This window comes from Arvicanthis niloticus, chromosome 2, assembly GCF_011762505.2.
Source record: "Arvicanthis niloticus isolate mArvNil1 chromosome 2, mArvNil1.pat.X, whole genome shotgun sequence".
In the NCBI taxonomy this organism is placed as follows: domain Eukaryota; kingdom Metazoa; phylum Chordata; class Mammalia; order Rodentia; family Muridae; genus Arvicanthis; species Arvicanthis niloticus.
Window position 1 is genome coordinate 28243160 of NC_047659.1, and position 72089 is coordinate 28315248.

The following is a 72089-nucleotide window of genomic DNA, read 5'->3' on the forward strand; positions in this document are numbered from 1 at the left end:
TCTTACTGTGTATCTACTGTGATGATACTGGTTGGACCCAGTTTCTATTCTTATGGGGGCAGTCTGTTCTTCACTTATGTCCAAGTTAGAAGTGACTTGTTAGTACCTCAGTGATCACAAAAACGAGGCAAAAAAGAGCCCCTCAAAACAAAATCCAAAGTAACATCTCAAAGATGCATTGGCTTTAAAAGGAGTACAAAGTTGTGTGTGTGCGGTTCATTCAATTTTGTTTCTGTATTCTGAGTGAGGCATAGAGACGAGAAGGGATTAAAACTCACTATTAGTGAGTCCTTCCCTAAAATTGCCATCTTTTAGATGGGCACAAAATAGCATTAGACAGCATTAAATAATGAAGCACCTACTTTCAAACAAATGATGCTTATAATTAATTTATGTCATATTAATGCAGTAAAAATAATTTCAATTTTATAAAAGAATTTTGTGGATTTATACAAATTTTAGTTTTGTTTTTGAACTTAGCAATTCAAGAGTATACAGGAGAAAGTTCCCATGAACAATAAAGCCAACACATTTTATACCGGATGTCTCTGTGGGGTGTGTTCAGGCTTAATTGGAAAGGAAGATTATCTCCTACTGACCTTCCAGCAAGCTTCTAGTATTTTGTGTGGTATGAATGACACAGTGATGACTGACAACAGGTCATTGCTCTTCTGTCATCTTTAAATGGAGTCTAGCCATTAATACACACCAAGAGTGTGTATTCCTGCACCCCGAATTACAGCACTGTGAGTGCCCTTCAACAGGTGCACTGATTACTCACAGAAACATTTGTTTACTAGTAACCCACCCAGTTCATGCCAGTGTGGACCAGCACTTCTCAATGGGCTGTGATCTGCCTGAATGACTACAATTCCATTATGAATTCTGCATGATTGCCAAGCAGACGTGAGCATATTAGAAGAGACCCAATACATATCTGGTGAAGGAATGGGAAAATGACCAATCTAAAAACTGCAGAGTGTAAACCAGATTGCTGAAGTCAAAATGACCTCTACTCAAAAGAAGGTAAGCCACTTGGAGAGTTTCAAAAGTCTTTGAGGAGGCCATTTAAAACTTTCTTTAATAAACCTAATCCCTTGGTCTGTTTTTCAGTATCCACTCAAGCCAACCCCTCTGTGAGACTAGAATCTTCAGAGCAACTATTGCTGAAAAGGATGGAGAGAAGTGAGAGAGGCACAGAGTCTTACTCAGAGTTTTAAGACAACCTTTCCGTACTTTAAAAGTTGGTAATTGTGATCACTACTAAATTGCAAGGAGTGTTCACACAGTAGTCAGGTTATAGAGCCAGGGCAAAAATTCAGGGTGAAAGTGGACCAAGGTGGCCAGTGCTGAAGACTCTTTTCTTTTGGCTTCAACAAATTAAAGCTGCTGAGAACTGACCAGAAGGAACATCATCACCAAGCCAAAGGAGCCAAGGTCAGCAGAAGCAGAACCTGAACTATTTTCCTTCCCACTCTTTTTTTGTAGCAGATTGTTGAGAAACAAGTTTGATTCAACCTTGACCCAGCAGTAGGCATAGAAGCTATCCAGTGCTAGGGTTGGAAACGTCCTTTTTTCCTTTAGTAACAAATGACAGAAGTGAGTTACAAACATATTCAGTAAATGTCTGAGCTCTAAAATCTTTCATCCAACTATCCCATAATACCCATGCTCTTAAGATTGCTCACTCATGCAGGAGCCTCTGGTTTTCTCTGCTTTGTTCTTGAGAATTCTTTTTAAATAAGTAACTAAACCACAAAGATTTCTAAAGCCATTTTTTTTCAAAGCCACAGGATAGTTTTTACAGGAAATGTCTTGCCTATGTCAAATCATAGTTTCAAAGTCTCACTGAATATTTTTAGACATTTATGTGAAGCAAGTAGACATTTTAGCTAAAGACAGAGTCACCCATCCTGATTGGTATCTATGCCCCTCTCCCCTAGGTTACTCTGTGTACTTGACAATTTTCTGTATTGAACACCCCTACCATAGACAGGACTAGTTTTGTTGTGCCTCCACTAAGCTACAATAGTTGGATCCTCAGCTATCCATGTGCTGTGAACAAGAAAACACTTTGCAAGGGGATATCTGGGTTCCCAGGAGACACAGTGGAAACTAAGGTCACATCAGATTTCCAGGTACTGGAACTCTGGGTCTGTATCATTCATTTCCAGTATAAAAGACTTCCAAAGAATTTTGTTACTTTCTACAAATTAGTCCTAGGCAATATCATGGCTTCTTCTGTATATGTCCGGATCACTCAAGTGTGCTCCATTTTCTTGATTTTTTTTTTAGAAAGATATTATATAAGTATCTTTTATATACAGATTCTTCTTTTTCCAAGAGACTCTTCCCAAGAAGGAAATTCTGAACTCTACTAATTCCATAAATCTTAGTTCCCATTCTATAATCATCTCTGAAACAACATAGCTGAACAATTAGGCCAAGAAGCAGAAACTTCACACAGGGAGACAGACATGGTTACTTTTTTATTTGAAGAAAAAAAAAACCCATACGTTTTAATAAATACTGTGGAAACACTGACCAAACAAACATACAAAGTGACTTCAACATTAAAAAAAAAAAAGCAACAAAAAGTTCTGCTTTATAACAGTTATAACTTATTTTCTTTTTACAATATTTAAATACAGAAAGCACTTGCCAGCGATTTTGTAATACTGCCCAAAGCATAACGCTGTACCAGTTAGAGCATAGTATGTTGGTAAAACGTCCAAGTTTCATGGGGAAATGACTGAAATGGCATTTTTCTCGCAGAGACAAAACAAAGTGCTTGTAAAGACACAGAACTGGGTGTTGTAATACCTTAACCTCCCCTTCTGCCACACTTAGTTTAATGGAGACACAGCTTCGACGCTTCAAAAATGAAGTGTCATCATTGGGGAAAGTAAAAGCTTGTTTTCAACAAGCACCAACTCTAAAAGATCAGAACTGATCTCTTCTCTGAAAGGAACTGCTCAAAAGGAGAAACCTGTAAACTATTTTAAATGTTGATTTTTACTCTCGCAATGATCACGTTTTCAACCTGGCCCTTGGCTGTGTATGATTTAAGTGAGGTTTAGCAGTCACTTGAGAAACACCCTAGGCTCCTACCAGGGCAGACGTTATAGGCTTCTTTTCAATCTGGGGTTTTCTAAAGCATGGGCAAATGGGGGTTTTGCCAGAACAACATTCCTTTGAAGGAAGTGGCACTAGAAAACAACTGTCATCTGCTGCCAGTCTGGGGGCACTAGCGCCAGACACGAGTGCTTTTGCTCTGGGTATTTGAAGTATCACTTCCTTCCAGACGGCCCCACTCACCAACTGTGCTCTCGGCTACTACTATACTCCTTCATTCAAGGTCTCTCCTGGTGAAATCAGCGTCCACCTGCCCGCTCTTTAATCACGCTACCACATCAGACGAAGACATCTTTTATTTGACTTCTCGTTTTTTGTTTTTTGTGTTTTTTTTTTCATCAACGATGGCAAAAAGAAAAACAACGCCACACATTCTCTTCTAAACAGCGCACAAAAAATATTACACTGAACAATTTACCACTTGTTAAGGACAATCACAAGAATGAACAAAACCATCAGACGGAATAAAAAGGCAACACTCTCTTCTAGTCGATCTACGCAATCTCTGTAGTGCTGGCCTACGTACGCATCTTGTAAGGCCTCCGAAGCCTCGCTTTCAAACCATCTCCCTCAGCAGCGACCTTCAGGAAGTCAAGATTTCAAAGCCGCATCAAGTTTTTCCTCTCGAATCCCACTGGGTCCCAGTACAATTTCCATTTTAATGATGAGCTAGGAGGAAATTAGATCGCATCCTCTAGAAAACTAAACGCTAAGGTCACAGTGCGAGTTCCCCAACGAGGACGATCTACTAATATATACTTTTTGGAAAAGGGGATAAAAACATTGAAAAACTAAATCAAAGTAGAGATCCACGAATAGGTTGTAACAAAACCACAAACACAAAACCGAAAATACTCAAGCACCATTCAGAGCATGGATGTTCTCGGAGGTACTGGCGCCCCCCACTTCTCTAGCGCTCGCCCGTTTGTTGCTCCCTTTGTTTTTGGCGTTATTTTTCAAGTCACACTTCTTGTCGCACAAAGCTCTTCAACGCATTCGCTTCTCACCACTCGGTCTACATGCCGAAACTAAGGACAGGATTCCGAAAAGTGGCCTCCTAAGCCTGTGTCTATGTGACGTTGGCTCCGTACTTCATTTGACTCCATCTTTTCGTTTTGCTCTTGCTTTTTTTAATTTTTAATTTAATTTTTTTTTACACCAGATTCCCGTGTCCTCATTATAGACGGCGACGCCTCACATCACAGTGCAGCTCTTTGCTTTGTCCTTTCGTAAGTCCGTAGCAACTGCTGAGAGTTCTGGTCTGCTAGGCATGTGTGAAATCCGCTTTGTAGCCCTCTGTGATTTGTTCCGCTTAACGTTTTTATTTGTCTTATTTACACACGCCAAGGTGGCAACGTGAAAAATGTCTCTGACGCTGTTTTCTGACTGTAAAGCTGAGCACTCTATGTAAGTGGCTGCTCCGATCTGCTTGGCCATATTTGCCCCCTGTGAAGTGAAAGAAAGAATTTCCATCAGCAGTGAGACTTTGGAGAGACACTGGAAAGTGTTGAAATACCACACAACAGTCTTGCATTGGAACACACCTAACATGCCATATGGATTTCCCAAGTGTTGTACAAAATAAAAAACAGATTTTTTTTCTTAATAAGCTTTTTTTTTCTTTGTTACTGCCCAATTACCAAAGACCCAGTCTGAAGGCCCCCAAGTATATTTACTCTCTGGAAACTGTCCAATACCTACTGCTTCCAATATGCTGCTGATTTGCTCCTACAGGAGAATCCAGAGCATCCAGCTCTCAATAGGAGGATGCAAAGAAGAGACAGGTGCAAAGGTGGCAGCTGACCCTCACTGACACTTTAACCAGGTAGTGAGTAACCTGCGGTGTAGGTATCCTCTGGGAACATTGTGAAGCATGGTCTCTTGCTACTGGAGTAAGTCCCCTGATACGATGTACACTGCATCCTTCCTGTAGATCTGAGCAAGGTGCTTTGGCCCTCGGAGTCCTTGCCAAATGACTCTCAACCCCAGTCAACAGGTTGTACAAAACACAGGGCCAACAGATGTAATTTAACATCAATCTAAATAAAAATCGGCTTCTGCGATTGTATTGAGTTTGTTAATGAGAAATGCAAGATAAAGATGAGTTTAGTATTTTTTTTTCTTTCCTTTTTGGTCACACTGGAAATGGAAGCCTAAGCCTTCCTCATGCTAGGCAAGAACTCCGTGATTGAGCTATGTCCCTAACCCTAGAGTAGAATACTTTAAATGATGCATATACCACATACATCTGTACCTCTTTTAACAAGAACTCTCTTTAGAATCTGGTGGTGAGCTTTAGAAGAATAGTTTCCAAAACAGATTTTTCTTTCTTTGAGGGAACATGGGCGACCATGATAAACATTCAAAAGATGGCATGACAAGCCGGGCAGTGGTGGCGCACACCTTTAATCCCAGCACTTGGGAGGCAGAGGCAGGTGGATTTCTGAGTTTGAGGCCAGCCTGGTCTACAGAGTGAGTCCAGGACAGCCAGGGCTACACAGAGAAACCCTGTCTTGAAAAACCAAACAAAACAAAGAAACAAAACAAAAACAAAAAACAAACAAACAAAAAAGATGGCATGACAGAGTGATCTATTTTATTAACAACAGCTTGATTGAAGATTTTATTGGTTAAGAGGACAATAAACTCTCTTAAAGAGAACTACTCATTTTAATCACATTCTCTCTTAAACACACTGAACTTTAAAAACAGTGGTGTAGTAGAAACATCCAAGGGTAGCACAGATCAACTCTTTGTGTACCCCAACCTTTGGTGACTTCTTACAGAATGTCAGAACAGTTCATATGTCAGCTGACTGCTGCCTCACCTCTTGAAAAACTGTCACATCTCATTTATCACAAATAATTCCATTTCTTTCATTTGTATTGAAAGGTGACTTTTCAGGGCTTGGAGTGATGGCTCAGTGGTTAGGAGAGCACTGGCTAGTCTTCCAAGTGACTCAGGTTCAATTCCCAGAACCCACATGGCAGCTCACAACTGTCTGTAATTCTAGATCCAGGGGACCCCTGACACTCTCACACAGATAAACGTTCAGGCTAAACACATAAAATAAAAATATCCTAATAAAGAAAGGAAGGAGGGAAGGAGAGAAGGAAGGAAGACAGATGACTTGTTCATAGTGACAACACACATACCTGATCATATGACACAGGAGTCTGTCTGTGATTTGAGAGCTCTACTAAGGTGCTGACATCTGTCCGCAGATCAGACTTGCAGCCCACCAACAGCATCTTGGTATTGGGACAAAACTCTTGGATTTCACCTTTCCACTAGGGAGGAGGAAAAGGAAAGTTAACAAAGTACTGACACATATACAATAAAAACAGTTTCTTCCCTGGCAGACACTGAGACTCAAGTTTAAGTGAAGAAGCTGGCTTCTGTTTAATTAATCAGTAGATACTAAACTTTAGAGCGTGACCATGCATATTGTTGTATGCTGCAGGACTCAGTGGTGCCTCCTACAGTGAACTTATTTCATAGCAACACGAGGTAGCTTCAACAATGTCTTAATTATGGAGGTTTTTGGAAGACAAAAGTACCTTAATAATCACATTTCCGAATGAATGAGTACATCCTGGGATATACTGAGTTTCTTGTTACTCAGCCTAGTATGTAGTAAGTGGAAGGGTGGGCATAAGGAACAGGCCACATCAGCAAAAGTGTGCATTCACAGACTCCATCATGATAGACTAGGACATGCTTCCATGTGCTGGCCACCCATGGTAGGCCAGTATCTGGCCTATGATTACTAAAGCAGAGTGTCTTGCTTCAAGAACCTTCCACACTCAAGTGGCTGAATGGACACAGACCACAGCTTAAGCAGAGAATTAACTACCTCTTGAGCTCCCAGGCCAGCATTTGGTTTTGTAGCCCATAAGGCTTTGAGTTAATTTTTAACTGTTAACCAATGCTGTCTAGTCTACAATTTAACTACTTCTAGTCCTAACCAGAATCATGAGAACTTTGAGAAGGTTCTGGTGTGGATTCCAGCTGTCCCATTTAAAGCAACTACACAGCTTTTTGTGGTTTTGCTTCTTCTCACTTGAGTTCTCCATCATCAGATGAGAGGCTAGAGGAGTCGACTCTTCCACACACACATACAAGGTCTTTTGTGTTCTGGTCATGTAATGATGATGTAGCTCTGTCTTTTAGGAGTTCACAGAGCAGAAGAGGGAATAAAGGTTTGTAAGTTTAATTCTAGGTAAGAGGGACATTCTGAAAGAGTGAGTTAAGACACCACCAAAGGATACCTCCAGATCTCAAGGTGTAGCTGAGCCAATGACATCTAGTTATAAAGTGCTCCAGCACGAGGAGGGCAGTAACACACTGAGTGCCTGATCTGTCCATTGAGCCTTTCCTTTCTTCCTCCCTCCCACAACTACTTAGGAGCATCTAGCATAGTCTCCTAAAGAACTGAAGAACAGAATAAGACTTAGGTTTTTTTTTTTTTTTCTTCTAGCCACTTTAAATTCTCTGAAATCAATGGGCTTTAAGACTCAAGACAAAACACAGATAAAGTAAGTTTCCACGAGCCTTAAGCCTTACACAAACATAAAACACACCCATTAATGTCTTCAGGTCCAATGCTACTATTTGTTTGATCTTAGTAGACAAAATCAAAGTAGACGGAGAAAAGCTTTCTGTCATAAATTATGTATAAGCTGATACTACATCAAGTACAAACATGAGTAAATAAGTGCCCCCTTTCTCTCCACACGTAGACAGGCGTGTTGTTATGTGGTTCTCAGCTTGTGATGTTGTGGGCTCCTTCTACTTGTTTACAGCCTTGAAGACAGAAAAGCTGTATTCCTGACAGAATCTGACAAAAAGTCTACCCTGTGTTTCATACATTGCTCAGAATGAAAAGGTGTTACAAACTAAAAAGGACCCTTTGATCTATCAAGAGTACAATTTCACTGAACTGCTTGCAATGTTTAGCAAAAACCAAAGGAGGATTATACCTCAAACCCTAATTTTATAGTGACCTACCCAAGCAACTAAGTACCATAAAGAAAAATAAACTAACAAAAACACGTAAAATGCAAATGTGACTGAAAGGAGAAACCAAAAGAACACAGCCCAAATGGACCAAGCCTGGACATCTACATGGATCTTCTCCCTCTCTGCTCTGTCTGCCCTCATGCTATCAGGGCCACAGGGACAACCACTGAGTGACAGTCTGTGCTCTTAGCCACATGTGCAGTGCACATAAAAGAAGGGGTAGTACAACGAGAGTCTCACTCCCAAACCTACAACAACAACATACAAGGGAGAGTGATTAAGATGCTGCCCCATCTACCAGTACATATAACCCTCTAGAACTACCATAAAACAAAGCCTGGGATACTGCAGGTCAAGCAGAACTGCTGTCCCCACTGAATTCTCTGGAACTCATTCAAGTTTCTACAACTACCCTGGGGGCCAAGTCCTCTGCTGCGAGAGGCTCAGCATCACTCTCTACACACATACACAGTGGCCTTCTTAGGCCTCAACACTTATCTTCAACAGGAACCATTCCTCTTATCCCTGGTTCCTCTATCCATAGCTTCTTCTAAGTCCCATCTCCACCTATAGAATCTGACCTACCTTTGCTTCCAGTAACCAGTGCTGTGTGTAACACACATGTTTGGCATAACTGACACTTTATTAGTATTTGGTATGTATTAGTATATATCTGATCATAATCCACATTGTTGCGTGTGCAGGGCCAAGCCCTACTACACATATTCCTCTTATGCTAATTCCACATTATCTTTCTATAAATAACTGAACTACAACTCCCTTGTCAAAATAGCTCTTATTGTATTAAGGCGAATATCCGAATTAAGACCAAAAGCAAACACAAGGAGCAAAGGGTCAGGTAAGAGCTTACTGCAGCTATTTCCTACATTTTCACTCCATTTCCTTCCAAAACACAAACATGAAAGCTCATAAAATGTAGTTTGTTCATAGCTTTATGAAATAAAATTTCAAGCACATTAATTCACCACTTATGGCATTGTTGTATGGGAACGTTGTTTTGGTGTGGAAGTATCCTTTCCAGTCTTTTCGTTAGAAGACCTAAGTTCGGAATCTTTGAATGCCCTAGAAAATTACCTATCTCTAACCCTGTATCATTGAAAGTGCTGGATGATGTCCTCATTTCTCCCCACTTACCTTTTTTAAGACACTGTCCAGAGTCTCTGGTCTACTGATATCAAAACAGATGAGCACAGCATCAGAATCTGGATAAGAGAGTGGACGGACGTTGTCGTAGTAAGGAGAACCTAAGGAAAAAATACACGCAGGTTTCAGACAGAAATCTTCACTGTCCATGAGGCGCTAACTCTACCCTTTAAGATAAATCCCTTCCCTATTATAATGCAACACCCTGGCTCACCCACACTGGCCACCCCACACACTCCTTCCCGTAAGGAATTGCAAACACATCCACAAAAGACAGGTTACTCATATATTCACTTGTACTAGAAGATCAGAGAGCTCCTATGCATGGAACCTCAGCTCCTGGGAAGGTCAGGAATTTAAAGTGCAATTGGTAGAGTTTAAGAATTGAACTGGGGAGTATGTGGGACCAGGTAACCTTGAGGACAAACCCATTGACACCACTAAAGGGAAAGAAGCTCAAGTCTTAGGAGTAGGTGCTTCTAATTCTTCAATCATAAGGGGAATATGGTGACAACCTATATCTGTGAGATCTCAGCAAACACAGGTAGCAGCTGGAATTTAGGAAGAGATGAGTACATATTAACTAGAGGTGTTGTGGTTCTGTTATCGCTGTGGTCAAAGGCCGCAGCCACTGGAAAGAGAGCTGCTTCCTGGGGAAAAGATCCAAACTCAAGATTAGTCCAATGGTTGAATGGGGGGAGGGGAAGGGAAGGGAGGGAGGGAGGAGGAGAGAGAATTTAATGGTGCACAGGAAGCCAGAGCAAAGCACAGGAGTGTCACTCCATTCCCCGTTACAAGTCTGGATAAGCCATTGACCTTTGAGCTTGATTATACTTAACCCCCAGCCCTGTGTAAGTTTGCTTCCTGCTACACCAAGAATGTCATAAATGCCGTGTTGGATCATATTACCTGTCTACACAGTTCTATCTACAAACATGACAGCAAGACATAATTCAAGGGCCCTGGCCTGAGTTAAACCCAAGGTAGTCTAAAAGTTCAAATCAATGGTTAGTCAATGGAACCACAGAACTTTCTGGACTTTTAAGATTTTTTCCCCTCCTTCTCTCTCTTTCTTCTTTTGACACTTTTATGAATTCCAAATGTTGGGAATCCATACAAGGCCAATAATTATCAAATAGATTGACTATAACATTGAAGATAACGTGACGACTACTTTTCCGGAAAATCATTTACTAGGCAAATGCAAATACACTAAAGATTTTTTTTAAATTTTGATTTAGTTTTGACATCATTTTGCATTTCTGGCAGAAAAACATAACATGTAATCTCTAAGTCAAAACTTTGGTGGTCCAAGTCAGAAAGAGACAGACAGAGAGAGAGAGAGAGAGAGAGAGAGAGAGAGAGAGAGAGAGAGAGAGAGAGAGATTTCGAAAGAAATTGTTTTAGTCAGGAGGTCCGGTGGAGAGGTAAAGCAAAAAGATTGTAATATTAAGGCTGCCTGAGCTGGAGAGAGAATGCAGTTTGTGAAACAAGATTGTTTAACTCTGCGTATGAGTACACTATTCCATAACCCTTCTCCACTGAGCAACTGAGTAAGACCATGGCTCAAAGGAAAAGTACGAAGGCAGCTGACATTCAGGAGTCTGTTCTCTCTACCTAAAAGTTGTTAAGTGTGTTCTAGGCTCTGGGATTCGTCGTTGCCATCCCTGACAGCACCGTGAGAGAGTGAGTGTGGCAAGCGAGGAGGAAGATGAGGATGTTCTAGGAACCAGGAAGTAAAGTGCCAGCAGGGAAGAAAGGCTAAGATGCTCTCAGGCAGGTTGGTACCATCCCACTGGCCTGTGGGAGGCAGGAAGTGCGGTAACAAAGTCTGCATGGAAGGTACTCCCTGAGAGCTAAAGCCTTAGTTGCAATGTATTTAAAAAAATGTAATGTGTCTAAAAATGACAAGCCGTGGCCACCCTCTCAGCCACTTGAAGAAATTAGAGGTGAGAGTAACTCTAAGGCGAACACTTAAGAGTTCACCTTAAGTTTTTCTTGAAAGGCACCAGAAAGGGATGGCAAGGGATGGCTTTACCCTCTATGGATACACTGATATTTTACATTAGTTTTGCGCTCTGACTCCCTCCACCGGAACCTCCCTTATTTGCCAGTCCAAAGTCTAACTTTGGCGCAGCTGCTGCTCTGAGCATTCGAATATCTCTTTCCTAAGAGCCTGCCACAAAATCCCAGACTGCACAGAGAAGAAATTCAAAGGAGGACAGAGGAGGCTCTCTTCTGTTCTTCAAAGCTAACTCCAACGACCTGACCCGACCTACACAGTCAGAGCCAGCCTACTGTGTAAAGCCAAACAGGTGTCAGAAAGCACATGTCTTACGCTCTTCAGTCTAGACCTACAGGACATGACTAGCATCTGGAGGTGCCAGGCTCCTTTAGAACAGGATGCTGCCTGCACAGAGTGGCAGAGCGGAGTATTTACAAGGACAATGGAGACCATCTTTTCCAAAGGTGGCTGAAGAAAGTCAAAGGGGCAAAACTAATTTAATTAAACTTGGGACTGCTGGGAAAATCCAGAGGCTGGGTTGCAACATTCCAGTCACCATGTGGCTGTAGAGAACACCCCGCCCTTTGTGGGCTGCTTCCCCTCCCCCACCTAGTTTAAGGCTACAAAGGGATCTGGCTTTGTGCTCAGCCCTCTGTCACAGGCTAGAGATTGCTTGCCTACCAAAAAAAAAAAAAAAAAAAAAAAAAAAAAAAAAAAAGGCAAGGCAAGGCAGCATTTGTGCTCAGTGGCTATATGCAAATAATAGAAAAATTTACTCTCTTGATTGACTTTAAAAAGAAACAGTTCTGTTCGAGTTAAACAAGATTCTCATGGAGGCCTGTTTCTGCTTTTGTTTTCATTTGGTTTAACAGTTTAGATGAAAATACATATGTAGTGTAACGCTTCATGAAAAACCAGCCACGGAGCCTGGAGGTAAAGAGGTAACTCTTAGGCGCTTTAACAAGATCTAATCAGGAGAAGCACTTTGATCTCAGCCCAGACCACCGCCCCTGCAGTAAACAATGCAGCTTTTTGATCAACAAGTGCCCAAGGGCACTAATAAAACGGATCCTCAAACTCATAACTAACTGTAATATGACCACCAACAAGAAGAGTCACTTGCCATAGAAGATAATTTATTCATTAATTTTTGAAAGCTTAAGGTTAAAACTTTTTCCTGGATGAGGAAAAAAACCACCCAAAATTATTGTCTCCATTTTTTCAAAGTAAGAAAAGTGAATGATAGAATTAGAAAAGTTGTCCTAACAGGAAAGATCTCACAGTTTATTGGGTAAAAGGGACCCTTCTGTGTTCTTCTCTACAGTCCCCTGTAACTGCACAAAGAAAGTCGGCAAGCAAAGGGCTGATCACCACAGGCGTGTGTGGGAAGAATCCTAGGAATGCCCTGTCAACTGAGGAGTCCCGGAGACAGAGGAGACTCCAAAGAGTGGAGAGTAAGCCCTCAGAGTGAGAACAAAGCCAGCCCTGGACTCCTGCTGCATCCCACAGCTGGAGAAGTCCTGTGGCACCTTGGGAAGGAAGGCTTCCAGAAACATTAATTTCTATAGATTCTAGTTAAGGTTGGAAGGTGCTAACTGAACATGTTTTTATGGTGTGCTACATACAGTGGGTCCTCGTGTGTTCACAGTCTGTACTTCAGTACCTCAGAATGTATTATAGTTAAAACCCAATAAATCTAGGGATGAAGCTTTGCTTGTCAAATAAAACTTCCTTAGCATGTGGAATGGGCTTCATGCATATGGACATTTTCAGGGCAGCATCTTTCTTAAAGACACAGCACTGCCTTTGAGACTCTTTTTAAAACAACCTACCAGACTTTCCATTGGCAAATTGCAGGGAGCTGTATTAGAATAAAGATGTAACTGGACTATATGCAAAACAAGTAGCTCAACCCGTCCATCCCCCACCTCCCAGCTGAAAGGCTTTACCCAGGCATGGATTAGAATAAGCATGCTGTGGGGGTTCTTCATTGCTTGAGTTTGGCAAACATCAGAAAAGTTCTGACAGACTTTTTAAAATTTCAGGCCTACTCATCCTCGTCTTCAAAATCATTAATTTGGGCTCAGAGGAAAATTTCCGGCCCAAGGATAGTCACAAAATGCCGCACCTAGAAACTAATTCTTCAAACACATACCTGCCTGCTGAAGTCACCCTGCTGCAGAGATACAAACACACCATATATGTACATGATTAAACATATATGGACCAAGAGCCATGCCTAAAAGGGAGACCTTTGGACTTTTTGCAAAACCAGCTCAAATACTGAAACTTTGTCTTCTGAAGTCTGCAAACTGAAAATCCTCTTCACTGAATCTTTTAAAAGTGTTATACTCTACACTCAAAGTAAGTCGAAAGCTTTTCCCATAAGGGATTCCTACCAAGATAAGGAAGTTAGGGATAATGGATACTTTGGGCAGAAATTATACAGTAAATTTTGTTGTTAAATGTTCATCAAAAGCACACGGGTAGCAAGCAGTAGGAGAGGCCACGGCTGGGAGGGAAGCTGTACAAGGGGAGCAGGCTCAGGAATGTGAGTCAAGTTTGGACAAGATCTTGAGACTCTGCTTCAGTATAAGCCTCAATTCCTCCTCAACTATCTGCATCGCAAGCATCACACCCCCCAGTATGCCATCACCACCGGCCCAGCAGGGATATTTCATTTGTATCTTCTACTGAATCAGACTTTTAGAGATTATGAAGAGCTCTTATGAAAACAGGTGGGCAGTTATGTGAGTCTTTTCTATTTCTGGGGGTGGTACAGATGCACAGGTGAATATACGTTCAGATGGGTAGAACTAACATTGCTATTTGGTGACTCTAAGTAAAATTTTGGTAGAAGTTCTCAATCTCGGGATACTTAAAAATAATAACATTTTACAGAGAGTGAAACCATAAGGAACCACGGAGCTTGCAGGGTAAGATTATATAGATACCTTTTAACAATCCACGTTATCACTCACTCCACACTGAAGCTCCTATGCTTTGTGAGAGCCTGTTATCTGAGCATGGGGTCCCTCCAGTAGCTTCACCTTTCCACATACTACAGCATCAAGCTTGTGTTTCAATACCAATGAGCTCAATACCTGGCCAAACTTTTGAAGTAGCTTACATCCTATGTCAGAAAAGTCTGAATTTTTGCCAAAAGGGACTCTGTGAATGTTGCCAATATGTAATAACCAGAAGACATTTCAAGGACATCAAAAAAAAAAAAAAAAAAAGAGTGAGGCCCAGCTGATTCATTTGGCACAGTCCAACCATGCATCATGAGCTGAGTGGAGTCACTGGGGTCCGAGGTGTACAGGTTCCATGTAAAAGAACTGTATTAATGATGAAACACCTGGCTATTTTAGGAACATTAGAATGACCAATCTGGACACCTTACTCCAATGTACAACTGAGGAAAAGCCAAATTGGAGGCAAAATTAGCACTAAATGGATTTTTAAAAAAGCAGAAGGAGAAGGAAGAAGAAAGTCTAGAGACTGATGAAGTCTTGTTTCCAGACACGTTGTTTGTCTACCCCCAGCCCACATTTCAGTGTATGAATGCTTAGTCTACATCTGGGCCTGACACAGGTTCCCAGGATCACAATGACTGTGTGAAATATCTGGTTCTTTGTAGTTTGTTCTGCTCTTCAGATGAAAACCGTTTGTAAATTCTTAGCCTACCTCTAAAAAGCTTAGGTCAGACATCTCAACTTTCAGAATCTGGTTCTTCCCTGATAATCATTAACTTTAAGCACATTTTAAAGTAAAAGGGAGGTTAAGAACTTGGGAAGATCTGAGTCCACTTCTAGGAACGCTTTGGAATTTGGGGGCTTTAATAGACAAGAAGACCTGGGCTGGGGACTTGGAGTTGGTTGGCACAGGTGTTGAACACCTCTTTAGTCTTGTTGCTGTGGGTGAATCCATTCCCACCAAAGCCCACCTTCTGTTTCCGTGTTCCTGTTCACCTATGGAGTATTCCTAACAGATGCCCTGGGAAGGATTTCTTGCTTTGTTGAAGTACACACGCATTTCTTCCTAGCTGCACCCTATACTTATTCTGGGCACCTAATTTGATTTCTTACTTCACCCTGGAGAAAGAATGGGTATTTTACTTTTTCACCTATATTCACGACATTTATATTTGCTTGGTCACCCCTATTGGCCACTAGAATGTCAGCAGCTTGAGGACCCACTATTCCTGCTCAGCTCAGTACTGCCCCTCCCCCACCATAGCCCCAGGAGCTTCTGCAGATGCCATGCCCTAACGGTTTACAGCCATATCTTCATGGCCTGTCCAGATGTGTTCATTTATGTTTTAAATCACAAAAAAAGGGGACCAGTTATTTCCTTTTAAATGGATTTTCTTGATTAATATGTATATGGGTCTTCAAAACTGTTTGCAATTTCCATTAGGGCACTTGTCACCAAGACTGGCCTTCAAGCTTGATTGTTAAAAGCTGAAATATACTAGTGTAGTTAGATTTATATTGGTTCTGAAGATTTTCCTCCAAGGAAAGTAGTTAGTTTTTTTTTCTTTCATATCTGTTGTTTTATATTAAAATGTAGGAAATATATTGTTTTTAGTTAATGATACTAGAAACAAATACAGCAAATGCTAACTTTAGCATTCAGGACCTGAAAGAGGTTCATAGTATGTTAATATTCAGAAAAGTTTTCACAGGGCAATACCACAGTTATCAACTGGGGAACAGCAGTTGAATTGAATAATAATAATACGCCTTAAATAAAATGTGCATTAACTTGCTCTGGTTAAATGCTGGCATTGGTGACGATTACTCCCTAAATCACATATGCAGAAATTACACTGCAATCAAGTTCCTAGGAAAAGATATGGTGATCTTTAAATGACTAACTTTCTATTATTAGTAGGCATTTGGCTTTATGTTCCAAATTGCTTCTACATTTGGCAAGTATGGCATATTTTGAAGCACAAGCTATTAGAAGCTATTTGGTTTAACTTATCACTTTAAGATACCAAAACTATTCCCTCATTCCCTTTCTGTTTCTCAAAACTCATTGGGATAATTTCACTATTTCCCCAGCACATTTCTGCAAGTATTAATCATCTCATTTTATAATAATGTAAGAGGAAGACATGGACCCAAGACTACCTTTAGAAATCCCTCATTTTAGAAGATTTTCCTGACACTTATGATATTTCATTACTTTTGGAGTATTTTAAGTAGCCATGAGAGTCCATTGGCACTGTGCCACTGTGGCTGTTGTAATTGGTGAGTGCATTGGGGAAAAAAAAAATAGAAAGACTGTCTGAACCTAAAGACTGCTTGGAGCTCTACTGGGAAAGTCTCATAGCAACCAGTTAGAAGAAGCCATTAGAGTTCAAGAGTAAGTGCATCATAGGCTGGCAATCACCTAACCCTGATTCTTATGCTGTCTGACAGAGGGCCTGCTTACAGTAGAGGCAGAAACAAGGAAGAGAAATAGAAAAGAAGGAAATATTAATTGCCTGGGCTCCCAGAAGAGAAATGAACGGCTTCCTTTCCTCATATGGTACTTCCACTTAACACTTTTTCCCACATTCAAATTGGCAGTTTTTGCTTACACATGATCATGACTGCTTCAGGGGTGATCAGACCACTTAGGAGATGTGGTTCACACCCAGAAAATTCATAAAGAATTGTTTCCAGCACGTGTGTTCCTCTGCTCGAAGGTCTAACACAATAGCCATGCCACCAAAGGGCACAGTGGATATTCTTTCTCCACCCAATTTTCCCTATATAAATCTCTCACACACAGTCTTCGGAGAGGATAAAAGATGACATTTAGAGATCTATAAACTTGGATTGGATCTTTTCTCCTGAGATAAGCTGGTAACAGTTGAGGAAAATGAAATATATGAAGAGGCATAAAGTATATGCAATTATTTTCATACCTCAACAAAACAATGCCTTTGTGAGCAGAGAAAATGTCAAATAATGGGGTGGGGGCAGAATCTCTTGGAACTTGTCAGGAAAAGTAAGTGAATAGGAAAGATAGTAAAATTACTGGGAAGCATGAACTTCCTGCTGGAGACTTGCTAAGGCTGAGTGGCAAGGCACTTGCAGTAGAAACAGCTTCTTTCTAGAATTTAAGCAATGCTCCATAACTATGTTTAATTAACTAACATCTCGCTCCACAAACAACATAATAGGAATTTCAAATAATTTCCCATGTCTCTTTTTTTCCTTTGTATGAATCTAAATTTTAAGTAAGGTTTCATAACTGAATAATTTTGCAGTGCAACACAGTTGCAATCAGCTTTTAACCCCTTTGATCTTACAGAAATATGCATAGGGTTTTCTTTTACTAAATAAAAATAGAAGTCATTATGTCACTACTGATTTCATTTCAAGTGATTAACTTTAATTTGATGAAAAGCAATATTTATGAAGTTGCCAATCTTAAGGCAAAGGTAATTCAGTGCTAATTAATGCCAGGAACCCCATCTCCTTAGCAACTATGCATATCATTATAATTTGCTCAGTCCTTAGGTTTTATTGGGTAACTACTGTATGTAAGACATTGTGCTATATGTGCAAAGACTGTGAACTACATAGTTGCTGAGTAAGGCTTGAAAATATCTGAAGTGATGTTTGCATTGGCTTCTCACTATAAACCATTCATATACATTCATTTTATTTACTAGCTCTTGGAAAGCTTATGCCTTTTCTCTCTTAAAAGGAAGGAAATGGCAGGTTTGGCCTTTGGGCACCTAATCTAAAATCTCTGTTGGTGGTCTTGTGACTCTTGAAGCTTGAGACGCGGATGTATAACCCGGCATTCCTAGGAGTCCACCCATCCCCCTTCCTTATCCAAATAGTCTCATTCCTAAATCCACCAGGAAGCCTGGCTCAGCCCAGAATCTGGCTTGGTTTGTAGGCTGTGAGAACCTCAGCACGGGGATGCCAGATCCACTGAGACTAGGAGCTGAAGCCAACCAGCATCCTGGGAAACAAAAAAAAAATCTGCCTGTCCAGTACACTAAAGCCAAGAAGCATAGCTGGAGAGATCTTGCACATTACCCAGCTCAGCGTCTGCCCTCTTTTTACAGATGATGAAAATGAGACCCAGGGAGGTAGAGGATTTGCACACAAAAATCCCTGGTAACCAGGAGCTAAGATTGAAACACAGCTTTGTATCAAAGACTGTATCAGACCCACTCTGCCCCACTCCATGCCTAAATGATTCTTCTCGAGTGTAAGTCCAAACAGGACTGAGTGGGAGAGAGGGGGATGCTGGTGCTAATTGTTGGTACCACGCCAGCTGTTCGGTGCACTAGGCATAACAATTACCATCATATGTCTGAGAACAGGAGCCTAATAAAATACTAGGCTATGTAATAATTCTGATGATAGAAACTAGTAATAAACCACTAGAATTCCATCAACACTTTCTCTATAGTATCAAGACTGTGTATGCAACCTCAGCAACAAAAAACACAGAAAACGCCCTTGGAGCAGCTCAAGGAAGAGCTTGACTCTCCAGAGGGAAACTGGATCCATCGTTCTCACTGCAGCAATCTGAGCATCTGGCACCGACCGTGAGAGGCGCCGGTGCAAGACTTCCCTCTAGTCTTTCTTCTAGCCTTTGTGCTGGGGGGCTGCCTCTGGAGACCTTGTGACTCTGGCTCCTTCCTCCCACTGTCTAATCCCCCAAGTCCCTCAGAGGTTCCAGCCCAGGGTGTGGGAAGCTCGCTGAAGCTCCACGAGGCCACTCCCCGTAGAACACGGCTCCACCTCGGGCCACCCCGCCTGACAGTAACCCTGCGTGTTGGCGCTTGTGCGCTCCTCCTCTCCAGTTTCGCCTGAATCTGTCTGGCAGCTCAGTTCCCCACCAGCACCGGCCGTTCCCCTCCTAGATTGGTAGCGTCTGCTCCTCTGGAGAAGGTATGGTCTCTACCCGGCTGGGTAGAGCTTGGATACCGCGGGGTTGCTCAGTCCTCACTGTCCCTTCCCCGAACTCAGCCGGGGCTGCCAGTCTAACCGCCCGCGGAGATCTGCCCTCCCCACCATCCTGTGCCACGCTGGTGGGTGGGCGCATGGGAAGGCAACAACCCGGCCTTGAACCCTAGACCTCTGGACAGAACCCACCAAGGCGCCAATAATTCAAGTAGACAGGAAGGTCAAAGGCGAGCGGTGCTGCCTGCGGCCCTGCAGGCGGGCGAGGCCGAGGCTAAGGGGTAGGGAGTGGTAGGTTCCGAGAGCTGGCACAGAGTGATCCCCGGGCGGCCGCAGAAGCCGCTCTGCGCCGGTGGCACAGAGGCTGCGGGGGCGGAGGCCCCGCGGTGGCCGCTGCCGGCACCACCAGCGCATTCCTGACAGTAGGCGTCACGGGCGCTGGCTCCGGCCATTCACCCATCTCCCCCAACCTGGAACCCGCACGCAACCCGGGGGCTTCGGGGATCTTTTCCCAGCTCAGCCTGCGCTTCTGCCCCGAGACCAGATGGCTGGTGACACCCACGGGGGGCTTCCTGGGCGAGCGAGGGGGCTTCACGCTGCCCTGCGTGCTCCAGCACTGGGCCACCCTGGCGGCTCGCTCCGGCACGGCCCCAAGGAAGGACAACACAAGGCCATGCGGCCACCAGAGGCTCGTCCAGCAGGGTCACCCCGGACACATAACGTCCTCCTGTCCCCAAGACCACAATCAACCCCATTGTCGCCCCTGCCCAGAAAGGATAACATTTTCCCGCGGCTAGGGACCTGGAGGTCCCTCAAGGAGCCACGTTAGCAGACAGAGCACCAGATCCCGAGCCCCGGGGTGCACCGGTTCAGACCGCCACGCGGTATGCCGAGTCTTACCTGAAGTGTCCCACAGGCTCAACTCTATTCTTTGTGTGTCGATTTCAAAACTGGCAGTGTAATTCTCAAACACGGTAGGGACGTAATTCTGGATGAACGAAAGGGACAGAAGAGGAAGGAAAGGTGGCAAAGTGATTATTAAAAACACGACCCACATATCGAACACTTGAAAAACACCCAAGCCCCCAATTAAAAAGCCACCACCAACAGCCGCACACTCCCCACACAGTCAACACGCAGCCCCCCTCCCGAGAGCCCACCCAGGTCTCCCCACCCGGCCTCCCACACTGAAACCAGCAAGTTTCTGGGGCCAAGAGCCCAGGGTGCTGGCGGGTTCCAGCCCAGAGGCTTCCAGGACACTTTCGCTTCCCAGCAGTGTGGCGGTAGAGACCGGCTGGGCATGAGAAAGACTTTCAAGAAGAAAATCAGTGAAGCAGGAGAGACGACGCTGTCGTCCAGATTGGGGACCCCACCAGCCGCTACCCTCAAAGGGTCACACTCACTTCGGGGAAGCAGTCCTTTGCGAAGACGTGGAGCAGCGCGGTTTTCCCACACTGGCTGTCGCCCACGACTACTATCTTGCATTTCACGTTCTGATTAGGATCCATGATAGATTTACTGGATAATTTCTGACTGGCTCTTCTCTCCTTCATTGATGTTGCCTTATTTTCTCTTGGAACAGGAATTTTCTCTTAAGAAGAAAAAATATATATACTTCTCTCTATAAAAAGCAGATACAAAAATAAATCGCAAGGCCGGAGGGAACCCCTTAAGCGCAGCGGAGTGGAGGAGGAGAGGCAGCGGCTCTTTACTCCTCTCCAACAAGTTTTCTGCCTGACTCCGCGCCTCTCTTCCCAAGTCCAATTCCGATCGGTCTGCTTTGTTTCACGCTCTCTGCGCGGCTTTATATGCCCAGCCTTCCAATCCGCTCCGCTTTCTCAATGAGAGAAGGAAACCGATCCGCCTCCTCCCCTTTTATGGAGCCTGGGAGCCACGGCGGCCGCCTCGTTGGCGGAAAGTGTAGGCAGCGCGCCCTCTAGGGTGGCGTGCAGGATGGCTTGCAGACCCAGGTTCTGCCATAACCTGAAGGCGCCAGGCAGGATTTGCTGATGGATATAGATTGTTCAGGGCCAGGGTAAGGGGAAGTGGATATCTATGCACATGGATTTGCACTGGAATTCCTTTCAAATTGCTTTCTAAGGGGCGCGTCTCCAGAAGCTTCGTCATCATTTGTGAAAAAAAAAATTCCCCAATCAAATTAATAAAACAGAAGCAAATCTTGGATGGGAAAGGCTAAGTTGTTGTACCCACAACCATAAAATAATATATTTTTTAAAAATGTTGTGTCAGGTACATAACACAGATGGGTTATTTCAAACACCAGAACTGGTTTTCCTTGATCTTCGTAGAGGACTAGCTTTTGAAACGTGTCAGTTTTAGCCATTCCAGTGGAGGTAGAAGGCTTTGGGGAGTGATATGATAACGTGAATGGAGGTGGGGGCAGGGGTGTGTGTGCTAGAAACACGGGAGATGACAAAACTATTAGAAACTGGGCCCCAACTGCCACTGTCCCTGTGACGACTCTGGAACCAGGAGTCTAAGTGTTCTTTACTCCCTTCAGCTGTACCCTCCTTCTCTCCGGAATCAAGGCATTGGACTTAAAAAGCACACGTGCCCATAGTGGAAAATTCAGGGACTCCCCTCCTCCACACAACGTACTCCAGTCATTGCAAGTCTCCGGTTCAGCAAGTCTTAGAGGAAACAAACATAAAGTCGGTGTTTGTTTCCTTGTTTTCTGAGAACACTGTCTTTGTTGCCTGTCACCTCAATAGCCAGGAGGCTTCAGTTATTTAATTGGTAGCGAAGGTGTCTGGGAAGATAGTCCAGTCTGTGGAGGGCTTGGTCTACAAGCATGACTTGAGTTTCACCCCACCACCCCTATAAGAACGCACTCTTGAGACAGACCCAGAGGACCCCTAGGGCTTGCTAGCCAACCAATCTAATCAAATTGAGGAACTCAGGATTCAGTAAGAGACCATGACTCAAAGATAATGTAAAGAGACATTGAGGAAGATAGCTAGTGCCAACCCCTGGCTTCCACACATATACTAAACACATACATATATGTACACACATGTAGCCGCCTGCGGCCACGAGTCAACTGGGTCACCTGAAAGGGGGGCTGGGAATGAAAGGGGGACAGAGGTCGAGAAGAGATGAAGCCAAGACAAAGTTCTCTGATCAAGGCTCAAAGCTTTAATGTTCAGCTCTCAATTTAAAGGGGAAGGCCCAACCCACAACCCCTCCAGGTTTCAGCCGGAGATGGGTGGGATAATCCATAATCCGTTCTAGGTTACGGCTGGAGATGTCTCAAGGCAAGCCCAGGGGCAGCTCTGCTTCTGTGTTCTGTGCAGCCAAGGTGGGTAACTCCACCTAGATCCTTATCACTTGGTCTGTTGTGGTAAGCAAGGTCTCTCAGGCCTGCTTAAGGCTGGGGGAAGGGCGCGCGCGCACGCACGCACGCACGCACGCACGCACGCACGCGCACACACACACACACAGAACTCTTTAAGGAAAGTATAGAGATTGAATATGTAATGAATTACTAGGATCATGAAATCAGGGCATGTAGAATGCTATCTTATTTCTTGCAGACCTGAGAACCTCAGAGTCTTCCCCTAAAGGACAGCCCTGACTCTCTCTTTGTGGATAGACGCGTTTCATACAGGCTGACCATGGAAAGGGGAAGACTGGCGAAGGTCCTATGGCTGCCTTCCCCAAAATTTGCTTGAAAGAGCTTTATTCACCTCTTCACACAGCTCGCAAGGGAAGCTCTGCCCCAGTGTAGTCTCCGAAAGCTTTATGTTGCACTGTTACGTCACAGACGGAAAAGTGTCCTGTGTAAACTTCACAGCACTTACTCTAGCACATCCCTAACCTAACTGGTGCAGGAACTTTTTGTCAAGCTGTTTGGTTGAGGAAGATTGGGCAAAATAGTGAGGGCATGCTTTCAGAAAGAGGTGTATTTAGGCCCTGAGCTTCACATCTTCTGGCTAAGTGACATTGGAGCAACTATTTCATATCTGTAAGCCTTAGCTTTACCCTCTTTAAAATAGGATTCGTGAAGACATTGGTAAGAAAACGAAAATGGCGTCTACCCGTACTTAGGTTTTCTCTAAAGCTCCCACTTGCTCCCCCAGAACCAAGTCTCATATCTGGGTGAATCCTGGATTCATTAATCAACTTACTGATAAGAATCGGGCACATTTTTTTTTTGTTTTTTTCTAGTTTTTAACCTATGACACTTCCCCTTCCAGAGAGATGACATGGTCTTCCACATTCCTGAATTGATGTAGTTTATATGGTAAAAGTCCCCTTAACTACAATTGATTATTATTTATTTTGAGTTGACTTGTTAATGAACTGGACATCAGATAATTTATCATCTAAAACATATCTGAGCACCAACTAAGACACCACCAATGATCCGGCAGGCCTCCAGGCTTAAAGGGGTTTACTCCAGCTAATAGTAGTATAGTCACTTCCCCAGGGAACGATCTGGGATCATAGTGGATAGATATTTTTAGAAATCAGGTGACCTGAATCTCCAGAAATCTGTCAGCTGCTAAGTGAAATGTAATAGATGCGTGACTGAGTAGAAAATTAACTTCCTGAAGCCACCTGATTTGAGTATTTCCAGGAAGTGAATTCTTTCCTTTTGTCTTTTGAATGTATTTTTAACACCCAGACATTTAGTTTAGTAATTATTTATTAGGTGCTATGTTTCAGGCACTGTTCTAGGAGTCTCAAATAGGGTAATAAACATGAAATTTTATTTCTGCTCTAACAGAGGATACCTTTTAGACAGTGCTCAATAAAACATAAGGAAGAAAGTACACAAATCAGAATGAATATGCTGAATTCTGTAATGGAAACCAGTATTCTGTGAGAAAGCAAAGGTGAGTGGTGCTGTCTCAATGTGTCTCTCTCTGTGGAGATGGAGGAGGAACAGGAGGAGGAGGAAGAAGAAGAGAGGAGGAGGAAGAGGAGAAGGAGGAGGAGGAAGAGGAGGAGGAAGAGGAAGAGGAGGAGAAAGAGGAGGAGGAAGAGGAGGAAGAGGAGGAGGAGGAACAGGAGGAGGAATCAGTCATGAGCAGGCTTTACAGCAGAATGCTCCAGGCAGGACAAACAGGAAGGTCAGAAGGAGAGAAAGTATTTGGCAGGCTTGAGGCACAGAAGGAGGGCCAGACTGAGGACCATTGAAGGAAAGCATCAGGAGTGGGAGGTACCAGGAAGAGCAAGGGCTGGGTAACCAGTCTTAGAATCTGAATTTTTCTGGGAAGGGCCAAATGAAACCAGGATGTAAATCAGGGTCATAAGCATGATTATATGAATTAACAAGCAAGCAAATGGATGGGTCTGGGTCTGGGTCTGGGTCTGGGTCTGGGTCTGGGTCTGGGTCTGGGTCTGGGTCTGGGTCTGGGTCTGGGTCTGGGTCTGGGTCTGGGTCTGGGTCTGGGTCTGGGTCTGGGTCTGCATCTGTCTGTAGCTGAGCATCGTCTTAACCTAGAATATTGGATACAAACACATCTTAAGGCCTAGACAACATAGAGATACTGGAATGCAAACAAGTCTTTCCCTGGAGACACAGAACCACAGGAATCTGTAAAACGCCATTGAGGAGATCACCCATGACCTAATAGCCTTCCTTGTACCATTCTCCTTGTTAATATTTCTTTGTTTACTCATAACCCTTTCTTACCTTGCTAAATCATGAAGATCAGGGAAAGGAAAAATAAACAGCAAAAAAATGCATTCCTTTTAACAACAATAAAAGATAATTTGATACCAGTAAAAAGAGGGCACAAAGTTTACATCTAGAAACAGCACAGGTAAACAATAGTCCTGTGTGGAACTTCCATTTCGGTTCTGGCTAACCAACTATACATACTGCCTGACCTTGGACAATCTCTGAGTTATTTTTCTTACTTACAGGAAAGGAGTTATCATTATTTTTGCTCCTTTACATTGCACTATAAGGTTGCTTAGAAAATTGTGGGTGTACACTTTAAGACGTTACTGTTTAGAAACAGATGGCAGACCACCCCACTCCGCATTCCAAGTTTACTGTGTTCACAGATAACTCACACAGATATACACACAGGGTGATAAAGCATAAACCTAATTGTTTACACAGGTCACCTGTCTGTCTTCAAACGTCCGCAGATGTGTTTGAAACCTGAGTGCTCCGTGTGGGGAAAGCACAGGTCACCTGCAGGTATAACCCAGAGGAAGAGAGAGATTTGACATCAAAACAAGAAAGGGAGCAGGGTGCCCTCAAAGACATTATGTCAGAAAATATGGACATGACTCATAGGCATGCTCTCGGAGAACTTAACAAATCGATGGATAGAAAAATAGTTCCCGAGTTGTGGAGAATGAGGGCCAAAATCTAAGCACAGACTTATCTATACTGAGAAGTATCAATTTCATTGATGTCTCTTATGGGGTGACAGGATAGGAGCATTTGGTTGTTCGTGTTTGTTTTTTGTTTTCTGTTCTTTTCTGGAGAAAGAAGGAAAGAATTGTAATGGTATTCTATAGGTTAAACCTGCTTTTCTTGGGGAAGAATTTGTTCTCATAGAAAATAATCTTTTTATTCATTTATTTTCTTAAGAGTTTGCTATGTGCCCTAGCTAAGGGCACTGGTCAGTTTTCTGGATGTGTGGTAAGAAGACTCCAGTCTGGGTAGAAGTAACTGGTCTTGTTCGTCCTAACTAATGCTAATTACCAATACCACGTGGACTTAGGCCTCTCTATAGCTAATGGAAAACACTGCCCTGTGAATCTGAATGATTGGCCAACTGATCATCCTTTTGTGTTCATAACACAATTGAGAAAGAATTTCTTGCTTTCTATAGTGACCTACATCATATACATTTGGGTCTATGGATTTTAGGACACATATAATCCTTTCAAACTGCCTTTCTTTAATTTAAGAGTTTTTAATTGTTTGATGCCATTTTCTATACTTTAGTATTTCCCTGAAAAAGAAAACAGGCAACAGATTACTACAAAATCATCACATTGGGTGATTGCTTAATTTGCCAAGTATTCGATTATATTTTGTATCGGTTGGTAAATAGAATATGAAGAATATATTTAAGAATGACTTTCAGGAGAAAACATTTTTAGCAAGTTTTTTTTTTTTTTTTTTTTTTTTTTTTTTTTTTCCCGCTCTCTTTGAGAAGCACATATAGTAAGTTCCAGAGAAGTATCTTCTTGGAAGTTTTAGGTACAGCCAGAGGAAACCGAAGATTTTATTGTGAACAGATCAGATCACCTCTCAGCCTGAGCTTTGCTGCCAGTCTCCAGAGATGCTGAGTGAGTTATTGTTGGCTCCATGAGTGGCCAAATGGTATTTGATATTTTAACTCAAGACTTCAGGAGAAATATACTATTTAGTTTCTGGGAGGAAAAAAAGTCCCCTTTGGAAATCCTTGACTTTTATGCCAAACTGCTTAACTAGTTGGTATGTAAAAACTTAATTGAGATCTGTGCTTGCTTAATGCAACGGAAATAACTGTTACATTAAAAACGATTAGCTAAGTGAAACATCCCATAGCTATTATTTGTTCATTTCTAGCCTCAGAGTGAGGAAACAAAAGGCAGCTGACTAGGACAGTCTGAGAACAGTCACTCGCTTACACACAAGTAAATAAATGTCAAAAGGAGGTCTAGGGGGCTCAACCTTGATTTGCCCACTCATCCTCCTTTTTTTTTTTTTTTTTTTTTTTTTTTAAATAACAAATTTGACAAAGAATTTGTTCCAGTAGCTCTATGTATTTGGGGCAGAGACTTGAACTACTTCTCAGATAAACAAAACCATGAACCAACAAAGACGCTGTTCTCTGCTCAGAACTAGAGAATGGGTAGCAACCTTGATGAGAACCCCAGCAAGTGGTGTCTAAGCCTCTGATGTTTCTATAATAGCTCTACGTATTAAATAGATGTATTAAATCTGCTACATTCATGGCATATAAGTCAACGTTAGATTTGCCCACTGATGTTTCCTGGCCCAGAGCTTGAGGTACGCTATAGAGGGGCAGGCATGGTGGTAGGATGGATGAGGAGGGGTGTGTTCTTCTGACACAATCAATTTGATTCCAGCAAAGCTTGTTCTCATCCAGCAAGGGGAGAACAAACTGTGATCACCGAGAGTGTGGTGATGACAGCAGAAAATGACAGCGCTGGCTCTTTCCAAAACAGAAACGAAAGCATAATGATACCATTTTCCTCCCATTACACTTTCAAAATACATTGTTTTCTAATTCTAAAGGATATTTCCAGATTATTTTTGAACATGTCCAGGTTTTAAGTTGAGACTAGACTCCTACTCCTTCCCTTCGGAAGAAGAGGCAATGCATGAAATACACAAATGTGTTAAAGATAGAACATGAGAATGTTTAAGGTAATGTAGGGCTGGATTAAAGTCTGAAAAACACTGATTTGCTGGGTTTTTTTGTTTTGTTTTGTTTTGTTTTTTATTTTGTTTTACACGTGCGTTGCTCCATCTGTCACACAGGTCCTGGGAACAAACTGAAGTCATCAGTCATCTTTTGGGCCCCAACTGCTGCTTTTTAAAAAAGGTTTCTAAGAGGGAAGTAAAGACTCAGGTCTATTGGCACAAGCCTGAGGGATTGCAAGTTCCAGGCCTGCCTAGGCCGCAGAGTCAGTACAAGGCAAGCCTGGGCAACATAGTAAGATCCTGTCTCGAAATACAAGTCAGAGAGAAGACTTGAGATGTAGCTTATTAATAGAGTCTTATATGGGGGAGCTCTGGAGTTTCAGCCTTAGTTTCTATACTAAGAAAGAAAGACAGAAAAATCCAAGGACTTATGTGGTAGGGGTGTGTTGGGGGTGGGGGAGAATTCTTGTGGTTGGCTAAAATCCTGCTAGAATTTTATCCATGCTACATGCATGATGACATGAGTTCAATCCCTGGAACTCACACAATTGAGGGAGAAAGCTGACCCCTGAAAGTTTTCCTTTGACCCCCCATCACCCCACTAAAACAAATACTTAGATATTTAAAATTAGAAAACAAAAATCCCACGCCTTTTATAAATATCTCCTGATCTTGATGTTCCTCTGCTTTTTTCCCTTCATGAGTTCTGGAACTCTCTTTGCAAGGTCCCACGTCTCTAGTGCTAGCTGAGATATTATTTGTATGAGGTGACTGCTAGCACCTTGGAACCTGCCATCTGAGTAGAGGACAAATGACTCAGCCTTATCCTGGCTCTTATGCAAGATTTTCTGTAGGTCACATCATCACTGTCACCGAAGCAGGGCAGAGTGACCATAGGTTGAATGAATATGTAAGCATTATGATGTCATGTCTGGTGACTAACAAGGTGTATAAATTGTATGGCGGTGGGGATTGTTCTGTCCTTTAGAAGCAGATAAGAAATCCTAATATATCCATAACGTCATTTGTCTCAATTCTGACTTAGTGCAAAAGTTGCCACCAGCATATATTATGTGGCCATCAATCTCAATAAATATTTTCTGAGCTTTATGCTGGCAGAGTTTGTTCTCATGTATAGTTTCATAGCACCTCAAAAATACATCAGAATGCACCTGCACCATTGTCATGGCAACTCTATGGGATCAATCAAGTGCCTGCTTTCGGGAGTATCCCATGTCATCAGGCTGGGCTGAGATTAGATGAGGTTACCAAAGTCCTAACACACCGGCAGCAAGGCACACAAGGTGGTGCATACACGAATAAAACTTTGAATATCTAGCAAAGAAAACCCTAAAAGGGTTGGAGAGACTAAAGTTAGTGTTTGGAGTGAATGCCCTGAGAAATTTCTGGGTTGAAAATGATGAATAATGGCTGAGAGAAGCATACAGATATACTGACTTGACACTGGTGGAAATAAAGACACTGTCATTTCAGTCTTAAATTGTCATTAACCAGCTCTGTGTTCCCGGGCAAATACCTCTCTGGCATCAAGTTCTCCATCTTATATTTGGAGGGATGGTCTCTTTGACTCTGAGATCTTGTATGACTATTCATACCATGTCCTATAACCAGATTGCTTTGTAGATCAGTAGAAGAAACTATATATCTTAACTACCTGTCACTGAGAAAGCATGAATCCAGGGTCCTGACCCAGGATTACAGAGCTTCCTAAGTCCTAGGTCTTTTATGTACTTGTACATACAAATTTAACTTCCTGACAGGTTAAGATTATTGGCAGAAAAAGGAACAGACTCCTATCTTACATAACTAATACTATTTATAAATCATTGAAATTGATAATCTTCTTTGTCAGCTTGCCTAGACTTAGAATCACAATAGAAGTACATACCCATAGGTTTATGAAGACATTTCCAGAAAAGTTTAATAAATAAGTAAACACCAGTCCTGAACGTGGGAAGAACCATCCCATGGCCCAGGGTCCCAGACTGAATTAAAAGGAAAAGTGAGCTGAACAGGAACATTCATCTCTGTCTGCTTTCTGACTATAGGGGCGGTGTGACTAGCTGCTTCATGATCCTGATGTTTCTTCCTCACTACGATGGACTGTAATCTCAAACTGTGAGCCAAAGAAATCTTTTCTTAAGTTACTTTTTGCATGTATGTGTGTTTGCATGTGGTAGGGGGTTGAACTTAAGACATTGCATATCCATGCTAGGATGCGGAAACATCCAGGACTTTCAGAGATGAATGTAGTCCCAGTCCCTTACATTTCTCTTTGTCAGGTGTTCTGTCATAGAAGCAACGACAAAAATGCCGTTACAGGTGATAAGAAAAACCCATTCAAATCCAAATGTGTTGTGTGTATGTGTGTGTGTGAGAGAGAGGGGGGAGGGAAGGGGAGGGGGAGGGGAACTGAGAGGGGGAGGGGGAGGGAGGGAGGGGAGGGAGAGGGGGGAGAGAGAGAGAGAGAGAGAGAGAGAGAGAGAGAGAGAGAGAGAGAGAGAGAGAGAGAGAGAGAGAGAGAAGATTGCACCCTGGGCAAGCAAATGGTTTTTGTTATAAGCATTCACAAATATTTCTGCATAAATATCTCACATCACATCACATACAGATTTTATTGAGATCTAATCACAGAAAGAAAAGCACCGAAGCTTAAGTATATAGATGAATATACATTTTGACAAATAATACATGTTCGTGCCTTCCATATCTAAAAGGAGACTAAATATTGTACTGGAAGCTTGCTTCATGACCTTGCTCAATCAATCGCTCTTCCGCTCAGAGCAATCATCATGCTGATTTCATCGCCATGGACTGGCTTTATTTGTTCTTTGAGTTGATACATGTATTCTATTTGATTCATCTATGAGGCAGCAACTGTTTGCATCTTGTTTCCATTTGTTGTGAGCAGTAAGCTACTGGATGAATATGTCACAGCTCACTTATGAGCTTCTTTCAGAAGATATTTAGATACATTCTAATTCTTAGGGTTATGAATTAAGTTGCTATGGACATTTCCATATGTGACTGTAGGTGTCTCTTTGTAGAGGTGGTTTTATTTTGAGAAGTAAACGCCTAAGAATAGACTATGGGGGCCAAACTTTATGTATATGCTCAGTGTGAAGAGAAATTATTAAATGATCTTCAGGGCAGTTATACTATTCTACTGCCCACCAGCAATGTGTGAGCAATTCCATATTTTTAATTGTAGCCATTCTAATGTACAAACAGTAGAATTTCTTTATTGTTTTGATATTTATGCTCTAATATATTTATTACACTTTCTTGTGATTATTATTGATATCCTCCTATGAAGTAATCATCTAAGATTTTACTGATTTTTGTGAGTTGTTTATGTTCTTATTGATAAATGAGAATTTTTTTTAAAAGTGTGGATTCCAGTTACATGTCTGGTATTCATCCTGAGATGATTTTTATCTGAATTGTGACTTTTGTCATTGTCAGTATTATTCTGCATTTATTTCAGTCTTTAATTTTTGACAGTATCATTTTCAATGTAAGAAGTCTTGTAAATATTTTATTAAATAAATCCCTATAAACGTTCTGTGTTGTGCTGTCATCTTGTAATTTTCAACTACATAAAAAAGAATATATATATATCTGGAGTCTCCAAGTCATGCCTAAATCACACAATTACATAATGTGTCTAGAAGATCTATTAAGAATTTTAATGCAACTATCCTCTCTCTCCTTCCCTTTCGGAGTGGAGATTCCCTAGAATTTCCTTTGTATACAAACATTCTGTCTAAATTAGAATGTTTTCATTGTTCTTTTCTGAATTTAGTTATTATTGAAATATCAGTGGAAGTACAATGTTGAATAGAGTTGGCAAAAATAAACAGATTAGTTCCAGTCTTAGTGGGAAACACTGGGGATCCGCTGGGTTGTTCAGCTTCCTCTTATTGGAGCCAGGAAATTCCCATCTTCAGTTTGCTAAGAACTTTAACTGTAATGATAATATGAGTTTTCTTCTTTATCGGGGAATGTATTGATATTGCATTTAAAACAGAATCAGTACTGTGATCAATGGGATTGATTGGATTATGCTTATTATTTTCTTAAGAATTTTTATGCTAACAAAAAATCCTGACCTGTAAATCTTGTAGTAGCCATTTCAGATACTGGTAACAGGGTGATGTGGCCTCAGAAAACTCACTGAAACGCACCCCTTTCAACACATCCATTTTAAAGAAACATATAGAGTTTCATATATGAAAAAAATGGTCAAATTCACTCTCAAGACATTTGGATAAATTTTCGTACTGGAAATAATCTAAGTAAAATGCTTATTGCTTGGACAGCATAACTATTATACAGGTGTTTTATATTTATCTTTTTATCACGTTTGGAAATGATGCTTTAAAAGTGTCTGTTCTTGTCATTTATGTTGTCAAAATTTTGTTTGTGACGTTTTCTTCTTTCCATTCTAATGTATGTCTGCAGAGTTAGCTCTTTGTCATCAATGTTTTTTTGACTTCTTTATTGTGATCAGTCTTGCTGGATGCTTGTCGATTTAATTTTCATTTAAGAAAAACACTTGAAATTGAACCATTACCTAACTAAAAATAAAAATATAGTTTAAAATATTTATTTGATTTCTGTTCTTTTTTTTTTTGTTGTTGTTGTTTCTTACTTTTATTTACTTAAAACAATTTTATTTTACTCTATTTGTCTAGATTTTTATAACCAGGAGAGGGAGATTATTTTAGGATTTGATATTTTCTAATATGAGCATCTAAAGATATTAAGGTCCCTTTAACCAACCAGTTATTCTTCTCACCGCAGAGAGAATACATCTGACAAAAGCAGCTTAGAGAAGGGTGTATTGGACTCATGGTTTGAGGAGATAGTCCACCACGGCAGGGAGACATGTCAGCAAACGTGTACAGATGAATATTGATACTCTGATGGCATGTCCTTTTTATTTGATCCAGGGTGCCAGGCCATAGAATGGTGTTGCCCACATCAGCATAGGTATTCCCCCCTTAGTTAAACTTTTCAGCAAACATCTTCACAGCCACACTCAGAGGTGTGCTTATATGGCATTCTAAAGCCAGTCAAAGTAACAGTGAAGATTAGTGACCACAAGCAGTGTGGTAGAACATATCATTCAAGTGGTACTGTGTTGCATTTGTTATTGTTCAGAAGAAATCAGAGTCCTTTGGTGAATGACAGATCATTTTAAAATGTGTGCTTAATTTCCAAGCATGTGGAGGAGTTTATTGATTAAAAAAAACATTTTATTCCTCTGAAATTTATGGAAAATTTTAAATTTAGTTTGTCCTTTTGGTTAATAGTTCATGCATTCTTGAACATCTGAATCAGCCGCATATAGAGTTCTATCAGCCTATGAAGTCCTATGCAGCAATGCTATTCAAATCTAATACATTCCTGCCGAGTTTTAAAAGCATACTTGGTTACCAAACGTGTGTCTTGGTGATTATGAATTTGTCTATTTTGTTTTCTTCACTTTTGTTTCAGGTACTTTAGATACATCATATACGAATGTATATTGTCATTTTAAATTAATTAATTTTTTTCTATATAAAAGGTTTCTGCTCTTATTGTACAATGTTTTATGTGTATGTGGTCCTAGGGAGAGAATCCAGAGCCTTGCACACGTAAAGTAGAAACTCTTACACTCACTAAGCTGCATCTCCACATTGTCTGACTTCTTGATTGTCCACTCTTTATTGACCCTACTTCCTCTTATGTAACTAGTGTCAGAAATTAGCTTTTAGCAATTAGCATTGGGATGATGTAATATTTTACCTTTACTTTCACATCACCTATGCTTTATATTTAAATATGCTTCTTTTCGACAGCATACAATTAGATCTTGTGTTATCATTATATCTGCTCTGGTACTGGATCCTTATCTGGTATTTAATGTTTAGATTGAACATAGTAATTGATTCAATTTGATTAATAATGACTTTTTATTATTCCCTTTCCTTTCCATAATGTCATCGAAACATTTTTGGAGGTTATCACTGAGCTAGGACTACTTTCTGTCTCTCAAGAAAAATAGATCAGTACAAGTACACTAAATAGAATCAAGGAAGAGAATGGCCCAGGGCCAACCCTGGTGGCAGCACTGGCTCTGGCAATGGAAAACACTTTCTTTTCTCATTTGTAAAAATAATAATTGAAACAGTAAATAATGTATTGCTAGCTGGAACAGTTGGATAGTTTGGATAGCCAGATCTTAATATAAAATGGTATGCTGAAAACATAATCAGTAAAAAAAAAAAAAAAAAAAGAATGCAATAAGCTACACCTTTAATTGGTATGCTAGAAAAATGAACGCTTTAAAGCTCAGAGAATACAAATATAGCAGACAAAGAGCGCTTGGCACGGTGGTAAGATGAGGATCCCGATACAGTGGTAAAGCATCTCCAAATGAAGATGTGACCTTTATATTTAACAACGGATCCTACACCCAGTTCTAGATTCCATGATCTTGAGATCAAAGGGATTCAAGAAGAGAATCAGAACATGACATACTTAGAGACAGTTTGGTCCAAACTCTACATGTCACTGGTCTTAACACAGAGAAAAGTTGAAGTAACTAGACAAAGGTGATGAGTTCATTTGTGGCCAAGCGGTGTCTAAAGCCTTTCCTATTGCTCTCTCCCCACTGCATCTTCCAAGTCTTACTGTGAACTAGGCATTGTGAAATTAGAGCAACTTAGATACGACTTACTTGAGGGAGAAAACGCTGATAGATAAAAACATCTATCATAAAGTTGGTAAAATACAGAAAGAAATGATCCCATAATAGCTATGATATAATGATAATAGCTCCTCAGATATTTGAATTGAAAAATACATTGTATATGTTTAAAGTAGAGAACATGATTTTATGGGACACATACAAATAGAGTAAGTTGGTTACTGTAATACACTAAAACTATATATACATATATACATGCATACAAACACACATGTATGTATGTATGTATGTATGTATGTATGTATGCATGCATGTATGCATGCATGTGTATCTTGCGTAAATTATATGGTGGTTTGAGTGAGACTACCCCACCCCCATAGGCTCATATATTTTCATGCTTAATTTCCAGTCAATGGGCTTTTGAAGGAGGCATGTCACTGAGGGTGGGCTTTGAGGTTTCAAAAGCCCATACCAGGCCCAGTGTCTCTTCATTCCTACTGTCTGTGGACGGGGATGCATCTCTCAGCTACTTTTCCAGCACTTTGTTTGCCTGCCACTTAATTCCCTGCCATGCCGACAAAGGACTAACTCTCCGAAGCAAGCCCCAATTAAATGCTCTCTATAAGTGTGCTCAGCCTGTGTCTCTTCACAGCAATAGGGTAACTAAATCAAGTTATTCATATTTTTGTGGCAAGAACAGTTACAATCTACCAGTTCAGAAAAAATCCTGAATATAAATAGAAGTATTAATTATAGTCCACACACATTGAGTGTTTTATACGTTTCTCTGTCTAAGACAGTAGTATTCAGAGTTGGGTGAGGTACTTGTTAAAGTGTCTTAAAATTCCATGCTACACATTCTTACTTGCCTGTAACTTTTGCTTGTTTCTTATTCTTCTTGCAAGATTACTCCAGGAACTGAAGCTACAGCATAAGGCTACCTGAATATTCCTCCTTGTAATATCATCCATTCAACAGTAAGCTGACTTGCTGCTAAGCCTCAAGTGTGATGTTACTATTTCTATCTTATATTAACTACAAGCTTATGGTATCAGATGGGACAATTTATTTATGTAATCACCCTGATTGGCCAAAATATATCCACAGATGCACTGGTGAGCATGCCAACTCTTGTAAGCAACAAATGGAATCCTTAATAATAATAGTAATAACAATAACAACAACAACAACAACAACAATAATAATAATAATAATAATAATAATAATAATAAAAACTAGCAAAAATTTAGACTGTTGGTTTGTTATTTTTTTCAACATAATAACTTATTTTCAGTTTATCTGGAATGTTTGGAATCCACAGCATACATCAGTAACATATGCAAAAGCTATAATTAAATATATACCTTACCTATGGGAGTTGCTTATTTGTTTGTAAATAAAAAGCGGGTCCAAGTAACATTAAAGTCTGCACCATGTTATTTTAAAGAACCATTTTAATGGTCCTAGGTGTTCAGAGATTACTTTAGGCTGTTTTGATTCTCCTCTCCAGAACAACATCCTACTCTATAAATAAAACAATACAGACTTTTTGATAGCTGAAAGTAAAATGGAATTCCTCTTTAGGCCAGTGCTTTCAGTCGAGAAAAATCAATGTATTTCAGTTCATTTCAAGGTTGATTCTTTTCTATTATGGAAGAGTGTTTACAAATGTTTCTGACAAAGGGCACACCAGCAAATCTTTATTCTGCTTTCAAGAATGCACCTCTGTAAGAGATAACAAAATAAGAACCAACGGAGGAAAATAAATAAGGTTGCTTACTTCTTTTGAAGGGCTGTGGAGACCATCTATCTGACTTATCCACATCTGATCCAATTTACAAGGAAGAAAAACAATTACCCTGTAATAACTGGCTGCTTAGGAGAGCTTTGCTGTTTTTAAAAGTAGTTAATATGTTTAGTGGGATCCCATTGTTTAACACGTACCCCAGTTTTGGATACTTTGGAACCTGTGGCCAATATTTTAGTCCCAGTTGTTCTTTTTAGATAAAAGTGTCTGTATACCGGAGTGGATAAGGCCTTGACCAGTGGATGTCTGCAAACCTGGTTTCAGATATTTGCTTTCTCTACACTTTCTGTGAAGGAGGACAGTGGGATAGACCTTCCTCATCTTTGCGTTTGTGCACGAAGGCATCATTACCCCTGTCAGTGCCATAACTAGGAAGTTCATACTCCCCTCTGATTCGCTAACATTTTTACTCATCCTGGTGCTAACTCACTATGAATAAGCAGAACAACTTCTGCATGGTGAGAAAAGTTCCAAGTGATACTTGCTGACCTTTAAACATCTCCCTCCCGGCCCACGCTCTCCTACCTGAAGGGAGCATCTGTGCCTTTATCCTGGACAAAAGGAGTCTTAAATTTTCTTTTTCCATAGAAATGTATAGAACTTGTTGTTATTTTGATCTAAAACTACACATGTGGTATACATTACCTCGAAAATCATTCCACATAGCCTCATGATAATCGTAAATGTGCTGGAGCCAGACTTTTCCTACTACATAGCACAGGGTAATTTTTTGTTGTTGTTCTATGCCTTATTTTCTCAACAGCCATGTGTTTCAGATAGTATTGCAATAGAGCTGTTCTGAAAACTGCCATTGATTTCAACAGCACAATACTTTATTGTTTGCTAGTACTTTTAATGTGTATATCAAATACCTTTATCAGCTTAGAGGGCTATAACAAACCACAGACTCTGTGGTTTAAGCAAGATAAATTATTTTTCTTTCTTTCTTTCTTTCTTTCTTTTTTTTTTTTTTTGTGGTTCTGGGGGCTTAGAAGTTGGAGATTAACTCTGGGACATTTCCATCTCTGGTAGAGTCTCTCCTCCTGGTTTCTAGATTGTGACCCAATGATGGTGTTCTAATGCCAACTTCCTCTGTGAAAAAGTAGAAAGGAATCTTACTGTTCTGAAAAGGTACCTGTATCCTTTGGAAGATACCCTGTATTGGAAACCTCATTTAACCTTTATTGCTTACTAAAGACCCTTTTTCCCATGTAATTACACTGGGAGTTAGAGTTTTCGTCTTAAAATTTGAGGGGAACAAAATCTACCCATAGCATAAAATAAATGTGAAGATTCAAAGGCAGCAATTCAATCGCATAAATACATTTTCCCCCTAAAATAGGTGACTTAATTTATGTAAGATTTTTTTCTAATTTTTTTTTTTTTGAAACTGCATCTCATTGTAACCCATGCTAGCTTAAAATACTTGATCTAGCCTAGCCTGGACTCAAAGCTTTGATCTTCCCATGTCATACTTGCATTACTACCTGCTGCTGTTTTGGGGGATTTTTTTTAAAGCAGTAATTTATATTTATATTTAATTTAATTTATATTTATATTATTTAAATATTCAAACCTTACATATGTTTGCTCAGTTTGCTAAACATGTTTTGAAGTGGTAAACTGTTTTTTATCACATCACAGTTTGAAGGTTCATACCATCACTGTAGCCTTCAGAAGAACTTTGTGGGGTGAGAGCATTACATTACGTTATAGTGTCAGTGAGACATAGGTCTGGATTTCTACTATGAAGATAACAGACCAGAGGTTCAGAAAAGCCCCAGACTCACTCCAACTGTTGACCCTCACTTCAACCCCCTGGTTCATCACTCTTTTATGCAATTTCTTTAGACTCTAGAATCAAATTCAAAACTCTCCTCAGATTTCATTTGAATTGCTACCAGAGTCTGTGACTGAGAAGGGTCTTGTGGCTGTAGAATGTTAACACAACTCTGACCTTATGTATTGATGCAATAAATCTAAATTTCAAAGTAAATCGAGCCTTAGGAACTGGGTAGGTCATAAGATGACCTTACTTAGAAAATCAGAGAGTGTGATAAATACTGTCAGCATATTTAACAACTATCAAATAGACTAGAATATTGATAAGACTTTGTGTAGGTACTTTACCAAATGTATTTATAGCAGTCAAGTAATCAGCAAAAGCTGTTTAGTAAGTGATTTCTGAGAACACAGTGTGAAATAAGAAAATGGCACGATGATTCTGCATTCCAAGTCACAGACAGCATTCTAGCAATTCTAAAAGTATTTTATGCTACTGTCAGACATAGTCACCCATTAAAATTTAAAAATCACAGTCATAGACACTGTGAAGCATACATACTAGTGACTTTTATTCTATCTGGAATGGTGGCGTTTCTTCACTAGGACATCTCCCAATTCAGTATTCAGTGAAGGTCAGACACAGAGGTTGAGAGGAGGCCAAAAGGAAAGGACTGCACCCCTAAATGATAGCTTGTCCAGGCTAATGAAGTCTCTCTTGCTCAGCAGAAAGACACCTGTGGAGTGTTAGCTTGCTTATCCTTCCTGGTCTCTCAGACCAGCTCAAGCTCCTCCACGAGAATCAGAGAAGAGGAACTCTACCTTGAGAGTGAGTGGTAAAATGTTTTGGTTAATCATAGTGTAGTTGAGTGCCTGGCTCAGAAGGGGTTAAATTAAGGGCATGGGACATTCCTGCTTTGGGTGGAAGAACTGCCAGTCATATTACTGAGCACCAATGTCACGTTAACTACTGAAAAGCAATAATTAAAGTCATACCTCTAACTTCGCTAAACAAATTATCTACCAAGCTCCACCTCCTATAGAAAACTAAATCAAGCAGTATGAGTCTGCTGTTAGAAACTGCAACGATTGCATGGGGAATGGAGTTCGGGATTAGTTGATTTAAGAACAAACTGTATGTGTATGGTGTGGCCACTCAAAAAGTAGTCCATTTTCAGGACATGCTCCAGCTTACATGCTGTGAACACACATCAGATAAAAGCAAAATAGCCTGCAGAAAGGAGTCAAGTTACTTTTCATCGTGACATTTTTAAATATGGAGAAAATGCCTGTATTCCAGTTCAGTTCTTAAAGCAATAAAGTTGTGTTTTGTAAAATTTTACTAAATGCAACTAATCAGGGAGATATTTTCATATAGACCAAGTGAAAGAGATTGAATAAACTTTATTGGAAAAGGTCTAGATTTTTCATAATACAATAAATTCAAGGTAGTGACGCTTTGAGAAATCAGAGAAACAGAGGCTTCATTCAACCTAAGAGAGGTGTTAAATTCATCATCTTCTACTGAAGTTATGGACTTAAAACAGACCCTGTATTTTTCTTTGATCTGGCTAGTTAATGTGCACGTGTGTGTTTATGTGTGTTTATGTGTGTATGGTGGGGCGAGCTTGCATGTCTGCTGTGATAGGATGAGGCTGCCAAATATTGGAACAGTTTATCAATGAATGACCTCTGGAAGGTCACCCCTTACTAACTGATCTTTACTAAAGAAGCAAAGAGCAATTGATTACTCTTACCCAGAAGAAATCATTTTTTCTGAAGAACAGCTTCTTTGTTTTGCTTTCTCTGCTGAACTAGCACTAGAAAAATTATCTGGAGATGTGCAAAACACCTGTAGACTCTGGTTACCTCATGTTCTAGAGACATACTACACAGACACCTAGAGGCATCTCAACTAAGTGGGCATGACTACCCCAATTAGGTAAGAGTCCTCACCATTAAATGTCATTAGATTTAATTTCATGCCCCGAGAAAATTGTTGATGAAGCCCATACCACTAAGGGCAGGGCTTTGTGTACTTAAGCCAAAACAGGATGCTCAAAACATACTTCTACAATAAAATCTATTAGAGGTTTCCAACAATAGCCACATATTCATCACATCTAACACTTTTATTTTCCAGATGAAGGAGGTATGGCTAATTAGGAGAAATAAGACTAGGCTTTAAGCCTCCCTCATCTTCCAGCCAAGAACTCTTTACATGATATCATCAAGCTTCCTAGACATTGCAGTGATTGGAGCACACCTTTAAGGCAATAAGCACTGGGTGTAGTTGTATTGTTGATCATATGCACTAATGATGAAATCAGAGTGACAGGAGTTCTGACTAGTGTTTTACCCTTGAGGAAGTCAGTCTTGGGCCAATGAGATGGCTTCTCAGTTGAATATACTTTCTACCAAGCCTGATGAGTGGAGTTCAATTCCCAGGATCAACATGGTTGTATTCTGGCCTCCACAAGTGTATCATGGCACATGAGTGCCCACTCCCAAATAAAAAGAAATTCAATCATATTGCATCTGCTTTTTTGGCATTTGTAAGTTAGAGATTATCTTTCATCTGACATGAAGTCAAGGTAAAGATTTAATAAGGTTCTGAATGGCATGGTACTTTGTGCATAGTACATATGTCTAAGGATGTGCTGCTAAACCAGTGATGAGAAATTGTTTTTATAACCTTACTTGTGACTTTTAGTTCTAGATGGTGAATGGGATGTATCTTTCTTTTCCTACTTGGACTATCCCACTTCAAGTGAAATGCCAAGAATAATGACAGAGAAGAAAGAAGACAAAAATGCTACAATAAGGAAAGGGGATAGACTTCAACACACAAGTGATTTAAACATGCATTTGGAAGACATACATGAATGGGTGGTAGACTGTTACATAGGTCATAAAGTTGTTACATAGGTCATAAACTTACTGCTGTAAGTTCATTAATATCCCTGCTTGGAGCTTATTGTTCCTGAAGAATCCTGAAGAAGATTAAGATGAAGAGGTACCAGGCAGTGATGGAGAGAAAGGCAATGGGTGCAATAATGGCAGTAAAAAACTTTGGAGCACAGTTCAATTGATCTCCACTAACAAGATGGCTAGCACCAAGTTTCTACTTAGCACTCAAGCATGGCCACCATTAGCACAGCAATTAGAGGAGTCCTAAAGAAACTAAAGCCATTACTCAGGGGAAGTTAGGGCAGAGGGTGTGGGAGTTGTCATTTGTGCCCTTCCCCCAGCCTTGAGCTGGCCTGAGAGACTTTGCTTACCACAACAGACCAAGTGATAGGATCTAGGTGGAGTTACCCACCTTGGCTACATAGGACTTAGAAGAAGAACTGCCCCTGGGCTTGCCTTGAGATATCTCTGGCCATGACCAAGAATGGGATTATGGATTATCCCACCCATCTCTAGCTGAAACCAGGAGGGGTTTTGAGTTGGGCCTTCCCCTTTAAATTGAGAGCTGAACATTAAAGCTTGGAGCCTTGATCAGAGAACTTTGTCTTGGCTTCATCTCTTCTCGCCCTCCATCCCCTTTCATCCCCAGCCCCCCCTTTCAGGTAAACCTAGTAGATTCGTGGCCGCAGGCAGCTACAGTCATTCTACATAGAAAGCCACTAGATTTTGCCTCTTAGAGGCACCAAAGCAGGATCACCCATTCCCCGCTAGTACTCCGCAGAAAGGTTATTGGTAGAAAATTCCTTTCTCTGTTACAAAAGGTGTCATGAATGTTATATTGCCTTTCTCAAAAGTATGATAAGACAAATAAACTCAAAAGGTAGTTGTGGCAAACTTACAATGTGAATGAGAAAGAAATAGATAAACATAAATGCCCAAAGAAAAATAAGTCAATTTAAGAATCAGGTGAGAATAATGTCAAAAATCTGCAGAAGCATTCATGGAGTAGAAATGGTCTTAAATCCACATTCTGGGACTGGACAGAAATGAATAAAGAGCTCCTGAAATTTTGAAAACATTGTTAAAAAATAATAAAAAGTTTGTAACAGGAAGAAACTTAAATCTTTTAGAAAATTGAGTCAAAGCATTATGTGTAAAAGAAAGAAAATATGTGAAAGATAATAAAATAATCAAGTCAGTGGGTGTGTAGTCCAGTTAATGGAATTCAGCAAGAAATAATCAAGCTTAGATGGGAAGACATCTTAAAATAATAATAATTTAAAAAAAGAAAGCAAAAATGACTTCGCAGGAAAACCTCAACAACATATCCCTGAGAGATGCTTGTTGGAAAGGTCACAATGTTTAATGAAAGTGAAGTGTGGAAAACACAAAGAAGATGTGACACATTCATCTGGATACTAGAAGAAATGAGAACCCAACGTACACAAATGCCCAGACACTCAAAACCAACACAGAAGCAAAAACAAAACAAAACAAAACAAAACAAAACAAAACAAAACAAAACAAAACAAAATCTCAACACCTTTAAAACCAGAAATGTGGTAGACAATCCAACCAGATCCTCAGAGGCATTGTGTTATAGCCAACATTCTACCACAGTACCAGAGATGTCAGAGATTAACAGCATATTTATTATGGACCACCATTTTGAAAGCTTTAGTCTATGGTCAGCTGGCTCTGTTGCTCTCTGGCCTGTGGCAAGGAATAAGATACCCTCATGCCCCTATGTCTAACACAAAGACAGGAAGGAACTAGGAGCCCATTATCCCCTTGAAACATGCTCATTTAGGACTTAACTTTCTTCAATTAGGTTCCATCACCTTTTAGCACCACTAAAGGGCACTACCTGCCTTTCTAGTGATGTTGAATAACTACACATGGTCTTAGAATAAAATTGTTTCCAAAGATTTAACATTGCAAGCAAACTTTGTGAAAAGTTTGTGAGGATGTTTCTTGGCAAAATGGGGAAACACATTAAGAAAAAGAGAGACATAAACATTCTAGTAAATAATATATCCAAGCCAGAGAAATTGCTGAAAGTGGTCCTAGAAAGGCAGCTGAGCAACCAGGATTATCTTGGATTTGGTTTTAAATTGAGCTTTTTCTGATAAATCTCTCTTCTTTTCACATGCTCATTAGTCATCTGTACTTGCACTTGTATCTTTCAATTATTATTCTTTTACCATTTGACTATTAGTCTTTTTCCTAATTGTGTTGTTCTTCATTTCTTAGGGATATATCTTTTATTACCTCTGATACAAGAATTTTTCCCACATAATTATTTCTTTTAGATTTTTAATTTTTAAATATCCCAATATGTGGATGTAGAGCTTTTACTCAACCTTTCTTTAACTTTAATCTTCATCTAAAGAAGGAGATTATAACAAAATGCATTCCAGGGACATAATAGGTTATAAGAAAAGGTTTTACAGAACCGAAGAAAAAATTGCTATTTCTTTAGACACCTAACTTAGTTAAACACATTGATTCAACATGACTTTTGAGTTCTTAGTAGATATTAATACAGTGTCAATGAAGTACACTTTGTAGGTATATTAGCAGATGTCATACATGATTTTTAAATTCTCCTAAGTCTACATATCTTACTGATCATTTTCTTTCTTTCTTTCTTTATTTTGATTTTTTTCGAGACAGAGTTTCTCTGTGTAGCCCTGGCTGTCCTGGAACTCACTCTGTAGACCAGGCTGGCCTCAAACTCAGAAATCCGCCTGCCTCTGCCTCCCAAGTGCTGGGATTAAAAGCATGCTCCACCACCACCCGGCGATCATTTGATTTAAAGAACAGTTGAAGAGCTGACTTGGAGACTCGGGAAGTCAATTTTCTTGTCTTTAATAATACCTCCTACTGTTTTTATTTCTTCTTTTAATAGTCTGAAGCACCTCAATTCACAGAAATGTGAGCCATCCGGCAACATTTTAGAAAATACTCTACATAGCTTCTCATTCATGTGATTATGAAAAATAACATTTCCTTTCACCATTTTGCCCAGAGATTCCATCCCAAACCCACCCACTTTTAACCAAAGAAGGAAGAAAGCATGAGCAACTCCTTTAAACCTCCCTTGACTCATCCCTGCCACGGACTGGCATTTGAGTTCAGCATGAGTCAACAGTCAACCAGCGTGAAAGAAAAAGGTGAGCACAAAGGCTCTCAGTCTCCTGACACCTCTTTCATTTTTAGGGCACTCAGCACAATTGTTTAGCTATTCTACAGCTCCCGAGAAACCTCGGGGCTTGAAATGCTTGTCAGTGCCAAGACACAGCTAGGTTCTGTTGCCTACCTCATCACCTACCCAGCGCAGACATTCCTCATTCACCAGAAGACATATATTTCTCCTGCAAATATTTTGTCTTTCCTCCATTCTAACGAAGATCATGTATAGTCTCAGAATATTTTGAATTTTCTAGTAGGAAAAAAAAATCCCAGGCCAATTGGCTCTACCTGCACTCCTCAGCAATCAGAGATTTGTTTCTGAATAGCTCTGGGGATTTCACCATATGACTCCCATTAATGAAATTGCTGGGCTAATCTCTCTGTGTGACATTACAAACAGCAGCTTCCTGTTCAACTTCAGCTGAAGCTCTCTCCCCCCCCCCCCCCCCCCCCCGTATTTCTTTTGCTGTTACAACCAGAACCGTGAACCTGGAAAGGATTTCCAAGATCAGTCAGTTCAGTCTTCCAATTTTACAGATGAAAAAATGGGCGTCTAGGGGCCGTTACTGGCTGTAAGTGGCCATGTGATTGTGCAATTTGTTCTACAGATGGCCCAGGCACCCTTGGAATTTAGGAAGCACAGTTTTAGGCATAATTTACACTAAGTTATAGTGTAAATAAGGAAATGTGGAGAAGGATACCTGGTACCCAACACCAAGGTTGAAGATGTTTGCTTTTGCCTTGCAAGTAGACTAATCAATGGTCGTATCAGTATTTGAAAGGTTCTTATTTAAAAGATTATATTACAGAGGTAGTGTAAAGGTTCGGTCAACTTCAGGGACCTCTTATTATTACAGATAGTGTTAATATAGTAGGATAATCTCTCAAGTGTGAGCTTACCGTGGCTACCTAAATTTGAAGTCTGTAGACAGCAGTAGCATCATAAAATTATACGCTAAAGAGTTGGAGAGATAGCTCAGCCTTTAAGAGTACTTGCTGCTCTTGAAGAAGACTGGAGTTTGGTTCCTGGTCCTCACAGTGGGTAGCTCACAAATGCCTGTAACTCTAGCTCCAGAGATCTGATGTCCTTTTTCTGCCTGCTTGGACATGGCACAAAGACACACTCATACACGACTAGCTTTGGCTCAACAGGAACTCTTGGATTAATTCTGAATAACTCTGAAGAGGGTTGTGGATGAGCCACAAGAGGTTTCAAACCTTATCCGTGTTTCTCTCAAATCATTTTCTTTCTCAGGTTTCTCACAATTTTAAGCAACTTGCTGTAGCTAAAATCCTTCCATCTTCTACCTTCATCGATTCAGCTAGTTTATTTTGAGCAAATAAGACACCCATTTTTCTTTTATTTATTTCTGTTTTCTTTTTTTTTTCATTTTGTTTAGCTTTCATTATGGAAATATATATATATATATATAATATATATATACATATATATGTATGCATATACACATATATGTATGTATATACACATATATATGTGTATATATTAGTGATATTGTCCCATAATTTAATACTTTAACATATTACTAGAATCACTTGAACATGTGTTGTACATTATAAGCTGTTAGTTCATCATCATGGATTCCATCAGATCCATCCAAAGTCTTGGTGTTTACTGGGTGACTGAGGATCCTCTAGGTCTGCATTTCTGGTGGCTCCAGCAGCCTAGTGATCAAAGTCTTAGAGGTGCACACATCAATTCAATTCAGATTGGGCTTTTATCTTTGTTTCCTTAGCTTCCATTCCAGTGAGGTAGAAGGCTATGGAAACCAATATCTCATTTCTATATATCTCATTTCTCCCCAGGAAGGGGCAAGTGGGGGACTAGCTAGAAGAAAACCCATACATACCCTCATTTCATGTTCAAACCTAAAGTATATGTTTCCGTTCTAGCCCTTCGCATTCCATCAAATAGTTCGGAGAGATGAATGGCCACTCATTTTAGTTCATGCCTACCACAGCACTCTTAGCATGTGGGAGTGGCTCACCTTGCTCTCTTCAGACCTCGAATCTCTCACATGTGTTTTAATTTACACGTTTGATACTATATCATGGTAGAGGGATAATTCAGAAATTGCAGTAGAACCATGCAGGTTGCTCCTACTTGACCCTTCCTTGGAAAAAGCTTATACTGACATCTGTATTATGAAGCCAGAGTCTGCAATTAGAAATTTTATTAATCCAATTTTGCAAGAAAGAAAACAGAACCATTCCAAACTCTTCAAACAAACAAAAAAAAAGAACATAAGAGCCCTTCACCTCCAGCTCCTGACATCAACATTTGCTTACCTCCTTTAGCCCTTACTCCTTTGTAAAATATGCTAGAAGAATTGCCAATGAAAGACCTTAGTTGCAAAGAGTCCCTTAAGATAAAAAAGAAAGAAAGAAAGAAAGAAAGAAAGAAAGAAAGAAAGAAAGAAAGAAAGGAAGAAAGGAAGGAAGGAAGAAAGGAAGAAAGGAAGGAAGGAAGGAAGGAAGGACAGTGTAGATTGATTGAGCCGGGATAAAGCATCCATCTTATATATTTTAGTTTTGCTCTGCCTTATTCCTCATGCAGACTCTTAATTTAGCAATGACACCTGAACTGTTGCAAGCATTATGTGGAGATTAGTGAGCTCATGACAACGAACCCAACAAACAAAAACAAACTTAGAAGCTCAAGTTGTGAGGCAGAGCTCATGTACAGACAATAATTTGAAATATCCTCCCTAGGTATGTGCCAGTTTCATGAGAGAAACCAACATGCAAAAGCTGTGACCCTTTGCTGTTCCAGCTACTCGGGCTTCTGAATTGCTTTTGAAAAGACACAGGGGTCTATAGATAAAAGCATTCCTGGGGTACTGCTGACAGGTGACTCTTCTCTTTAGGAGCATGGGCAGTGGGAGTATGGTCAATTGCTTATAATTTTCAAACACCATAGTTTTTATTTAGGTGGAAATCATTATTTTAAAGCACATAGTTTCAGTGGTGCATACTTGATTTATTGCCTAAGAATTGATTTTTTTTCCTTTTTATGCTGTGCTAGCATCCTCCCGTAATAGTTTTTCTCTTGAACTAAGATCGGAATGGTTTATTATCATACTGAATATGTCATTACCAACGGTGCATGTGTATGTCTGTGTGTGTGTGTGTGTGGGGGGGGTATTTGTGTGAATTTTGAAATAAGTCCAGAATTGAGATAATGATGTGGCTAGCTTAAGGCTAGAGTCACTGGAAACATGGAAACCTGAAATGTTTCACTTCATGGACTCGAGGCAAAAGTCTGTCCATCTAAACTTGGCAGGCACAGCTATAATGTTGGCTTGCCTGATTTGCAGAATCATTGCCTCCCTTTGCATCTTAGGCTTGTCAAAATGACATGGGTGTGTGAGCCTGGTTAGATTTAACGAGATCTGAACCTGAACACATATTTCAAATGCAAATCAAGTCTCCATTGTTTTAACCATAAAAGGCATGAACGTGAATTCCAAAGCGGATTTCACACGAGATGACGTGGATAATAGCATTACTTCCTTTGTGAACCTCTTCCCACAGGCCTTACCACTTCCTTACCCATCTTGAGGCTTGTTGGGACATGTTCATAAACATTTATGTGAATAAACTTATAATTAAATATATCCCAATCCTTTAGCAAGTAAATATATTGACTATTCACCCTTTACAAGAAATTCCTTAAAGATCTGAAGAGTGACAGCCTCCTCAAGCTTCCATGGCCTACCTTGAGGCATGACTATATTTGGAAGCCTAGTCTGACTTTCAACTTTATATATAGGGATACAAAATGAAACTCAAATAAAGGTACCTTGAAAGAAGATCTTCATTAAATGATTTTCAAATTAGAAAATTACATACTCAAACATCATGAGCATACATAAAAAGGATGAGATATACATGTGTCTGCCTGTTTGTATGGGACTGTGCAGTCTCTGGGATGTATAAATATGCATAAGTTTCTCATACAACATAATTAGAGAAAATTACATATCTAGCCAATTAGTCTTCAGAGCATCTTTCTCCCTCCTTGCCCTCAGCGCCCCTGATAAAGCCTGCTTTTGCTTTCTGAGGTTGGGTTCACCCACATGCCTCCTCTGGTTTCTCCCCTGATACTTCAAACATCACACTTTCCCTGCAGGGCAACCTGCTTCCTTCTGCTTCCTAGTCTCATTCATTTCCTCAACTGCTTCCAAGTCTCAGATACTGGGCACGACTCCAGCTGTTTGTGGGTGGACAAAACAATTACATAGAGATGCTAACAGAAACAGAGATGATTTTCTGTCTGATGTCATGGATGGCCCTAGACCACTGCTGGTCCTCTCCATCTGTTTGTCCCTCAGTCATACATGGAGAATAAGTCATCGCTCTAAGCAGAATTGGATTGCCAACACGTCTTTCTATGCCAGCCCACTGGCTTACAGAAAGCCCAATGCCAGCATGGAAAGGAAAGATTTGCAGGATTTCGAGAGACAGAAGTTGCCTGAGCTCTATGGAAAGTCCTGGGAGTCCCCAGTTTAACACACCACTCCTAGGCAAGTCTGGGCAGTTTATAGTCTGCCTCCACTCTCTGACTACATCTGCAGCAGTCAGTCAGCTCCACCAGGGCTCAGAGGAGCCTTGGTGCGATATTCTCACAGACTCTTCTCAGTGCCCCTGAGCCCCCCACTTCTGTACTCCTGTGACAGGATCTCTTAGCCTTTCTCATCATTGCTTTTCCTAAGAGCACGTACAGCCATTATCCCTCAATACATCTGCTAGTTAATAAAATTTACCACAGGGTGATTTGATGCCATGATTGCACTTGCTACATATCTCCATCTTTATCATTTGGTTATGTAATATTTGTGTGTGTGTATGTGTGTCTGGGTATGAGTGTGTGTGTTATCCTACATATAACACTAGTTAGATGTATTTGCTCCCTAAGAATCAATCTTGGAGGTAAAGTCACATCCATTAATATTCAGGCACGATGGATTTTATCTCCAAGGTAAGGCTGACACCAAATGTGGCATATCCAAGGTCCTTCTGTAACCTCAAGGTGGTCTTTCTTTAGTAAGTAAACATGCCACTTCTCCCATATTTTCAGCTACACGTTATTTCTTTGTATATCCTCAGACGTAGGGTTGCCTAGGAGAGGGTGTAGGGTTGCAAAGGTGATGGGAAACAGTAAAGTGAGTAGAACATTCCTGCAGAGTTAACAGTACTATGGAGAACATTTCCTTCATCTCAGACTGGTTTTTTTTCTTTCTTCTTCTTCTTCTTTTTTTTTTCTGCCTAGTTCTTTATCTAAATACCAAGAAGTAGAGAACAATTGCACAATACATGCATTGTTTAGGGACTGTTCCCAATGTAAACAAGGATTGATACTCCAGGGACCTTATCTTGATGCCCAATACAAGAGCTGTCTGGGGGTGTTGGAAAGGATGAGGCATCGTTGAAATGGGACAGACTTGGCAAAGGGTCCAGAATTGATATTTTCAGTATGGGACTACTACATGCTCTATTTCAGAGACAGAGCCATGCTTTCTCTTGTTCTTGTTCTTTGTCCTTCGTCTCCATAACATACGAGGTTTCAGCAGGTCAGGGGCGTGTTTTATCAAGACCAATTATTACATAAATAAATCCATTTAATGCCTTCAAACTTTCGACAGATTAAAATGTTTTCATACTAAACAAGCACGTCAGGTCCTCCATGAATCCTGCTCATTGCTCTTTTAGTAGTTTCTGACTTGCTATCTACGCTCTCCTTGTGCTAACTCTAAAACCATGGCTTCAGCATCCATCCCGGCTGCTGACTTGGGCTCTCTACTGACACAAGCTTCTTGTCTCTTGTTGACTGCTCGAATCCTGCTCTGTTTGACGCCTTCTAGGTCAGCTTCTATAAAGTAAGTTCTGGAATTTCCCAGCAGCTTTTAGTTCCTCTTTCTTTTGTACCCTTTTTACTTCCTTCCCTTGGACAATCACAGGAGAGGAAACTAGGTTATAAGGAAAGGGAGAGTCCAGTGTTTAGCTTCTCCATGACACAGCCAACCAGGCTCTAAGTACACTGAACTTTAAACCTTCAGTCAGGATACTGTAAGAGTGCTTAGTGTTGTTTCTGTTTGGGTTCTAGCTTAGAGGCAGCAGCTACAGTAAAGGGCTTGGCTGGGCACACCCATCTCCAACCCATCTTCCTTTGTTCTGTTTGTCTTTATTTCCTTCGAAGGGGAAAAAGTTGCTAGGGCCAGTGAATTTTAGAATCTAGAGGGTATACCTGCTTGGATTTTAATATTGTTAATTTGAAAAGCTAAAGACAGCCCCTCTGCTGTGTTCTGGTAGGTTGTCATTGACAGAACTGGACAATCAGCTCAATAATCCATTCACTGCATCTTTCCATCTTGTGTTTCTTTTGTTTTCTAATTTTTCTGACATCGTTTTTTTCTATGTGGGTCCCTGCTGGCCAGTCCTAACAGATTATTTAAACAATGTAGCTCTAAAGGCAGCCACATGAACTGCGCCCTGGCGAAAAGTTATTTTGTGTTTAGAATTTAGGGGAAAGGTGGAAAGAATTTAAAGTACACTTCCTCCTCCCCTTTTGGTAACCATGGGGACAGGAGAGCAACATATACCAAGCTGGTGGGAAGGAATAACCTTGAAAATTCTCCTACTGAGGAATGAGTAAAACATTATTATGACATAGAGTCCATAGGGCGTAGCTTTCTGTCGACCAAACCAGAAATTCCAGTCTCCAGTCTCCATGTAGCTACTAGAGTTGACATCACTTCTGGGAAATAGCACATCAGTGGGGGAATTTTCCTAAAATCACCATGAAAGAGTGTATGTAACATAGGAAAAGGCAGTCGATATTTTCTTCCAGATATTGGGGGTGCATAGTATTGATATTCCTGGATTGTATAAACAACACTGTGAACAACTCAATTTTTAGTTCTAATTTAGAGGACAAGAAAATAGTCAAAGAATTTTTTTACCTGCCAATATCTAGGCATAGATTATGATCAAGGCAAAGCTCTTCTGGCTGTGAGTTTTAATCTTCAGCCTGTATCTCCTAAGGCAGATATGCAGATATGCATGTGCATTTATACTAGTTCAAGAGATTTCTGTGGGTCTTTCGAAAATTATTCTCTAGGAACTGTTGCTCCCGATCACTCTTTAAAAATGAACAAGAACAAATGTGAAGATTTTCCTATAAAGTTTGAAAACTGTGGATTTTATTCTTGAAGTTGGAAGAGAGGGGTTTGAGAAGAGCATGGGTGTAGATGCTGTTATGTGACCGTCTCATCAGAGAGCACTTTGATTTTTTTCTTTGCTTGCCTCACTGATGTGAATAGCCGTATCACTATCACACTTTCCTTTGCATTTGCTGACTTTGCTAAACTGAATATCATGCTCCTGACAAATCCATTAGACAAAAGCTTTAGATTTTAAGTATTTTTGTGAACCACAGATATTAAAATCCTTCACCAGTTATTCTGTTCCCATCACGCCTTTGCTAGTTTTCTTTACCACAATTCAGAGATAGGGTATCAAGAGCCACGTTCACTGTCTAAACTGGCAGAGTACTTTTACCTCCTTTCTCCCTATCTACTGCCCGGTTCCATGAGTGTTGATCTCATGCTTTTAAATAGAATTACAGGAAATTGAGTTTCTCAATCAGTCATGTTCACATTCTGTCTCCTGCCTAACAATTACTACATTAGAATTATTATTATTTATTAACATTCATATTATGTGTGTGGTATGTGGGCATGTGTGCACATGTGGAGGTCAGAGAACAATTTGTGGAGTTAGTATCTCCTTCCACCTTTCCTGAGCTTCTGGGGGATCAGACTCAGAACACGGATTGCCCTGTAAGTGTCTTCCAGCTGAACCAGCTCCATGTTTTGTTTTGTTTTTTAAATACACTTTTGATTCTGGCTTCAATCTTCTGTGTTAAGTAGTTCGTTTTTTGACTTGTGCCCTGTCTTGCTTCATCTTGGATGACTTTTCTTTGTTATCCATTTGGCCAGTTCTTGCTCTAAACAGTGAGCACATTCATGGGTATAGTCTGGAGCTACTGGGCTGTGGGAGCCTACCTATCCTAGGATCTCACTCATGTGTACCCATGAGCTGACTGCACTCACATTTCTATCAATTTATTTTAATTATCTTCCATGTCACCCTTCACTGCCATTTATTGCAACTGGCTGGGACTATATAAACCCACTGCCTGTGAACACTGACTACTGGTTTAGTTCGCAAAATGGGTTTAAATCCACCTTACATTAAATGACACCTCATTTGTCAGCACTACATACACCAAACTGTAACCACAACCTTCATTCCTTTGCCGGTCAACCATCTTCACTTCTTCACATATGCGTTTTCCCTTAACACTCTGCTTCCTTGAGGTGAAGGACTGACTCATCACTGCTTGCTGCCCCAGGCTTCCCTTCCTACACAGCATGGGACACAGGGCTGACAAGAAGCAAAGTCAGAGCTTCTTTATTGCCTGGCAAATTCTGCCTTTCATATGACTTTGAGGCCACTGCCGGTTCATAATAGAAAGTCTGGAGTTTATAAATTGGTTCTACTCCAGAAATGACTTCTGGGTTTGGACGACACAGAAAGTCATCAAGCATCTGTGGAGAGGGAGCCACAGAGACACTGTTGTAATCCTGTGAGTGTGACAGAGGAGCTGTGTTGGGTTGCCTAACTGGAGGAAGAATCAGAGAATGCTGGAGGAGGGAGGCAACAAGACAATTTCTCAGGCATCTGCTGTGGTGTTGTTAAATTTCTAAAATTGAGGTTCATTTAGGATATTATCTATGTTTCATTTTTATTTGCAATTGTCCCCAAATCAGTCTGTGTACTTCTCACTCATTCCTACTCTCTACCCTCTGGGTCACTTTGCTGTCTTTTTCCTTCTGAGGTTAATGACAATTCTGCAGGGGTGGGTGATGACAATTCTGCAAGGGTGGGTGGTGACAATGGCTACATGCAGAAGCTGACAGCAGCCCTGATTGTACTATTACCTGCTTGGAGCTGAATGACTAATAGCATTGTAAATTCCTCTGTTATTTGGAATGTGAAGTCTTCCCACATGGCAAATTATACTAGTTATTGCCTTTCAGGGGTTTCCTCTTTATATTTATTTATACTCTATATCTCATGTTCAGAATAGGAAAAAAATCTTCACACGTCTATGTGATAAAGCAATGATTTTGTGTGAAGGTGAACGTTGGTTGAGGAGGGAGGGAAACTGCCTGACATCCTGATGAATGAGTCTGGTTTGAAGTTAGGAATGTAGAGAATGTGGGGAAAGGTTGCTGCTTCCATACCATTTTCGTCTCTATTTCAGTCTTTGCAGCTTAAAAAAATAATCCCATGAAAATCTTGGGTGGAGAATGTCACCCTCAAACTAGTTTTCTTTATCCGTACACAATTCTAGAAACTTGATTATGTCAATTCGGTAAGGTTTACGTTTCTTTGTTTTCTCCAGGGAGTTTCACGCTTTATTCTTTGGTAATTACCATGCAGTTATGAGTGGGAACAAGCCTCAGACACCAGAGGACATTGGCAGCTTTCTTAGTCTGTAAGAAAGAATATTCTTGGGGTCAAGGACATGAGAAAAAAAATATGAACTACAATGATATTGCCTTCACGGTTCTCCTCTATAGCGAATGTAAGTGTATGCATAATCAGATAACTTATATTCAATATGCTATATATACAAATTTATATGTAGAATTATACAGGTCTAAACAAATATTCTTGCTTTATTTTTAAATGTTGTACAAAATACATGCATGTGCACATGGACCAACGAAATGCTTGTGCATAAATTAAAATATGGTTGTTTCAGAAACATAATGATTGTATTAACATCGTGTTTGAATGTAAGTTAATCTGAAGGCCTGCCATGAAGTCTGTTTTCCAATCCCTCAGCTGGAACAGCTGAATGAGCACATTCCCAGCACCCCTCAGTCCTCAGCCATGTGCCCTTAATCCATGTGGAGTTGAATTAAAGCATGTTTTTCTTTTCTTTTTAATTGTGTCATGTTGACACATTCTTTATTGCTCAACTGGCAGCCCTCCATGGTTCCATGATTCTTTTCTGTAGCTACGCTCATCACTGCCATTATGGAACATTTTTTTTTTTTTACCCATAGTCAACATTTGTATGAATTCTCTACTCTCTGCAGGTACTATAATGAAGGAGGTATTTCTTTTATTTTTACAGTGATCCTGTTGTAGAAAGGGTTACTGTCATGTAGAATGCAAGCGTATTATAACTATGTACTCAAGTTTGCTGGTTTAGAAGTTCACAGGAAAGGCTATAGTATTTATGTGCAGAAATATTAAAATATAAAACTATTAAAATATAAATATTAAATATAAATATTACACAATTGTATTCTATAATTCTAGCTGAATACGCAGGCAGTAAATTGTGTTTCAAAAAGTTAGCATAATGAGAAGATAAAGTACATCTAATAAATGAAAAATAGAATTTTGGCCTGTGAAGAAAAAAAACTAATAGTAAAGTGCATGTTTCTGACAGTGATGGGTGAGTTTCCAAATATATGCAGCCTAAAGTTATTAAAATTAAATGGTAAAACAATATATCTTCATAAGTCCTTGTGTACTTTGACTTTATAACTAACAGTGTTATTGATCAAATATGGTTTCCTTCTTCTGAGAAAAAAATAAAGGCCTTTAAAAAGCATTCCTAGCACACTGGTGACCACGTGCCTGTGGAAAGCCACATTCCAGGGAAGAAAAAGAATTATTCAGAAACACATGGATTACACTACCTCCAAATAGACAGACCTTTAGAAGAGCTGTAGGAGAAATTCCTGGTAAAATACTTTCTTGAGTTAGGATATGAAAAAAGTATAAAAGGTGAGCACTAGAAAATTGTAATATGAAGACTCTGCAAGACCTTGAATACATTTCCCCATTCAAAAATATCTAGGATTTTTATAGAAACATATAGACATCCCTGGGATGATTGACTTATGGAAAAAAAGTTCACTTGGGAATCAAGTTTGTAGAATGCGTAAAGAACCAACCTCAGAAAGAGCCAACCAACCATACTTTACAAGTATCCCTGAATAAGGAACAGTTTCTAATACGTGCCTTGGAAAAGTGGTGGGGGTTTATGTCCAGTGTTGTACATCTATGTGAGCATAGATGTATGTACACAGAGAGCATCTACCAATGTTGCTTCAGATATAAATTTATATTGCAATAATGTGTTCACTTATCACTTTGTATAATGTGGTTGCATTAATTTCACTTACATGTGCAATGGTATCCAATATAATATTTTTACCTAGTCAACCTAGATAATAGTTTTCCTCAAAAGGAAATGTGGCCACCTGAGCCTTCAGCAGGAGTCAAGGGAGATGTGAATACTTTCTCTCTGCCACAAATGCCTGTGGCATCTGTCAGGTATAGAGTTCTCACATCTCTGCCCTACTTCATAAGATGTTTTCTAATACATCAGTGAGTCCCCGCCTTTCCACACACAGCTTCCTCAGGGCTGAGTGATGATCCAGAACTTGGAATCTCCATAGAAGCTCATTGCATCATCCTCTAGGACCAGCCTCTCTGTGAAGAGTATTCGTTGATTGAATATTTTTCTTTCTGTATATTTTTTTCTAACAATGTTTTAGAATTTATATGACAGTTTGGCTCTTTCTTTTCTAATGAGAAAATATGATTAGGCCTCTTTATTTGTTTGTTTGCTTCAAATTTGGCTTTAGAAAAGTCCAGTGACTACAAACTTATTGGAATAGTAAGGTGTAAGCTAATTTCCCAACTGAATGTCTTCCTCTCTTTAATCCCAGATATAACTCCAGCACAGAAGACAAGTCCTTAAAGCATGTACAAATTCCATCAAGGAACCCAATAGGAAAACCCTTGAGCTTGACTGTAGCCATATCTACTTTCAATTACCAAGGCACCTGGAATTGCTGTAGGGCATGTGGGCTTCTGTAAGAAAAATTTTGGGCACTGAGCTCCGTCACCAGCTCCGCACTGCATCCTAGTTTAATACACTGACAACACTAGTTAAATGTGAGAGAAAAATGCGTGTGCGATTTCATACTGTATAATCGGGTGGTCTCTGAGCATCTGGTGAGGCTGCCCCTGAAAAGAAATGACTCAAAGATTAGTGATATTTACTGCTTTTGTTTTGTTCTGTTGTAATTAATCTACATGGCACCATTAGTGCTTAAGAGTAAATCATGATGATTTTAAAAGCTATTTCATCACCGTGGCCAGTATTGTACTCATGGGAGCAAAAGCCAGTTATGAAATCATAGAGAAAACCTGCTTCCTCACTGCTGTTCCTAGATGTCCCATGGGTTCCCAGCATTCAGTATTTCTGTACTAGGCTGGTTGCTAGCAGATGCATTACCTTCTCCATCCCAGATGCTTGGCACCTATTCAGATCATAAGGCTTATTCTACTTTGCAACACACACACACACACACACACACACACCAAAGTTAACCATCTGTCTATGGTGTCCCTGCTCTCAATGCCCTGGAACAGCATCTCAAGTGATCAGTATTAATAGGGCAAAATCTACTTTGAGCCTGTAGCTAAATGCTAACTTATGACCTGATTCTTGTTTGATGGAGCTTCTTCCTTCCAATCAATGGCAGCCAAACTTGGCACATCTGGATGTAGTCACAAAACATCAATAAAACAGAGCATTGCCAACTTTAGTATAATCAAGATGCAACATTATTTTTATTTTTTCTGCTTCCGTATATATATGCATATACATACATATATATGTATGTGTGTGTGTTTACGTGTGTATGTGTGCATGAGAGAGAGAGAAAGAGGGGGAAGAGAGAGAAGATGAAAGAAGAAAGGAAGAAGAGAAGGAGAATAAAAGTAGTTATTAAATAGGAAAGAAATTTACATTAACATGCTTCCAAGGAACTTCTGTCTCATTGTGTGACTTCTTTCCTTGGAGAGGAAAGGATCTAATTATAAAGACCAGTGCATTTACAAATGCCTTTAGGATATGATCTGAAGCAGACCAAATGGTTAACATTATAGTCAAGTGAGCAGCAGGACAGATACCCCTGCAGGACTACAGTAGAATATTGTCCAGAACAATAGAAGTAAGCTCCAGAAAAAGGAGGTAAGAAAGAATGAGATCTAATTTTGGAGTTTAATGATCTTAACACAAACACATATTAGTAATTGTTAGTCTTAATTTTTAAGTCACCAGAGTCTAGAAACATCTAGAAGATGGACCTTTAGTATGTTCGTAGATTTTCTTGTTTCAGATGAGGCAAAAAGACCTGCCCACAGTGGGTGGCACCATTCCATGGGCAGAAGATTCTGGGCTATAGTAAATGGAGACAAAGAACCAATCATAAATCTGTCTCTTTCTCCTTCCTTACAGCGGATGCGATAGGAGCAGCTCGGTCAAGCGCCTGCCACTGTGACTTCACTGCAATAGCTGTACCTTGAACTATGAGCCGAAATAAACCCTTCCCCTGAAGTTGCTTTTGTCATACTATTTTATACAACAATGGAAAAAGCAAGCAAGACAGTACGCAGAAAGAATTTACAAGTTTGCTCATGACCAACTTAGGGAGTCAGCAGGTAATCCTTCAGCACTCTGTTGACAGTATCCTCCTAAGAGTCTGGCTGTGGAATTCCTCATCAGCGAGAGTGTCTCACGTGTAGTAGTGCACATTCAGCTCCCGTTCTTCCTTCTCATTCCTGAAGGCCTACTCAGAGTGCCACAGTGAAAACACAAACAGAACAAAACAAGACAACCCAAGGCTGGCGGGAGACGTAGCTCAGGTAGCCCAATGCTTGCCCAGCACGCACAAAATCCTAGCTTTAATTTGCAGTACTCCATAAATCAAGCATGGTAGTGAATCCCTGTAATCCCAACAGGATGGAAGTGGAGGCCGGAAAATTAGAAATTCAAGGTCATTATTGGCTACATAAGCAAGTTGAGGCCAACCTAGGCCTTTAAGATCATCTCAAAAAAATAAAAATAGTCAAAAAGATCTAGACATATCTGTCTTTCTACTTTATTTGAATTTCTCTGGCATTGAATAATAAATACAAATTAAAGTTTTAACAGGTCCATAAAAATAAGAATTGTACCTATTAATAATATATTGTGTGATATTTTGATAGATGCATATGTTGTATAAAGTTTAAATAGTCATAAGGTTTTCATTCCTTTATGATGATAGCCAAAAAAATTATCTTTCCTAGGTTTTTGAAATATGCAGTTCATTGCTGTTATCTGTAGGGACCTTTCTGCACAACAGCATACCACAGCTTCTGACTCCTATCAAACTATCAGAGAGTACCAGCTGATCATCCTGGCCTTGCTCTCCCTCACCCCTGTCAGTGGTACTATTTTGAATGCAACAGGCCATGAAATCCATTTGTGTTTTATATAGATTGATTTGATTTCAAAAATGTATTTGTACATTTTTCACCTGGGAAATCAAAGTTCCCTGATTGGTCACAAGGCCACATGCCCACCATCTTGTGTCCTTTACTTAGCTATGAAAATCTCCATCTTCTCCATTAGAGTCTGATCATGATGAAACATCTTCTACTTGTTTGTGATAGTTTTAAGTCACCAAGAATATCATGACTCATCAAGTACAAAAGGGCAGTCTCCAGAAGGATGGCCATGTCTGTCAGCCTGTGTTTAAGTAAAATGAATAGCCAGTATTCTCCCAATCTTTGGTAGGGAGTCCATCAGACTAGCTCAGTATCCAAAGCATGTAGACAATGACTATTAGAGAGAAATATACACTGAAGATGGACTTCTTCGATTTGAGTGTCTAGCCATATTTACATTCATTCACTGTAGAGTCTCCTCCCAGATGTAGGATTGAGATTTTTCCTTGCCTGGTGATGGTCAGACCTTCCTAAGAGATCAGTTCTAAGAGCCATAAAAACTCACATCGGCTCTCCATACCTCTGGGTAGTTTTTAAGTTCACAGAAGATCTTTGTCTTTCTCACCTACATGATTTCTTACTGCTGTCATTCTTCCGAAGTTAACTAGAGCCATGCGTGCATTTTGTCACCTCACTCATGGAATCCCTCAGGAGAAAAGCTACATTTTGATGTAGTATGACATCATACAAAATAAAGCAAAACAGATTTTCCTAGCATAGTACACATGACAGCAAGCTCTAAGATATGGCTGGTGTCCAACCTGCATTCTGTTTCAAACATTTAGTTGGAGAGAAAAAAAAGGCATCATAATATAATGAAAAAAAAAATGTTCACATGAAATAACAATTACTGAAGCTGCAATGTTTTGTTTTGCTTTCTTTCTTGCTGGGTTCTCAGTATCCTTTTAAAAACTAGTATTGTTGTTGTAGTTATTGTTCATACTGTCTGTATTTTAAATACAGGATAGAGGATGGCCAAATGCTATATTCTTCAATCAAGCATATTACTCAAGCAAGGTCTTGTGATGAGCAGAGACAGAAATCCTGGTATAAACAAAACCAAGTCTGCATCCCCTAAAACCAGGAATTTTATTAATTTCACATGATAAAACCTTGCAAAAGAAAAAAAAAGTGTGCTGGTATCACAGTGAACTCAGTGCTTGAAAGGATCAACATTCTTTCCATCTGAGCCACATGTGGAATGTAAACATTTCTGTTCCACTCACTTGGGGGAAATCTTGAGGCCTGAAATCTCCAAGCATGAGGTGGGAACGCTGAGTCTTTTTGGTCCCTTATCGAAGAGTGGCCTTGGCACCTTTGGATACCGGCTGTAAAAAGGAGAGTACTAAGAGTCCCTTCCGCTCTGGTGTTACAGAGTGAACCTTTCTTTCAGAACTCCCTTCTATATTTTGTGTACATGTGGCAAGCTATTTCCGAGAAAAAAATTATAAAGAGGACAAGCTTAAATTATTCATTCCATCCTGAGCTAAGCATAGTAACTACTGAGCCCTAATTCCCTTTCTGGGGACAGTTGGTTCTGCGTTCATCTAGGAAAATCCTCACCCTGCTTAAGGTGCAGCCCCACCTGGCAGCCTGCACTGTCTCTCAGGTTTTTCTTAAGATTCCTTAGAAACAGTATTTCTCAGTCCACTCAGAAAGAGAACGATACTTTTTATTGCTCTGATGTCCTCTGACTTCTACTTCTCTGAGTGAAAAGTGGCTAATGTGAGAGGAAATATTATTTCCATGTTTGAACTTATCTTTTCCCCATGCCCCCAAGATGTGCATTATCTCTGGGATACTACAGCCCAGAATAGCTGTTCACTGTTTCAAACCACATCCTCCTCAGTAAATAGTTCCAGTTCAAGGCTTATCTTTAAAGGGAATGAATCGCTTTCATGTTTCTTTTAAACACCACATCATCGTTTCAAGGGAAGCGCTTGTGTATGCAAAGAGAGGAGGACCAAAAGGGAAGAAACCCTGTTAGGATTTGAGTCTGAAATACCCCCAACAGGTTCATGTGTTTGAACTCTTGGTCCCTGGATGGATTCTGGAACCTCTAGCACATGTCATCTCGCTGGCAGAGGTGAGTCATGAAAGGCAGGCTCAAAAATTCCATTCGCTTCTGGCTCTGGACTGAGTTCTGTACTTGCAGATCTGTCATTATGCCAAGAACCTGCTTTGAACTCCCTATGCCATGAACTCATGACTTCTCTACATTGGTTGCCTGAATCCATGAACCAAACGATTCTTGTTTCTGTCCAGTATGTTGTCACACCAGTGACAAAGATAACCAGCAGGATAAATGGAAGGGTGAGTCTTATTGCTCACCTGATTGTGCCATCTGCAGGCCTTTGGAACTAATTTTCAGGAGGAATAGGAAAGACTTTGGAGCCATAGGCTGAAGAAGTAAGTCTTAGATTTCTGTAAATGCTGAATGGGTCACTATGCTAAGAGTCAAGAAAAATCATAATATGGATAGACATGTGGACAGTGAAGGCCAGGCTCATGAGTTGCTGAGGGAACAAGGACTTTACCAGGCAGGAGGTCACTCACATTATATTCCAGAAAGAATCTGGCTACCTTCTACCTGTATCCTGCAAATTTGATTGAGACCAACTTTAAAAGTAAGGTGTGTGTGTGTGTGTGTGTGTGTGTGTGTGTGTGTGTGTGTAGGAAATAAAAATGCAGCATAGTTCCCTGGCTGTGGCACGGTCATTATTTGCTGCTTTTACACAGATCTCTAGAGAGAATGGAAAGTGGAAAAAGTGGACCAGAAAGAGTTGAAAGATATGGGTGGATAGAGTTAAAGATGCAGTCAAGGAAATCGCAGACAAAGTGACTACAGTTGCTGAAGAGTCAGAAACATTAACCAGAAATCATGTACTCTGTGCTAAGACAAAAGGAAAAAGTCTTGAAGGCAAGAAAAATAGACACTCATCATAGAGAAACATACTTGGAAGACCTTCATTTGGAAAGAGAGTGTTAATAAGAGGCATCCATGAGGAATATCTGTTCTTTCTCTATTCAGCCAAACAAGCTCTCATAGAGTCTACAGCCTGGTGGAGGTTAGGATGAGGAGGGGACTCCATCTTAAGCTGGCAGTAATGGTCTATTTTGATCAGCAATGAATACAGTCATCTGTAGGGATAATCTCTTGTGCACTGTGTATAGGCATCATCTGTCAATAAAAATCTGAGGGCCAATACACAGGATTAGAAGGTGGGACATCCGACACAGAAAGAGGAATGCTGGGAAATAGTCTCAGGAGATTCCCAGCCAGATTTGGAAAAAGTTGGACGTAAGTTATGAACTAGTGGGAACCGGCCTAGTTTGTGGCCGAGGCACTTTTTAATAAATAATAACCTACCAAGTTATTATTCTGGAAGTGGGGTATGGATGGAAAAGCTTACAATTATAGGCATCTGTCACAACAATGAGAAAAGTAACTACCATATTCTGATCATTTTAAAAAACGTCTGATGGGACACTGAAGAAGGAAAAAGAATTCATTATGGTTTGAGGCAGATAATTCCCTGTGTTCCAACTTACTCCACTCAAGTGAGTAATTTTCTTACTGTGTTCTTCATTTGTACAAACTAGATGAATAAGAAATTAAGCCTCTCAGTTAAGTACAGCAAGGGAATTTCTAACTCTATCTTAATTTTATCCATCACCACTAAAAGGAGTAAAATCGCTCTATCAGGGTTGAGCTGCAGCCAGATTTTACCTTCTATGAAGATAGCATGGTTAAATACCAGGACCATTTTAAGCCATCATCAAAGTATTGGTAGCCTAGAGATGATCATAGACAGAGCATTTAACTACCAATTTTGGCAAATTTTACACATCGTAAGAGGAAGTGGTTGATTAGTGTAATCAGACTTTTGGCTGCTTTAAGGGTTCTTCTTTCTTGCACCCTTCTTCACCCTTCTCCCACTCTTTCAACCCTCTAACACTAGGTAGGAGAGAAAAGGATAGAGTTTTTCCTTCTGTTTTGTTTTTTTCTCCTCAGAGTAAACACAACAATGAATAAGCCCTGGAGGAGGCAAACGGGACCCATCAGTGTGCACTAGAAGCAAGGAAGCAGATACTTAAGCTATAACTGACTTGGCTGATTAAAGCAAACAAGAGAAACATTCAAAGAAGTCTCCTCATGACTAAATACTGTAGGAGAAAAGGTTGTTTGGTATAGAAAGCCAGAAAAGGTTTATGAATTTCATCTAAGTTATCCAAGAAAGCAGAAGGAAGAGAAGACAAGAAAGTAGAAAATCTATTAAAAGAGAAATTGGGTCCTTACAGAAGCTTGTTAACTAACATACCCAGCTGGTAACAACTCCTCGAGATGAAGCCTAAAGGAGACAGAAGCGTTTGAACAGCTTACCAAGTGTGTACACCAAAGACACTAAGATGCAAAGATAGCCTCTGCTGAGAACAGGGAAGTAGTTAAACTTTATACTAAATGAAGATACTCAACATCTTGACTCTCACAAAACCCTTAGGATGGTGGCAACTAGGATCATAAACTACAGCTATGAGACAAGAGGACTAAAGTCTGCAGATAAAAGCCTATAGGGATGAACATAGCTAGAGACGCTAACTGCTGGAGATCTCTTTACCATGGACGCCCACCCCAGCAGATTATAGTGGTAAAATCCATTAGCTTATTAACATTCAACAATTAGAAAACCAAAAATTCTAATTGTGGTTTTTTTTTTTTTTGAAAACATAGAAATTATGGGAATATATTTTATTTTAATACTAGGTGTGAGGATATGGGGCTGCTTTTCAGGAAGTGACTATGATTTGCCTCATGCTCTGGAAGGGTAGAGTTTTGCCAGCTGCAAATAGTTTCTGTGAAGTTTGGAATTCTGGGAACTATTCAGAGGTTATATAAAGTCTAGGTCCCTAAGAGGCAAGGTTGGCTGTTGGCTGTAGATGGGTTGCTGGTTGTTAGTAGACTGTTGGTTGCTGTAGGTTGTAGTTTGTTCAGTAGTCATGCACAAAGAATAAACAAGGAAAAGAAATTAGGAACCCTGATGGTGAAGATTAAACTTAGCCCAAGAAACTCAATGCCCCAAATAAACAGGAAGTAGTCTAATTATATCATTGCCCCTTCTCCTACTCCGGACTTTATTCAGGAATCTCTCCTTCCTAGTGTTAGGGGGTTGAAAGAGTGGGAGAAGGATGAAGAAGGGTGCATGAAAGCAGAACCCATAAAATAGCCAAAATTACACTAACCAACCACTTCCTCTTAAGAACTTAACACTTACTATTCAATTTTCAATCAGTAATCATTAAATATAATGGAGAAAACATAAAAGAAATTATCAATAAAAAGAAAGAACCTAGAAAAAAAGCCAATGTGGAGATAAGTAAATATTTAAGAATTAATATTATGAACCAGCTATAATGGCTCATAATACACTGCCTTTAGTTCCAGCACTTGGAAAGCTCAAGGCCAGCCTGGTTTATATAGTTAGTTCCAGGCCTGCTTAAAGCTACATGATGAGACCTTATCTCAAACAAACAAAAGGAACACTCTCCTCAGAGACACACAAGAACATCACTATTCAAGAAAGACCATGCTGAGCAAAACAGCATAATCCTTATGATTAAAAAAATAGGTTAACATAAAGTTAAAAAGTAGCAGGAAGCTTGATCAAGATGAGGACAAATCTTACAAATCAGAGCAAAAGAAAGAAGGCAACTTAGGAATAAGCATTAAGAAAGATAACTGTAATTTCAGAATAATGTCAGGTTTTTCCCAAGGGGAGAATGAAAGAAAAGAGAAAAGGAAAACTGTCAATAAAGAGTACACGATGCTTTCCAGAAAGGACATGAACAACTGCAATCGTTTTGCTTCAAACTAGAAGAAACAGTGAGGATAAAATAAGTGTGTCTGCTTTTGTGAGGGAGTGAGGGGTAGGCCACTCGCAAGTCAAACCGGTATCCTTGAACCAAGAACAAAACTTGTTTTGATTAAAAAAATTAATTGGCCCAAAGGAGTGTGGACTCTGTTACAGAGACACCTGCACATCATGTTCAATACTTGCCTATTTGGAACTGATAGAAATGGAATCAGCGTGGCTATCTCTCAGTGGATGAGTGGATAATAAAACTGTGACACAGAAATTCAATGGAAAATGACTCAGCTACATAGAAATATGAAAACATGGGGTTTTCACGTAAGTGAGTAGAACTGGAAATATTATACTGAATGAGGTCACCCAGGCTCCAAGGACAAAGGCCACATGCTCTTTCTCACACGTGTGTCCTAGTTTCAGATCTTTTGTGTGTTTAGCCTGAAGTTCATGTAGAATCTAGGAAACGGGGGGAGGAAGGAGCTATTTAGGAAGAGGTATAGAATATGGGCAAAGTGAAAGTGGTGATGGGGAATAATACTGGGACGAAAAGTGTTCAAATAGGTCTCATCTCCAACACATATTCTTTCCTGTCCCCTCTTCCCTGATATCCCTTGAGTCTCGGGATATGTGTTACAATAGATGTTCCACAATTACAAGGTCAATCTGCACATGGCTGACAAGCTGCACATTGCACGTGACAAAAACATGTTTTTTTCCGTAAAGGCATATAAACATGTGACAATAGTCAATTGAAAGGAAAATCTGAAGTAACATCACTCCTATCTAGCACACTTGAGAGGAGAACAAAATACATAGCAAGAACAATTCTGTGTTTTTGAAGAGGCTGAGATCACAAGACCCTTGTCTTCTTTTCTTGGAGTTCCTCACAAGCACTGAGAATTATCCTCCTTCTGGGACTGTTCCAGTAGCTAACCAATACTAAGGATGTACAAAGACTCTTATGAAACCCCACAAGTTTGAAAGTCAATTCAGAATAATTGTTGTGAAGGAATTTGGACATATTACGGAACAATGTATACATGCATGAAAAAGATTTTAGTTTAATTTTTTTTTTTACTTTCACATTGCATCTCTCTCACTGCCCTTCTCCCAGTCATCCTCCCCCATCCCAATGCACAATCCTTCCCCCCTTCCCCTACCCTTTCCTCTCAGCAGGTAGAGGGCTTCTTGGGTATCCCCCAACTCTGGCACAACAAGACTCTGAAAGGTTAGGCACTTCCTTTCCTGTTGAGGCCTGACAAGCCATCCAGCTACACGAACATATCCCACATACAGCCGACAGCTTTTGAGATAGCCCCCATTCCAGTTGTTCAGGACCCACATGAAGACCAAGCTGCACATCTGCTACTTATGTACGGGAGGCCTAGGCTCAGCCTGTGTATGTTCTTCGTTGATGGTTCAGTCTCTGAGAGCCTCAAGGGTCAAGGGTATTTGACTCTGTTGGTCTTCCCGTGAAGTTCCCATCCCCTTCAGGGCCCACAGAAGCATACATGCTAGAGACTCTTCTGACTCTGTAAGAGCCCGCAGATCATTGAAATTAAGTAGAAATGGCTTGCATACATGAATAAGCATGTACATGGAAGACAGCCCGGCATCATGGCTGGAATGCATTGCTTTTATAGATAGCTTAGAGTCTCTATGTGTTTCCTCTCTAGGAGGCACAATGTAGACAGAATTGCTTGCTACTTCAGCACTAAAAATGCCAATATTCTTAGATTCTTAGAGCAACAATTTGGAAAAAACTGTGACTCCTTTACAAATGGGACTGGAAAAGTTAGGGGCACAAATCCAGTGTGAGGAATTAGAGACTGACTGGCCTAGGACAGTACATTGAATCCACAAGGAGAGTGGGAGCAAGAGAGAATGAGAAAGAGAAGTTGCCAAACTTGTTTCAGATTTACATCTTTATAAAACTAAAACCCAAACGCATACACATATTCACCATGTAAGAAAGCTGTCCCACCTCAAGTGAATTCTGTTTCTAGAGGGCAAATACTTGTTTATCTCCATATGTGTTTTTGAAATTCTGAAACTTTATGTGACAGTTATGTGAAATATTTTAATATAGGATTGTACATCCTATATCCTGAAATCTTGACCTGCATGGAATATTTCATTAAAAGGGAAGGTTTAGTTTAGAAATTCTGGAAGTTGAAAAAAATTCCATTTCCTGGGGTGGGATATAAATTAGTTCAATTTTGCTTAATCTGTTCTTAGATGCTTCATGAGAAAAGACAAATGAAAGTTGAATAGAAATGGAATAAATTAGAATTTTGAGTCTCAGAAATACTATCAAGCACTCATGGCCAGTTTATTTCCTCTCCCTCCCTCTCTCTCTCTCTCTCTCTCTCTCTCTCTCTCTCTCTCTCTCTCTCTCTCTTTCTTTTTGTAAAAGTAAAAACCCTGAAAGACTAGTGGATGGATGAGAGTATTTGCAGCCTATGGTAAGGCTGAGCAATGCCAATACTCACCATAATTGGTCCATAAATAATATAATTTTAGCTCTAAACTTGTGCCATTGCTTTTCCTACATGTACTGTTTTAGATTTTAAAATAGCTATTGTCTTCCAGGTGTATTTGAACTTTTCATTCCTATATTTTTCTTCTTTACATAGGGCAGGTCAATTCAGTGTTGTTTTTCTCCTTTCTTAATGTTCTCTGGCATTTGCCAGTTGCTAAGGTTTCAAATTGGATCAAGGGAATAGGTGCTATGCTAGAAGTGTTTTTAGCACAAAATAATAACATCTCCCCAAACATCATTTTGTGTTATGCTTTCCATTATTAAGGTGCCAGAAATTATATGTTCTGTGCTTAACATGACTTCATTCCTTTTATTTACTTAGTACAACACAAGTAAGAAGCTAGGCAGTATGGTGCATGCCTCTATTCCCAGCCCTCAGGAGACTGAGGCAGGTCAATTTCAAGATGAAGTTCAACCTGTCCTACACAACTGAGCTACATGGTGAGACCTGGTCTCTAAAGATATGAGTAATAAGCAGTGGTAAAATAAAGTAAATAATCATGTTAGCATGTGAAGGGTTTGTTAGTGTGGAAGGATGACTGAGGACAAATTAGTGTATAAGAATGATAATGATAACAGAATCTCAAAAGTGTCTATTCTGGGCATGGAAATAGCAATGGATACAATAGGAAAGAAAATTCAACTCTATAGACAAGATTGTCTCTGTAGATATTCTCTATAGCACTGCATTTGTGTATATTCTGATACTGCCTTTGTAAACACACGGCGTCAACAGGAAGTAGAAGAATAAGTACCTTCAGTTTGATCACACTTCAGTGGGTCAGAGGAAATACTTTGAGCACATAGAGTTCCCATCTCTCGTGTGTGAGCAATGAGATGTCACCATCGGAAGGCAATAATCATGTTGTCACATCCCAAGAACCCCACCCTTCTGCTTGAGGTAAGAAAGGAACTGCTTTCGATCTGGCAGAAATTATTTCTACAAACACATAAGGTATATTACCTGATTTTATGTTATAGTTTGCCCTTACCTCCTATTATTACCGCAGACAATAGCAATACATTGTTTATTCTTTCATCCCCTAAGGGTAAGATCAGAGTCATCACTGAATCACAGAGTTACCAGAAGACAATTACATCTTCATCTTTTTAGGAAACTACTAAAGCAAAACTCTTTTTATAAGGGTTGTTACTAATATATTCTTAATACTTTTGCCATTCTTTCTAATTTATACATGAAAAACATGTCTGTGACTGCAGCCAATTTGTTGTAGACCGCAGAATAGCACTATTTACGAAAACAAGAACTATCACTTATAAAGTGAATTACTGTGTTCCAATCCATCTTGTCTTCAAAATGGGCGTTTGTATGTAGTTATTTTAAAATTACTTTAAACTATGTCAATAGTTATGTCTTCAATTTCTGTTGGCAAATTGCCCAAACGGTGTCAGCCAGCCCTTGCTAATGCTGTGAGCAATTGTATGGTCGATTGTGTTAACACAAAAGTTTAACCAGTCTTATTGATGTCAGCCATCAACTTTTACTATAAATTAGCCATTCAAAAAATCTATATTTTGTACATAAACTGAGCAACTGACAATACTCCATTTCATTCTACTAGGTGGGCATAGGCTCAAATAGCTAGGGAAGCCACTCTCCTGTTTAAAACCTGGATTCTGAGAGATGTCAAGCGAAATGATGATGACATCACTTTAGTGTAGCCTTGGCCACTTGTCATAGATTATCACCATATATATATATATATATATATATATATATATATATATATATATATTACTATTACTGCATCATGAGATAATATGTGTGTATAGTTTTGAAAGTGTTTTTTGATTTCTCAGGGAAATTCATTGATTTCCAAGGTGGAGTTTAGAAAATACTGACTAAATGCTCCCCTTTTATGAAGCACCAGATTAGTCTATGTCAGTGAACCCTGGGTTGACAACCACTTTTTTTTTTCAGAACTGCATAACTAGACTTTAAAACTTTGTTTTGCTCTACCAGGTATTTTTGTGAGAAAAGTCATTTTCTTTTCATTCTACAAGGTTACTTCATGCGTGAGATTGGCACTTCACAGAGCATTTATCAAACACGGACAAGATTATTTTAATCGAAGTTCTGGAAGAAGCAAGTCAAAAGGGCATATAATCCTATATGCAAGAGAAAAAGAAATTTCAAAATGTAGCCTTAGACACAGGGTCAAGTGTCTCCAGTTATAGGTTTTGTCCTGGATAGGCATTCTTATGCAACCTGGTTAAAAAGACAGCAACACGCCCAGTTAAATATATGGGGTAGACAATTTGCTGATTTAAAAAAAATAACAAATTACTCATTCTTAGTATTATAAAAACTTTTCTCCTTCCTAAGCACTTGTTGGCTAAATCCATCTTATTGATTTTAGTATCTACATACATAATATTGACATTAATATCTCTATAAGCAAAATTTAATTCAAAACTACATCTTCTCTTAAGATGACTTTAAGAGAAATTAGAAGGACTGGAGAGAAGGCTCCTTCTCTCAAGTGCTTGCAGCAAAGCCACGCAGATCTGAGTTGGATCCCAGCGCCCATGATAAAAAGCTGGGTGTGGAGGCTCACAGATCTAATCCTGGCACTGGGAAGGAAAGTGGAGACAGGGGGATCCTTGGCCTTGCCAAATCGGTGAGCTCCAAGTCAATGATAGACCCTGTCTCAAAAACTAAGGTGAGAGTGATGGAGAAGGGCACCTGACACTGACCTATGACCTCCATATGCACTTGTGTTCATGCACATTCATACACACTGACACATGCACATACAAATACACATGGGGGAGGGGAGAGGACAGAGGCAGAGAGGTTAGAAACTTGAACTAGAGTGTAAAGAATGTAACAAGTATGGTTCAGGATTATGGGTTTTTTTCATAGTTAATATAGTACATATTGTTTTAGGTTATAAGTGTTAAAATAATTTCCTACCAAAGAGACTTATGGTTAAGTGTCTAATATATGAATATTGGCATCTACTTTTAAAACACTTCTGTTTAGCCATATCCCCTAATCTAAGTCACCCTGCTTCTGTTATAACCATCATCAGAACTACAGATACTGAGTTGAGAAGCCAGATCTAGGTTCCAATTTCAGCCTTCTGAGTCTCTCTCTTGCTCTCCCTTCTTCTTTCTCTTCTGCTATGAAGTAAAATTGCAAGTGTCTCATCATTCCATTTCATAATTCAGATATCGAACACAGGTAGCTTGGGGCTAAAATCAAGGAGTTGACACCGCCCTTCTTTCTGGAAACTAGGGGGAAAGCCACTTCCTTAGCTCTCCCAGCTCCTATTGGCTGCTAACGGTCATGGGCTTGTTGCGTTTTGAAGCTGGCTAGTAGGACTGTCTGACTCTACATTTGTCATTCTTGCTCTTTCTGAACAATTTCATTACTTCTCTGATCTTGCAGTGCATTATCTGTAAGACTCTGATAAGGCCACCCTGCAAGATTGTGCAGAGATGTTACTCCTTTAACACAGTGTCTGCTGCTAGGCCAAACACACAGAGGAAGCCCCGCCATCAGTCTGTTTCTGAGGCCAGAGGCAGCAGGAGCAACCCGGAAGGAGGCCTAGACATGCTGTAGCTCTGTGCTCCACGATGTACATACACCCGTTCCTTCTCAAAGTCTCTGAAGGCAAAGCTCTGATCTGGTTGATTCTGTGAGCACACATGACTTATGCTCAGGAGTCACTTTTATTTTCCGAACTGGTTATATCTGACTGAGTGACAATGAATGACTGACGTGAAATTTAAAGTGGTGTGAAAATAGTAATATCCTGCTTCCAGCATCGGTGATCCAAAGACGGCATCACCCGACTTCGTGCTCTAGTGGGTGTACTTTTTTGCCTCCTCTGGCTTGAGCAGGAATTGTTGAAAGGAAAGAGAAAGGAAACCTTTACTACATGAGCTAAAAGTTAATAGGATGGGATGTGCCAAGAAGCATCGGTTGCCACTTTTCCAACTGGAGGGCTGGATGCGTCTCTCCATGTGTTGTTCTCAGATTGTCTTGGCTCCTGGTCAGACATGACCATGTCTTTTCTCTAGTGTGTCAGCGACTCTGGGAGTCATGTTGGAGAACTCATTTTCCTCCCCTTCCATCTGCTGCCTTGTAGCTAAGCTTCTCTGCCTTATGTTGCCAAATACCTGCTAATGACTTTAGATTCTACTGCTGACCATGGAAAATATCAATTATTACCATTACTTAGCGTGTACTGTACTGTGTCTGGGGAAAAAAGAAAGTGGAGAGTCCTTCATCCATAAATTCTTATTATTTTGTATACTTTGGGGACACTGGTAGTGATACTGAACTTCTTTTTGCTTGACTTATACAGCGTGACTGTGTTTTCTAGAGACTTAGATTTTCCTCTATATGCGCACCTGCATTTTTCTCTGCATACCTACATATTTTAGTTTCAAATGGAGACAGAAAGTTCATGTTTCAAAGTTTAGTTGTTTTATTTACATTAGTACACTGTTGCTCTCTTCAGACACACAAGAAGAAGGCATTGGATCCCATTACAGATGGTTGTGAGCCACCATGTGGTTACTGGGAATTGAACTCAGGACCTCTGGAAGAGAAGTGAATGCTCTTAAACAGTGAGCCATCTCTCCAGCCCCTAGAAAATTCATCTTTATTAATGAATGCACTTCTTTTCTCTTGCTTTTTAATGCCCAATGCAGTCTTCCTTACAGCTTACCAGTGATTCCAAGCACATTGGTTCAAGAGTTAACCCTTATTCTAGTAACTATGGACACATAGTAAAGGTTACTTGTTGAACTCTTCAGGCACATGGTAAGGCAGGTTCTTCAATAAAAGAGTGAGAAATCCAGTCAAATTGCAAAAAATAAAAGACTGTGAAGCACCCAGTCCTGGCTCAGGTACCATCTGGGATCAGTGGATAGAAAGATTGCCAGAAGGTGGGGAAGAATGTTGGTGTCTTCTAGACAGCTATGCCATTGTGGTTATAAAACTCTCAGCAGATGCTGCTGGTGTTAAGTGTAGCACAAGAACAAGCCAGTCAATCCTCTAGCATGTGGAGTGGATTCTAACCCTATCTAAGAAGTTATGGCCAGTTGATGCTTGCTGGGTGTCCTTCTTAGGACGTCTATTGCCATGATGAAATGTTATGACCAACACCAAGTTGGGGAGAAAAGGGTTTATTTAACTTACATTTCCATATCATTGT

General features: G+C 40.2%; 1 protein-coding gene and 1 long non-coding RNA gene across 2 annotated transcripts; one reads left to right on the forward strand and one right to left on the reverse strand.

Annotated features, from left to right (window-relative positions):
• Positions 1-2470: 2470 nt before the first annotated feature.
• Positions 2471-21046, reverse strand: Rnd3 (Rho family GTPase 3). The gene is made up of 5 exons (XM_034494575.2): positions 20655-21046; positions 20152-20239; positions 9313-9422; positions 6291-6425; positions 2471-4581 (listed from the first exon to the last, which is right to left on the reverse strand). The coding sequence occupies exons 1-5, from the start codon at positions 20802-20804 to the stop codon at positions 4330-4332; spliced, it is 735 nt and encodes a 244-aa protein (XP_034350466.1). The 5' UTR covers positions 20805-21046; the 3' UTR covers positions 2471-4329.
• Positions 18366-58072, forward strand: LOC143441309 (uncharacterized). Its single transcript, XR_013108601.1, has 5 exons — positions 18366-19239; positions 29689-29758; positions 43868-44012; positions 53522-53704; positions 57455-58072. It is a non-coding gene; the product is annotated as an uncharacterized LOC143441309 (long non-coding RNA).
• Positions 58073-72089: the final 14017 nt, after the last annotated feature.

Coding starts and splice junctions, on each gene's coding strand:
- Rnd3 (XM_034494575.2), bottom strand. CDS start 20,804: ATGAAGGAGAGAAGAGCCAGTCAGAAATTATCCAGTAAATCTATCATG. Junction 6,426..9,312: donor TGGACAGTGTCTTAAAAAAG/GTAAGTGGGGAG, acceptor CCTCCTCCCTAG/TGGAAAGGTGAAATCCAAGA. Junction 4,582..6,290: donor CTCCTGTGTCATATGATCAG/GTATGTGTGTTG, acceptor TTCACTTCACAG/GGGGCAAATATGGCCAAGCA.